General features: G+C 38.8%; 3 protein-coding genes across 4 annotated transcripts; all 3 read left to right on the top strand.

Moving 5' to 3' along the window:
• Positions 1-21,825: 21,825 nt before the first annotated feature.
• On the top strand, positions 21,826-31,005 carry LOC143614988 (uncharacterized). Of its 2 annotated transcripts, none has more exons than XM_077088258.1 (6): positions 21,826-22,153; positions 28,084-28,364; positions 28,499-28,588; positions 28,677-28,748; positions 28,871-28,987; positions 30,040-31,005. In XM_077088258.1, exons 1-6 carry the CDS (start codon positions 21,826-21,828, stop codon positions 30,895-30,897), a joined length of 1,746 nt encoding a protein of 581 aa, XP_076944373.1. In that variant the 3' UTR covers positions 30,898-31,005. The 2 variants fall into 2 exon arrangements, with proteins under 2 accessions (XP_076944373.1, XP_076944374.1); XM_077088259.1 differs by having other exon boundaries at positions 21,826-22,126; positions 30,040-31,000.
• Positions 31,006-45,058: 14,053 nt separating this feature from the next.
• LOC143614987 (uncharacterized) lies at positions 45,059-45,748 on the top strand. The gene has a single exon (XM_077088257.1). It carries the CDS (start codon positions 45,059-45,061, stop codon positions 45,746-45,748), a length of 690 nt encoding a protein of 229 aa, XP_076944372.1.
• A 4-nt stretch (positions 45,749-45,752) lies between these two features.
• On the top strand, positions 45,753-46,187 carry LOC143614986 (uncharacterized). Its single transcript, XM_077088256.1, has one exon. It carries the CDS (start codon positions 45,753-45,755, stop codon positions 46,185-46,187), a length of 435 nt encoding a protein of 144 aa, XP_076944371.1.
• The last annotated feature ends 25,902 nt before the right edge of the window (positions 46,188-72,089 follow it).

The following is a 72,089-nucleotide window of genomic DNA, read 5'->3' as shown; positions in this document are numbered from 1 at the left end:
TCCGACTTTCTAATCAATTTTTCAGGTTCTTGTACTTCTTATGCAAGCTAGATACAAGTCCTATATCACAAAACAAGTAGGTTTCATCAATAAAACAGCCCTTTAACTTAGGGTTTCGGCTAGTGCACAAAAACGAACTTTTGAACCGTAAAGACGTCGTTTTAATCCTTTAATCCGTGTTTATGGCAAAAAAAAATATCAAAACAGGTTCCTTACCATGTGTATGATCAAAACATGTTTATGGACCATTTTTGGGATTTTTACATAGTTAGGAATGATTTTTAGTAATCAAGACATGTTTTTATGGTATTAATCAAGGTTAAACAAGTACAAAAGTTACTTATTTAAGCTCCTTACCTTAGGGTTTGAAGGATTCTGAAAAATAAGGTTTAGAGCTGCTTGGACCTCAACTTCTTATCAACTAAAATGAATAATCAATCTTGTGGAATAAGTTTTATAAAAAATGGGGGTGGGGTGTGGCTGGTCCGATCGGAAGCCCTTATGGACTGTTTTGGCCCAATGATCTGGTTTCTCAAGCCCAAATACGAAAAGCCCAGTCCAAATTTAGTTCGGGTTCAGTTTTTGCACGAAAAATTTATCGGGTACGTTAAAGAGTGCGAAAACGAGTGTTTTTCGGCTAGTTTTGAGTAAAATTATAAAAACATACTATATGTTTGTAAAAATCAAAAATATTTTCACGAATCGCTTAAAACATTTCAAATATGTGTTTGGAAATCCTTTTTCGGCTTATCGGATGATACAATGCTTGGTTTGTAACTATCTTTCGCGTTTACATCTATAGCGGGTAGTTAAAAGAGCATATTTTCGTTTAACTTCTTTGCTATCAAACTAAGACCATATTTCTAATATTTTAGCTTGTATAGAACTCGGTTGGATTCGTTTGAGAAATCGATTCGATTTGTTTGAGAACATGATTCGATTCTTAGAGAACTCGATTCGATTCGTTTGAGAACTTGATTCGACACGTAGAAAATTCGATTCGATTCGTTTGAGAACTCCATTCAATTCGTTGAAAACACGATTCGATGAGGTGCCAAACCTTCCCGTCGATGTGAGCTCTTGGGGAAGATCAGCCTGTTATCCCTAGAGTAACTTTTATCCGTTGAGCGACGGCCCTTCCACTCGGCACCGTCGGATCACTAAGGCCGACTTTCGTCCCTGCTCGACGGGTGGGTCTTGCAGTCAAGCTCCCTTCTGCCTTTGCACTCGAGGGACAATCTCCGTCCGGCCCGAGGAAACCTTTGCACGCCTCCGTTACCTTTTGGGAGGCCTACGCCCCATAGAAACTGTCTACCTGAGACTGTCCCTTGGCCCGTACGTCCTGACACAAGGTTAGAATTCTAGCTCTTCCAGAGTGGTATCTCACTGATGGCTCGGACCCCCCCGCAAGGAGGCCTTCTTCGCCTTCCACTTAAGCTGCGCAGGAAAGGCTCAAAGCCAATCCCAGGGAACAGTGAAGCTTCATAGGGTCTTTCTGTCCAGGTGCAGGTAGTCTTTTTTTTATTTGATTTGTTTTTGTCTATCATTTTTATTATATTTGTTTTATTTATTATTTATAGGAATTCTCTTGTTAAGACCCTATGAATCGATTCAAACCTCAGATTCATACTAGAACCACGATGATTCAATAAATATACTAAGTTAAGCCCAAAGATTCCCTGAGTAAGAACCATCGGATCATCGCTTATTCCACGAATAGATAATAACCAAGTTGAGAAATCGATTCGATTAGTAGACTACTCTATTCTGTTGAGAACTCGATTTGGTTCGTTGAGAACTCGGTTTGATTAGTTGAGAACTCGGTTTGATTCGTTTGAGAACATGATTTGATGCATAGAGAACTCGATTCGATTCGTTTGAGAATTTGATTCGACTCGTAGAGAACTCAATTCGTTTTGTTTGAGAGCTCGACTCAAATCGTTGAGAACACGATTCGATTCGTTTGAGAACTTGATTCGATTAGTACACCACTTGATTATGTTGAGAACTCGATTTGATTCGATTTGTTTCATAACTCGATTTGATTCCTTGAGAACTCGATTCGATTCGTTTGAGAACTCAATTAAATTCGTTGAGAACACAGTTGGATTCGTTTGAGAACTCGATTCGATTCGTTTGAGAACATGATTCGATTCTTAGAGATCTCGATTAGATTCGTTTGAGAACTTGACTCGATTAGTACACAACTTAATTCTGTTGAGAACTCGATTTGATTCGATATGTTTCAGAACTCAAATTGATTCCTTGAGAACTCGATTCGATTCGTTTGAGAACTCGATTAGATTCGTTGAGAACACGGTTGGATTCGTTTGAGAACTCGATTCGAATCGTTTGAGAACATGATTCGATTCTTAGAGAACTCGATTCGATTCGTTTGAGAACTTGATTCGACTCGTAGAGAACTCGATTCGATTCGTTTGAGAACTCCATTCAAATCGTTGAAAACACGATTCGATTCGGTTGAGAAATCGATTCGATTAGTACACTACTCTATTCTGTTGAGAACTCGATTTGGTTCGTTGAGAACTTGGTTTGGTTTGTTGAGAACTCGGTTTGATTCGTTTTAGAACTCGATACGATTCGTTTTAGAACGTGATTCGACTCTTAGAGATCTCGATTAGATTCATATTTGATCTCGATTAGATTCGTTTGAGAACTCGATTAGATTCGTTTGAGAACTCGATTCGATTTTTTTAGAACTCGATTTGATTCTTTGAGAACTCGATTTGATTTGTTTGAGAACTCGATTAGATTCTTTGAGAACACTGTTGGATTCGTTTGAGAACTCGATTCGATTCGTTTGAGAACATGATTCGATTCTTAGAGATCTCGATTAGATTCGTTTGAGAACGTGATTCGATTAGTACACCACTTGATTCGTTGAGAACTCAGTTTGATTCGTAGAAAACTCAGTTTGATTCGTTTGAGAACTCGATTCGATTCGTTTGAGAACATGATTCGATTCGTAGAAAACTCGATTAGATTTGTTTGAGAACTTGATTCGACTCGTAGAGAACTTGGTTCGATTCGTTTGAGAACTCGACTCAATTCGTAGAGAACATGGTTCGATTCGATTGAGAACTATATTCGATTAGTACACTATTTGATTCTGTTGAGAACTCGATTTGATTCGATTTGTTTCAGAACTCGATTTGTTTTGTTGAGAACTCGATTCGATTCGTTTGAGAACTCGATTAGATTCGTTGAGAACACGGTTGGATTCATTTGAGTACTCGATTCGATTCGTTTGTGAACATGATTCGATTCTTAGAGAACTCGATTAGATTCGTTTGACAACTTGATTCTACTCGTAGAGAAGTCGATTCGATTCGTTTGAGAACTCCATTCAATTCGTTGAAAACACGATTCGATTCAGTTGAGAAATCGATTCGATTAGTACACTATTCTATTCTGTTGAGAATTCGATTTGGTTCGTTGAGAACTCGGTTTGATTTGTTGAGAACTAAGTTTGATTCGTTTGGGAACTCGATTCGATTCATTTAAGAACATGATTCGATTCTTAGAGATCTTGATTAGATTCATATTAGATCTCGATTAGATTTGTTTGAGAACTCGATTAGATTCGTTTGAGAACTCGATTAGATTCGTTTGAGAACTCGATTCGATTTGTTTCAGAACTCGATTTGATTCCTTGAGAACTCGATTCGATTCGTTTGAGAACTCGATTAGATTCGTTGAGAACACGGTTGGATTCGTTTGAGAACTCGATTCGATTCGTTTGAGAACATGATTCGATTCTTAGAGAACTCGATTCGATTCGTTTGAGAACTTGATTCGACTCGTAGAGAACTCGATTCGATTCGTTTGAGAACTTGATTCGATTCGTTTGAGAACTAGATTCGATTAGTACACCACTTAATTCTGTTGAGAACTCGATTTGATTCGATTTGTTTCAGAACTCAATTTGATTCCTTGAGAACTCGATTTGATTCGTTTGAGAACTCGATTAGATTCGTTGAGAACACGGTTGGATTCGTTTGAGAACTCGATTCGATTCGTTTGAGAACATGATTCGATTCTTAGATATCTCGATTAGATTCGTTTGAGAACTAGATTCGATTAGTACACCACTTAATTCTGTTGAGAACTCGATTTGATTCGATTTGTTTCAGAACTCAATTTGATTCCTTGAGAACTCGATTTGATTCGTTTGAGAACTCGATTAGATTCGTTGAGAACACGGTTGGATTCGTTTGAGAACTCGATTCGAATCGTTTGAGAACATGATTCGATTCCTAGAGAACTCGATTTGATTTGTTTGAGAACTTGATTCGACTTGTAGAGAACTCGATTCGGTTCGTTTGAGAACTCCATTCAATTCGTTGAATACACGATTCGATTCGGTTGAGAAATCAATTCGATTAGTACACTACTCTATTCTGTTGAGAACTCGATTTGGTTCGTTGAGAACTTGGTTTGGTTTGTTGAGAACTCGGTTTGATTCGTTTTAGAACTCGATACGATTCGATTTAGAACGTGATTCGACTCTTAGAGATCTCGATTAGATTCATATTTGATCTCGATTAGATTCGTTTGAGAACTCGATTAGATTCGTTTGAGAACTCGATTCGATTTTTTTAGAACTCGATTTGATTCTTTGAGAACTCGATTCGATTTGTTTGAGAACTCGATTAGATTCTTTGAGAACACGGTTGGATTCGTTTGAGAACTCGATTCGATTCGTTTGAGAACATGATTCGATTCTTAGAGATCTCGATTAGATTCGTTTGAGAACTTGATTCGATTAGTACACCACTTGATTCTGTTGAGAACTCGATTCGATTCGTTTGAGAACTCGATTCAATTCATTGAAAACACGATTCAATTCGGTTGATAAATCGATTCGATTAGTACACTACTCTATTCTGTTGAGAACTCGATTTGATTCGTTGAGAACTCGGTTTGATTAGTTTGAGAACATGATTTGATGCGTAGAGAACTCGATTCGATTCGTTTGAGAATTTGATTCGACTCGTAAAGAACTCAGTTCGTTTTGTTTGAGAACTCGACTCAATTCGTTGAGAACACGATTCGATCCGGTTGAGAACTTGATTCGATTAGTACACCCCTTGATTCTGTTGAGAACTCGATTTGATTTGATTTGTTGCAGAACTCAATTTGATTCCTTGAGAACTCGATTCGATTCGTTTGTGAACTCGATTAGATTCTTTGAGAACACGGTTGGATTCGTTTGAGAACTCGATTCGAATCGTTTGAGAACATGATTCGATTCTTTGAGAACTCGATTCGATTCGTTTGAGAACTTGATTCGACTCGTAGAGAACTCGATTCGATTCGTTTGAGAACTCCATTCAATTCGTTGAAAACACGATTCGATTCGGTTGAGAAATCGATTCGATTAGTACACAACTCTATTCTGTTGAGAACTCGATTTGGTTCGTTGAGAACTCGGTTTGATTTGTTGAGAACTCAGTTTGATTCGTTTGAGAACTCGATTCGATTCGTTTGAGAACGTGATTCGATTCTTAGATATCTCGATTAGATTCATATTAGATCTCGATTAGATTCGTTTGAAAACTCGATTAGATTCGTTTGAGAACTCGATTCGATTTGTTTCAGAACTCGATTTGATTCCTTGAGAACTCGATTAGATTCGTTGCGAACACGGTTGGATTCGTTTGAGAACTCGATTCGATTCGTTTGAGAACATGATTCGATTCTTAGAGATCTCGATTAGATTCGTTTGAGAACTTGACTCGATTAGTACACCACTTAATTCTGTTGAGAACTCGATTTGATTCGATATGTTTCAGAACTCAAATTGATTCCTTGAGAACTCGATTCGATTCGTTTGAGAACTCGATTAGATTCGTTGAGAACACGGTTGGATTCGTTTGAGAACTCGATTCGAATCGTTTGAGAACATGATTCGATTCTTAGAGAACTCGATTCGATTCGTTTGAGAACTTGATTCGACTCGTAGAGAACTCGATTCGATTCGTTTGAGAACTCCATTCAAATCGTTGAAAACACGATTCGATTCGGTTGAGAAATCGATTCGATTAGTACACTACTCTATTCTGTTGAGAACTCGATTTGGTTCGTTGAGAACTCGGTTTGATTCGTTTAGAACTCAGTTTGATTCGTTTGAGAACTTGATTCGATTCGTTTAAGAACATGATTCGATTCTTAGAGATCTCGATTAGATTCATATTAGATCTCGATTAGATTCGTTTGAGCACTCGATTAGATTCGTTTAAGAACTCAGTTTCGTTTGAGAACTCGATTTGATTCATTTTGGAACTTGATTCGACTCGTATAGAACTCGATTCGAGTTGTTGAGAACACGATTCGATTTGGTTGAGAACTCGATTCGATTAGTACACTACTAGATTCTGTAGCGAACTTAAATTGATTCGATTAGTTTCAGAACTCAATTTGATTCGTTAAGAACTCGATTCGATTCGTTTGAGAACTAGATTTGATTCGTTTGAGAACTCGAGTGGATTCGTTTGAGAACATGATTCGATTCGTAGAGAACTTGATTCGATTAGTTTGAGAACTTGATTCGACTTGTAGAGAACTCGATTCGATTCGTTTGAGAACTCGATTCGATTCGTTTGAGAACTCGGTTTCATTCGTATGAGAACTCAATTCGATTCTTTTGAGTACATGATTCGATTCGTAGAGAACTGAATTCGATGCGTTTGAGAACATGATTCGACTCGTAGAGAACTCGGTTTGATTCGTTTGAGAACTCGAATCAATTCGTTGTGAGCACGATTCGATTCGATTGAGAGCTAGATTCGATTAGTACACTACTTGATTCTGTTGAGAACTCGATTCGATTAGTACATTACTCGATTCTGTTGAGAACTCGATTCGTTTGAGAACTCGATTCAATTCGTTGAGAACACAATTCGATTCGGTTGAGGACTCGATTCAATTAGTACACTACTCGATTATGTTGAGAACTCAATTTGATTCGATTAGTTTCAGAACTCAATTTGATTCGTCGAGAACTCGATTCGATTCGTATGAGAACTCGACTTTATTCGTCGAGAACTCGGTTCAATTCGTTTGAGAACTCGATTCGATTCATTTGAGAACATGATTCGATTCTACGTGTCTCGATTCGATTCGTTTGATAACTTGATTCGACTCGTAGAGAACTCGATTCGATTCGTTTGAGAACTCGATTAAATTCATTGAGAACACAATTCGATTCGGTTGTGAACTCGATTCTATCCCTATGTGAACATGATTCGATTCGTAGAGAACTCGATTCGATTCGTTTGAGAACTTGATTCGACTCCTAGAGAACTCGATTCGATTCGTTTGAGAACTCGGTTTTATTCGTTTGAGAACTCGATTCGACTCTTTTGAGTACATGATTCGACTCGTAGAGAACTCGATTCGATTCGTTTAAGAACTTGATTCGACTCGTAGAGAACTCGGTTCGATTCGTTTGAGAACTCAACTCAATTCGTTGAGAACACGATTCGATTCGGTTGAGAACTAGATTTAATTAGTACACTACTTGATTCTGTTAAGAACTCGATTTGATTCCATTTGTTTCAGAACTCAATTTGATTCGTTTGAGAACTCGATTCGATTCGTTTGAGAACTCGATTAGATTCGTTGAGAACACGATTCGAATCGTTTGAGAACTCGATTTGATTCGTTTGAGAACATGATTCGATTTGTAGAGAACTCGATTCGATTCGTTTGGGACTTGATTTGACTAGTATAGAACTCGATTCGAGTTGTTGAGAACACGATTCGATTTGGTTGAGAACTCGATTCGATTAGTACACTACTAGATTTTGTTGCGAACCCAAATTGATTCGATTAGTTTCAGAACTCAATTTGATTCGTTGAGAACTCAATTCGATTCGTTTGAGAACTAGATTTGATTCGTTTGAGAACTCGAGTCGATTCGTTTGAGAACAAGATTCGATTTGTAGAGAACTCGATTCGATTAGTTTGAGAACTTGATTCGACTCGTAGAGAACTCGATTCGATTCGTTTGAGAACTCGATTCGATTCGTTTGAGAACTCGGTTTCATTCGTTTGAGAACTCGATTCGATTCTTTTGAGTACATGATTCGATTCGTAGAGAACTAAATTCGATTCGTTTAAGAGCATGATTCGAGTCGTAGAGAACTCGATTCTATTTGTTTGAGAACTTGATTCGACTCGTAGAGAACTCGATTCGATTCGTTTGAGAACTTGATTCGATTCGTTTGAGAACTCGGTTTCATTCGTATGAGAACTCGATTCGATTCTTTTAAGTACATGATTCGATTCGTAGAGAACTAAATTCGATTCGTTTGAGAACATGATTCGACTCGTAAAGAACTCAGTTCGATTCGTTTGAGAACTCGAATCAATTCGTTGTGAGCACGATTCGATTCGATTGAGAGCTAGATTCGATTAGTACACTACTTGATTCTGTTGAGAACTCGATTCGATTAGTACATTACTCGAGTCTGTTGAGAACTCGATTCAATTCTTTGAGAACACTATTCGATTCGGTTGAGAACTCGATTCGATTAGTATACTACTCGATTCTGTTGAGAACTCGATTTGATTCGATTAGTTTCAAAACTCAATTTGATTCGTTGAGAACTCGATTTTATTCGTTGAGAACTCGGTTCGATTCGTTTGAGAAATCGATTCGATTCGTTTGAGAAATCGATTCGATTCGTTTGAGAACATGATTCGATTCTACGAGAACTCGATTCGATTCGTTTGATAACTTGATTCGACTCGTAGAGAACTCGATTCGATTCGTTGGAGAACTCGATTCAATTCATTGAGAACACGATTCGATTCGGTTGAGAACTCGATTCTATTCCTTTGTGAACATGATTCGATTCGTAGAGAACTCGATTCGATTCGTTTGAGAACTTGATTCGACTCGTAGAGAACTTGGTTCGATTCTTTAAGAACTCGACTCAATTCGTTGAGAACACGATTATATTCGGTTGAGAACTAGATTCAATTAGTATACTACTTGATTCTGTTAAGAACTCGATTTGATTCCATTTGTTTCAGAACTCAATTTGATTCGTTTGAGAACTTGATTCGATTCGTTTGAGAACACGATTAGATTCATTGAGAACACGATTCGATTCGGTTGAGAACTCGATTCGATTCGTTTGAGAACATGATTCGATTTGTAGAGAACTTGATTCGATTCGTTTGGGAACTTGATTCGACTCTTATAGAACTCCATTCGAGTCGTTGAGAACACGATTCGATTTGGTTGAGAACTCGATTCGATTAGTACACTACTAGATTCTGTTGCAAACTCAAATTGATTCGATTAGTTTCAGAACTCAATTCGATTCGTTGAGAACTCGATTCGATTCGTTTGAGAACTAGATTTGATTCGTTTGAGAACTCGAGTCGATTCGTTTGAGAACATGATTCGATTCGTAGAGAACTCGATTCGATTAGTTTGAGAACTTGATTCGACTCGTAGATTTGACATGCATGTGTTTGATATTATGAATTTCGTATTTGGATCCCGGCTTGGGTTTTGCATGTGTAAAATTGGTTTTATACATATCAAATTAACAAGATTTAAAACTATTTTCGCTGCGTTTTTTATAAAATTGGGATTTTATGACTTTGATAAGATTGTTAAAACCCAACATTTATGATTGATCTGATTTACAATTCTCACAAAGCACGACAAGCATTTATACGTTATCTATAGAATAAGATTTAGTTAACTCTTGAATTGATTCAATCTAACGGTATATGACAGGTCAACCCCAAACATATGCGTTAGTGGAAACCGGGACCATGTGCATGGTTATGTTCATGGTTATCTAATAGAAACCGTAATAACACTTTTGGTTGCCTATGACTAGTTCCCTTTCAAGTCGGGGCTATGTATTTAGCTAAACGCATAGCCATCTAATAGGAGCCTCATGTACTTGTTTTATTTCAATGATTTGATATTATATTTGCGTTTTACCAATATCTCAATACGGACGTCTCAAACATAAACCCCTCCCCGTGGCGGTTAAACTTCCCCGAGATTAATAATGCTAACATCTTTGCGTCATTGTTTTACTTCTCCTAAATTCTTTGATAGTTTCTTGTGGTTATTATATGTTTTTACGAATTTTATTCTTTCATGACCCCAATGTTTCATGTATTTAACTTATGATGAATATTTTTCATTTACCATAGTATCCTTAATATCAAGGGTTTTCTTTTAACTTTAATACTCTGTTAATTTATTTCATTTTTCAACCTTCTGTTTGGATATTCTTTAATTCTAGAATTTCGTTATTTAAATTTATTCAACTATTTTGTTGGTTATTGTTAACCCTGACGTTACATTATTTATTTTGATATTTGACCTCAAGGGTTCACTTATATATTTTTGTTAGTTTTGATCCTTATAGTTCACTGTTCTTAATGTCCAAACTTTCATATGAAATTTTATTTGTTAAAACCCACACAATGGGACGGGTTATGTGGAATATCCGACGATAAAGGTAATTATGGGTCAACACGTAATTATCCAAGTCCTAGCATGGAAGACATAAAATGTACATTGTGTGCAATAAGTCAAAACCTGGAATGATCTTGGAAAGACGGGACAAATGTAGTATGATAAGGGCATGGTGGATACGCCGCTGGTACATCCTATATATAAGTATCCTTGCCATATTCCTATTTGTGGCGTCTTTCGGGTCATTAAACAAACGACGTTATTGTTTTTATTTAATTATGTATATAATATCATTAAAAACTTTAACAACTCCATTTATCAGTTTTTTTCTTTTAAAATTTAATTTTTATTTTAATTTCGAGACGAAATTTATAAAACTTGTGGATCCTGTAACATTCGTTATTTTTCAAACCCGAAAATCCGACCTGTTTTAAATGTTTAGTTTTTGTTTATGTATTTATTCGTCAATACTTTTGTTCGATAACCCGACCCGTTGGGTCGTTTCGATGCATTATTATTTAATAAATAATCTCGAAGTTTGAAGTTCATTGTTCGTTTTATACTACTTTCGATCAACTATTAAAACTCCGGGATTTAAATATTTAAGCGGTTTACAAACTTTCGAATTAATATGAAAAATATCCAAAGTTATAACTTAGTATTACATTTATATGCATTCCAAAGTTCAAGGTGCAAATGGTAATACTAATTTAATTATGTTTTAATAGAACTTGATAGCTGAGGGACTAATTCTGCCAAAAGCACTAAAATAATTTCAACCCAGCCCAGACCCCCCTCCCTTGCACATCTTTCCGATTGGAGTAAAATCCGGCGACGGTGGCGTCGCCGGCAAGCCCAAGTTTGCGCCGTAAAACCTGTCTTTGACCCCTTTGATTCCTGTAACGACTCTATACCATGTTATTCATCAATAACCTACACTCTAATTATGTTATAACGGCTTCCAATCATCCAATTTAAACCCGGGAATTTAAGTCAAATCACAATAATGATGATTAAACGCAATATGCTTCAATTGGCACTATAAATAGGACCTAAAGTCGTAACTAAACTTGTACCAATCATCAAAATAACATATAATAAACTGTGTAACCTCAAATTGATCCAGCAAGGTCCGTTTTCCGGCGAGTCTCATTCACTATCAATTCCTAACATCCACAGGTAACTCTTTTATGAATTTGATTAGTTTTAGCCGTAATCTAAAACCCCCAACTTAGATTAAACGAACATAGGACGGATTAGGTGTAACGCCCGTAAATTTTGTTAATCGACTCGATCGTTTATAAATGTTTGTTTAAAATTCGGGATTTCATCTTTCTAATTTAGAGCCTTGTAATACGTTTCAAAAGTCCGTTTCTCCATCCTTTTGATCGAAACATCACCTCTTATAATTTAAAGCGTTAGATTAGTATGTAGCACCCGACATTTTCGTTTAACAGCATACACGTGGTAGGGTTTGTATAAATTTTCGGGATTTCTTCGGGGACCTCCTTGTCATTTCCATAAGTAAAAATATCTAACTTTTCATCCAAGTTTTCATAATTTACAAGTTTGTGAGCCTAACTGTAACTTTTATATTAATAAACCCTAACTCTCTCTCTCTTCACTCCCTTCTACCGATCGCAAGTATCCAGCTACCTCCCCTTCACGTTTTTTTCACCTCTCCAACCATTCTCAAGTGATATTCATCCAATTCAAGGTTAGTATTGTTCGATTAAATGTCTTTTTCACCATTAAACCCTTTATTGAATGTTAGGGTTTGAGTTTTGATTTAAAACAGTTGCTGACAGATTCATACTCGTTTATTGTTCGGTCTGTAACTAGATGAAAATATATTGGTTTTGATCGATTCTTCTTTCTATGATGTTCTAATTTGAGTCTAGTTTCCAGAAAGGTATAATATGTAATTTTTGGATGAGATTTTAATGCTTTTTATGATTTTATAAGATCGAGTGTCAAAGCTGATGCGGGATGACGGATTCTGGTCTGTCTTCCCGACATCATAACTCTTTTTCGATAAGTCCAAATTGGTTGGTGCTACTTCTGGAAGTTAATATTTTGAGTTAGGAACTAAACCCAATTGGAATCGTTTAATTTGGTTGGGTAATGATTTTTATAAAAATAAAACCATTTTGTTGCGCACTGAAATAGCTGCACATACCTTTCTGTGTTGGAGGAATTTTTATGATTTTTGTGTCCACTAGAAAAATATAATAAAAATATATTTTTATAAACCTAAGACATTTATTAAAGTCTGGTAAAAATTTAATAATTTATTTCAAAGATTATCCTATGTAATTAAATGCATCTTCGCATGCTAAAATCTGCACGTTTTACTTGTTATTGATCGATAAGTTCGTTTTAGGCTTAACCAGTGGATGTTCAATTGTGTTCTTGTCGGGGCTATTTGAAGTGAGTTTTTGCACCAACATATTCCTAGGTATGTCTAGTATTACATACTTTAAAATTATGCACATTGGTGTTCGTTTGATTGGTCAACTAGTTGTAGTTTGAAAGATAGTTTTCGGTTGGCTAGAGTGGTAGATTGTTGCGTTTAACGTGAGGGTTGAGGTAATTAACGACCAATTCAGTTCGGGTGACCTCGGTTTGATGTACGGGCTATTGGAAAGTTTTTTTTATAAGTAATGGGGCTGAATTGGTTGTCGGTTACTCAAATGGGTCGGTACAACGCGTATTCGCATTTACTGAATAGTTAGTGCGTTGTACTTGCGAATTACCGACCCATCCAACTCGTGTAGCGTCGTGTGGACTTGTTGGCTGTGATTTTACTAAATTTGGTCCACACGAGGCTGATTTGGTTGCTAAGTGCATAAACAACCCGTTAACGCGCGTATTCGATAAAATTAACAACTTTCGGGTGTAGTTTGGAAATCCTTTGTCCCCAGAATTAACTAACGGTGGTTTTGGTAAATACATGGCCTCGGGGCTGATGTAAACAGTATTAGTATGGTTGGGGCTTTAGGTCCATCAAACCATATTAGAACGCGTTGTAGGATAAACAAGTCGATTCGGTACCGTTAGTAATTATTGTTCGTAATCCGACAGGCTTTTGAGTTGTGGGAGTACTTAAGGGTCCTCTAGCCTGTTGTGATTGTGTTCCTCATGTCAGGTGAGTTCATGATGCCCCTTTTTACTCTTTTGAACTTTTGGCTAGCATACACACCGTATTACAATCTTACCCGATTTTACTCGTTTAAACTCTTTGGATGGTATTACATAGCTTTATTCGTATTTGTGGACTTATGAAACTATGTGTGAATTATATTCTATGCCTTATGATATTTGAGACTCATTTATGGTCATATATTCCTTAAGGTTATATATATTACTTATGGCCTAGGCTCAAGGATATAGGCTTACTCGAATCATAGCATGTCTTGAGATGATATTTATGTATGTATACGCATGTGTTACTTTATGACCATAGGCTTACTTTTAGTATGGTATATTTTGGAATGATGTATATATATATATACGTATTTTTATACATGCGTTATTTTATGGCCAATTATTGGCGATGTTAATTAGTCGTTATCGACTAAGGATGTTTACGTATGCCTACTTTGTGTTTGCATACGTTGGATGGAATGTTACGTGTTTGCTCGACCCTGATGTTATTACTCAGATGTTACGTGTTTGGGTTGTACGTGTGCTCGACCCTGATGTTATTACTCGGATGTTACGTGTTTGGGTTGTACGTGTGCTCGACCCTGATGTTATTACTCGGATGTTATGTGTTTGGGTTGTACGTGTTCTCGACCTTGATGTTATTACTTGGATGATAAGCATAGGGATATAATTATATAGATATATAAGTATGACTACTTATGGTTTATTATGGCATAACTGTTTATATCCCGTATTATATTTTACAACACTTGGAATGATTTATATAGATGTCAATATTTAAAACTTGAACTCACTCAGCTCAAGCTAACTTTGTGTGTATGTTAGTATGAGTTTCAGGTTAAGAGGAGGATACTTACCGCTTGAACGTGCTCGAGACTACTCGTTCGGTTGAAGGCATAGCTAGTCGGGAAAATTTAATAATGAAGACTGTTTATTTTTAAGTTATTACTTAATGCATTTAAATTTGGTTTTGGGCATATTTCCCGGCTTTTAGGAACATGTTTTAGTGCTTGTGAATTTCCGCTAATTTTATACTCTGAACTAGTTTTTAAAATGAAATGAGTTGCCTTGAGTTTAAAAGAAAACTTTGTTAAGTTTTGGGAATCTTGGCACTTATTATTCCGCTGTTATTTACTCTGAATCGGTTTTAAATAAAACAAAATTTTTCTTGGTTTTTAATTTTTATAAGTTTCTTGTATGATTACCAACTGTAGGATCCTGAGATTCGGGGTCTTACATTAGGAGTATTGAATCTAGGGTTCACATGATGAAGATGATAAATATAGTTTTAATATAAATATTTCTGTCTCTGTTATCAAATCAAAATGCAAGTTGGTTCAACTTGTTATGCCTATTCAATGTAAACGGAAGGACCCGGGTTTGAACCCGGGTCAGGCCGTTTTGGTTATTATTTTTTTTAATAACCTTTTTCTTATATATAAATGTTTAAAAATCATTAAAAATTAAATAAAATTATTTTAAGATTAAATAAATTTATTATAAACTAATTTTATCGTTTTCACCTAAAAACCAATCTTTTAAACCCGTCTAAGTTTTGTTAAAACTCGTAAAATATTTATATATTTATTTATTGTTTTGTTAAACCTTATAATTCGTAACACTTTCTTTTTTTTTTCAAAATAAAATATATATAGTTAACACCGCATTTTCTTTTGTAAACGTTATAACATTCAAACTTAGTCTTTGAAATTAAGTAATATTTATAAATCGTTAACCCGCTAATATTTATTCGTTCGTTAACTTTAAAGTTCGTTAACTATATAAAATTATATTAAGCTATTCGTATAAATTTAGAAAGACTAATATTTAACCTTTTACAATTCAATATAAAATTCTTCATTAATTTTATTTTATATAGATTTAAATCAATAACAAAAGTTTGACTATATAAATCAATACAATGGCTAAAATTTTGAAAAAATACTCAATGGTGAAAATCAGAACAAATCTTTTATTTTTTTATATACATGTAATTCAATTTTAATACTTTAAGTTATAATTTGATTTAAATGAATATAAAATAAAAGTCATAAATAAAAATTATTATATGAAATAACTGAATTTACGTATTATATATAATAATTTTTATTTTTATTATAATTTCCACCCGTGTGAAACACGGGATCTAACCTAGTATAAGATATAATAATATCTAAACTGTTTACGTTTTTAGTTCAACTTTATAAAGTTAACAAAAATTTTATTTAACGCTTTAACCCTCCCGAACCCGTTATAAACCCATTCTATCGTGTCTAGTTCCTTCATTTCGATTAGATGTTTATTTCTTTTTATACTTTAAAATTAGGGTAAATCGTTGGGACTCATCGTGAAACTAACTAGCTTGTTTAAACCATCCACCCGTTGACGCTTTCCCTTATTACATGTGAGTTTTTCATAACCCCTTTTTATTTTTACGCGTTTTGGGGTTTAGCATGTTCCAAACTTTTATTTGTTATTTCATGTTTCATGTTGCAAACTAAAATTCACATGCGTGTCTTGCATGTATTTGTTTCGTATCATACTGCTTTTAATTATGTGATTATGTGCTAGTTGTTTATTGTTTTGTTGGTGGAGACTCATACACATACTCAAAGTGGGAGGGTCCGACAGGACGTACCTGTCCCGTCTATTTATATTAATGGCGGTATCATTATCATACTCTATACTCCAAGTAGCTCGGCGAACGGGGGTTCCTTAGTAGATTTGACTTAGGTCAAGCGAACGGGAATATCATGTACTTATTTTTCTTTTAATTTATGATTGAGACGATACATCTTGATTTGTGAATTTTACACTTTTCGTATTATTTATATGCAAACCTTTATAAATTCTCACCAACATTATTGTTGACAAAATATATTATTTTAAACGTGCTGCAGGTTGAAGTTTAAGGCTTGAAGACAAGATTAGTTGGACCATTAGGTTATTAGAAACATATCATAATGAAATTCAAAGTTTATTGTATTGTTATTTGATTGATGCCAAATTGTGTATTTGTGATGTAATGAAATGAAATAAATATAATTATTGTCGCTTTAATAGTGTTACGAGCTTTTGAGTGATCTGTACGTTACACTCGGGCGTATTCCGCATAAAGCCGAGGTGTTACACAAATAAACAAAGTTTGTAATCTTGGTTAAAGATATTCATGTGTAGTTAAAAGCATGCATATGGGTTTTGAAACACTAAAATTAACGTTAAAAACAGAGTTATAATAATTGAAAGATGGATTTTATAAATAAATATGGTTTAAACATAGTAGTTACTTTTGACAGCACTAAGTGTACAAGTATATTTGTTAAAAAGATAAAAGTCATGAACATCATATAAAAAAGAAAGAAAGATAATTATTTTTATATTAACAAATAAATATTATGAGAAAATATGGATCTAAATATATAGGTTTATGAGTAATGAACATGATTATTGCATTCATATAAACTTTAGAATCGTTTACGCAAACATATACGTTGTTAAAGGATATATTTAGTTTAAAAAATGTGTCTAACAAAAGATATTATACTTAGTTATTTAATTTGAATAAATATAAGTATGAAGGATCTTGAAAGAAATATGAAAATATGAAAGTTGAACAAAATTTTGTTACACAAATATAGTTTTAGGATTCTAAAGGGAAAGATGTATAAAAAAAAGGCTTTTTATAAATTATTATAGGCAAACTACATATGTTTTTGTTTAAACAACAAATAATAAATATTATTTGTAATAACAGAAAAATTTTCAAAGGGACGGAATTTAATGACGAAATACAAGTTGAATAGAGAAAATGACATTTGGTGGCAAAACGATAATTTTTACATAAATGTATATTTTGGCCAAATATATATGCGTTAGACGTTAAAGTAACAATTTTTACGAGTTAAATGAAACTATATATAAAGTCGGTTTTAAAAGTTACGGACGAAAATATAAACATATTATGTTTCACAAAAATATTAGTTGTAACTTAAAAGAAAATTGTCTAGACATAAATATATAATTTTGATATATATATTTATTACTCGTCCCAAACTAATATGTTATATCCAAATCACACCGACATTAGAAGAATTATATTCTTAATATTTATATAAGTATATATATATATATATTAAAAAAGAATATAAAAACTTATCACCAACTGGTCGCCCAAAGATAAACGAAAAGTTCGGTTGGTGAAAGCAACCGACACGAACATAACAAACGAAACGTTCAGTTGGTGAAAGCAACCGACATAAAATAATAAACAAAACGGCTAGTTGGGTGAAAGTGACTAGCATAAACCGACTTACGAGTCGATAACGAACTAACTAACCTTGCGCGTTTAGGACGTGTGAAGGCAATAGAACCTGGTTAATATGAAATTACTAGGGAACCGACCACTGAACTCACGAGGTGAGTTTAACGACCCCTTTTTACTATTTTATGGTTTTCAACTAGGGGGAGAAACATACCCAACTGCTTTTATATACGATAGTTAGAAACAAAACAACCGATCCTTATACGAACTTGAGTTGAACTATGTAGTGCTATAAGTCTCTTGCTTGCATAATATAACCATTAGCTAGCGGAGTTAGCCACAGGAATATACAAATAGTACTAGTGGCGTTGACATTCCCCCTATTTTAGGTTAGTCGCTTTAACCTCCGATATTGCATCCAAATAGGGTGCGTATATTCCATCTGTGAGATTTGAACAGGGCAAAAAGGATATAAGTCGTGGTTTGGTTATAGGGTCATGGGTCGTATATTAATTCGTAGAATTTGCGCACCCTATGGAGGATTACCGTATTTGTTTCAATAGATTATCGTATACTTGTTTGTGAACTGATTCAACGTTTTATAAACAACGTGATTTTATTTCGAGTCTTAAAACTTGTGGACTCACCAACCATTGTGTTGACCTTTTAAATTGTATGTTTCTTTTAGGGAATTAACAAGCTTGTAAGGAAATCATGGAACCGGGATCTCGATGCATAATTAGGATACCTATTTTGGAGGGATTTCAGATGTATAACCCGATTGATATCTGGGTCATATACGAGAAATCTCTTATTATGTAAATTATTCTTGTTAACATTTCGTGGTTTGTAAAACTCTTTTGAAAACTAATGGTATCCTAATACTACTATGTTTGTAATAATCATATGCTTATGGTATACATGACGTCACGCGCCCACGTTCCCGCTTTGGCCGGGTGTGACATAAGGTGACCTGTTAAATGAGACTCAAACAAATCCAAATTTACTTTTTAAATGTAGTCTGCAATTTCTTTTAAATTTTTTTCATTTTGACCCATTGGAAAAATATAACTCGAGTCAATCTGTTTATTAGTAAATGTGTCGAGATTACCAAAGAAACAAGCTGCTACACTGTCACAGTAACTTGTTTTGGGACTTATATTTTAGACCGACGCATCGAATTATTATTATTATGGGTGAAAAATAATTAATATTTTTGATCTCAACCAAGGGTGGATGGCTTGAAGACCAAGACATGCCAGACTAGTATAAATAGATGTATTTGTTAATTGTTCTAGCATGAGTGTATTGTGTATTGTGTGAGATCTAAGGTTTATCTCTTTGAGAGAGCCGCCGTCTCCAGGATAAGCTCTCCTGGAGGTGGCTGATCTTTATTGTATGTATGTGTGTATGTATGAGTGATTTGTAATGACAATCTTTTGATGAATGAAATCATACTGCCACTTCTTTATATTTGTGAATCAATTGCATATGTTTGTTCATCCAGTCTATTGTTCATTGTAATCGATTCAGGCTCTCTCCCGAACACCACTCATCCGTCCAAAACCCCTTTCAAGAGCGAATACGATTCGATCCTTGCTCAAATCCGAGCTCCACCGTTAATAACGAACATTATTCACGCTTCCGCACCGGGGCTCGGTTCTCACAACTTGGTTTCAAGACATGTACCTAAGTAGTGAGGCACACTAAGATGCAAGGGCCGTCGCTTTTGAGCACCTAGCTAAGGCACACCCTGTCCAAAAAAAAAACACCTGAGGTGCGCGAGGAGCACTGAAAAACAGCCCAAAGGCGGCTGCGCGCCTTTCATATACCAAGCGTTTTTGTGCATCGAAATACTGTACAACTGACTTTTGTGGTTGGATTCATATATTAAATCATATATAAAGCTAATTTTATAGCTAATTTTGGGTCGGAGTACCTAAAACCTACAAGAACTATAAAAAATCTTATAAAAACTTTGTGCCTCGCGTCCGAAAATCATTGTGATTCGCTCTTCGGTTTTAGACCATGAGTCAACACAACCCGAAGCGGACTTAAGGTGACCTGTTAAATGTGACTCAAACAAATCCAAATTTACTTTTTAAATGTAATATGCAATTTTTTAAAATTTTTTATCATTTTGACCTGTTGGAAAAATATATTTGGTTTTAAAAATAAAAGTTTATTCGGGTTTTTCGGATTGACCCGAAACACACAAATCAGACCCGAGAACTAAAAGGTATCACCAATGATAGCACTATAAAAGTCAAGAAAAATAATGTACCATATCAATACAACAAAGATCAAAAGCTAATTTTACATATGCTTCCAAAGTATCACCAAAGTTGTTTAATACATGCAAAGAAGATTAGCCAAATGTACCAAATGAAATTGTTTAATACATGTAAAGAATTAGTCAAATGTACCAAAGGAAATTCTATCTAAAAATGTTGATTCAATTGAATGAAACATATTGCGCAATGGAATTCATAAGCAAATGTACCAATGGAATTCATAAGATGTGGTGTTTACAGAAAAGCATACCAAGAGGAATCGAATCCGTCATGACAGGCCTATGATTTCAATTTTTGAATTGGATAGGATAATATGAAGGTGAAACAATGCCTCGAATACATATGGATAAAAATCATTCAATTCATCATTCAATTGATGAATTGTAACGTCTGAGATGAATTGATTGCATAACTATTCAATTCAACTCAGCTGATTGCAATTGAATGTCAAGGGGAGATGAATTGTAACGTCTGAGTCAGTGACCTAAAATTTAAGTTTAGCGGCGTCTCTCTTAACGATGTCTTAAGGGGTCAAAATTGTCATTTTATCCATCAAATATGCTTTATATGTAAATATAGATATACACTTCTTTTCACCCAATGTATGGAAGTATTTGTCTATTTCACATTCTTATTAGTTTAACAATTTGAGTGAGAAAGTGCAATGATAATAATGCTCTCAATTTTTTTGCACATGACTCTAATTTTTGTTAACATTTAATGGAAGTTAAAGTTAGTATCTAACATTATTACAAAATTAAAACCTTAGTGCCCATACATATGACTTTTAAACCTTAAGACCCAATCTTGTTACTTTAGGCGAATGTTAGGGACTAAATGCGTAATTGTGTCTAAATGGTTTGGAGTTCTTAAAGGAAATCAACCCTACACATACACACATACATATATGAGTTGGGTTAGGGTTAAAGAATCTCAACACGCCAACCAACAGTCCAACACTATTTTAACACCCCTGGTAAAAATTTTGGTTTGCCCTCAATTTAATCAAATGTTTTGACTTGACTTACAAAAATTAACAACTAAAAGTATGAAAAGTGAAAAATGAAAAAAGAAAAATAAGATGTAAAATATGATTAAAGTGATTTTAAAACATTAAGTATGAACCCTGCAAGTTGAGACAAGCGTAAACGACGTTTTTCTGTAATTTGTCATACAATAACTAGAGTTACAAACGAGTCAAGCCATTCACAAGCTATTTGAGCTCGGATTAATATAAAGCTTGAAACAAGGCGAGCTCTTTTTAGCTCGAGCCTTATATGGGAAGGTCGCTTAGGCTCATCGAACCTTGTGTATTTTTAAATCTAACCAAGCTTAAGCTCGTTTGAGGTTTTTTCTTAAAATATATAAAAATAATTAAAAATATATAGAAACTAATTAACAAATACTAAACGAGCCAAGTCTGAGTTTGAAAACCCTACGTGCAAGGCAATCATAGCTCAAGCTTTAAAAACTTTCTCGAACCAAACTTGAGTTCGACTCTGGTAAGTCAAAACAGGCCGAACTCGTTTACCCTTTACACCCCAAATATATATATCCTCTCCAGCCCCACAATTCCCATCTTTCAATCCTCACACCATTTCTAGGGTTTCCACAACAAACCAATGGCTGAGGACGCACAATACTCCTCCGGCGACCACTTCGCCACCGCCAAGCGCAAGTACGACGACACCACCGCCGCACCTCCACCATCCTCCGGCCGTCGTCCCACCGGATTCTCCGCCCCAATCCTCCCTTCACAGTCCCCTGACTCCACGTCAGCCTACAATACCGTACCGCCACCTGTAGATGAGATCGAGCTTGCTAAACAGAAGGCTCAGGAGATCGCTGCTCGTCTGTTTAATAATTCCGAGTCTAAACGATCTAAGTTTGATAACGGCGGAGGCGGATATGAGGGTGGTGAGAGTAAGGGGTTCGGTTCGGGACCGACAGGTTCGATTCGTTGCTTATATGTTTAGTTGTGTGGTTTAGGTTAGGGTTTGAGCCTTGTAGCTGATAATTAGGCTGATGACATATATTATAAATTTCAATTAATAAATAATAATAAACGAACCGAGCCCCGGCTTGAAAAACTACTGAAGAGCCTAGAGATTTAAAAATAGAGCTAGATAAACAAGTCGAGCTCCAGCCTAGTAAAGCTAGACTTGTTTACACCCCTAGGCTGGAGCTCGGCTCGTTTATCTAGATCTACTTATAAAGCTCTAGCTAGGCTCTTGAGTAGTTTTCAAGCTGGAGCTCAGTTTATTTTTTATTTATTACTTAGTGTGTAATATACAATTAATAAATACTAAACAAATCGTGCTTTGGCTTGAAAAACTACTCGAGCTTTAGAAACAGAGCTAGATAAACGAGTCGAGCTCCTGAATAGTCAGGCTAGACTTGTTTACACCCCTAGGCTAGACGCTAGAGCTCGACTTGTTTATCTAGCTCTATTTCTAAAGCTCTACTCTAAGCTCTTGAGTAGTTTTTCAAGCTAGAGCTCGGTTTGTTTATTATTTATCAGTTATATATATATATATATATACTAGTAGGTACCCGCGCGATGCGGCGGCGACAAGAACTTACAACGCGGTAGTCGTTGCCGTTTGCTTATTAATCCTCTCATGATGTACTATATAGTTGAACAAAAAAAACAAAAAAAGTAATAAAATTTACACTTGTAAAGCTTTAAAACCACTAAAGAGCCTAACTTGTAACCAATAAATCGAAGCTCAGATCATGAAACTCTTTGGTCCAGCTTAACAATTGCTTCTGTAGTGTCCTCTTTTGTATTTTTAAAGCGGATTTTATATTTGGTACTGCAAAGATAAAGATCAAGCAATAGCTATATTATCCATAAACAAAATCTATATGAACCTAAGTGTTGTGAAAAGCTGGTTTTATATTTGTTACAAGTAATCAAAGCAATATCTATAAGAAACAAAACCAAAATCCTAGTTTCACACGCAACTCTAGGCAAGGCCAGCGTTTCCTTTGACCAAAAAGTCAAATATTGCAGGTCAAACAAAACTGGCCCGTTTCGACCCATCTAACATTCTAATTTGGCCAATTTGCACGCGTTGTTTTTTTTTTTGCTACAAGTATTGAACTTGAAGAAACTATGAGCCTAATAATAACAATAATAACAATGTTAAAATAAGTTTTTTATAGCATTTACCTTGTCCATGTTTGGAACAAGAGCTTGTAGCTTCCTCATTCTTTCACTTATTTGGGTTCATCGTACCTGAAGATATCCAAAAAGAAGTATTCATTTATCCGAAAAGTCAGTTTTTTTACTTTTCAACTGAAACATAAATCATTTCTTGCAAGTCAGCTGGGCCATTCGACTCTACTAAAAGTTACTCGTTTTGACCCAAAAATACCATTTGACACAGATTACAATTGTATGGTTAAACTGGTGTCAAGTTAAGTATATATAAAATACATTATTTTGTTTAAATGGGTTGACGGGCTGACTTAAACAGGTGAAACATATCAAGCATACACGACATGTTTATTAAATAGGTTATAAATGACAAACACAAACTTGATTAATTTGTTGTCATGATCATGCGGTGTTAGAAATTGACAAATTGTCTTAAACTATGGCACAGACATAAACTCGTAAAGACATACCAATATAAGGAAAACTTTTCTGCATATACATCAAGCTTAAAATTTATGTAACTAATCAATCAACAATAGTAATAAAGTAATTAAATAATTACATCATATATCGGAGTTTATTAGAAATGAGTTCTACATATTCAAGAAACGAGTTTAATAGTCGGAGTCATTTTCTGATTTTTGGATAAAGTATCCATTATTTTGTCATCACGCTTCTTACTAGAAATATACAAAAATACTTTTCACAAGTGTCAACACCCATCTCTCCATAAGAAAGATCTTGCTAATGCCATGAAAAAAAAAGTTACACATTTTACTAATGAATTAGTTGATAAGAAAGTAGCAAGTCTGATTTAAATACCTTATCAGGACTAACAACGATACAACCCTTCCATATAGCTCGGGAAAAAGTGCATAATCTACAAACAAGAATGACACAGAAATCATAACTTTGTTGAAGGACACATCATAAATGATTATGTTGATATAAAGATTACAAAAAGTACCTCTTTGACAATTTTCCTTTTGGGGTCAAAATCACTTTACCTGAATACAAAAAATGCAAATTAAAAGTTGAAGACAACAAAGAACACCAGAGGAGAATGGATAATTACAAGGACAACATAAAAATCCAATAAATTATGACTAATCATAGTCATAGGTCTATGTTTTTCATTTCATGGTCAAAGAAGACAAATAATTTATATTCATGCATTCTTAAAGTCCTCTTTTCATAAATTCAGTTATTAAATGCATTCCCTATCATGTAAGTAATTTAAAATTTAATTTTTTAAAATCTCTAAATATTTGAAACGAATATCTTGTCACCTTGTTATTGACGTTCCAAAATCCTTCACGAGGAAGCTAGTCTCCATTTCCAAACTTTAACTACAATGAATGCATTGGCAATCATTAGCATTCTGTAACTCCTAAACTCAACAAACACATACCCCAAGATCATACACACAAGACATGAACTCATGCCACATCTTTGACCTTTCACACAACTTTAATATCTACTAAAAGCAATTATTTTTAATTTTTGAACTTTACAGCAATAAACGGGCATAAAAAAACAAAAACTTTAGTTTACTTTATTTGTTTTTATTTATTTTGAACCATGACAACTTGTTGTCACAAAACTTATAGGACCCACCAATCGTATATGATATATGCTTACTTGTAGAATTGGTAGCATCGGTGCAACATTTATCAGTACAATTTACTTGCTTCAAAGATTTTGGTCCGCAATCCATGGCTGCAGCCTGCAATGATATATTAACCAAACGATTTATACGTTAGAATATAAACTAAAAATAAATTAACTGCAGGAATAAAGCCATACTCGACAAATTCCTACTTCGGAAAGCTTTGCAGTCATTTATGGGAAATAAGTGATGTTTATGCTCCAACTATTGTTCAGATGTTGCCCTTAAAACTCTCTAATACATTGTTATTTCTTAACTCAACATACATACTACAGCATACATTATTTTCGTTTAATTAAAACGTAACTTAAAATGATTCCATAGAGAACAAAAGGGGTGTTTTGACAAACCAAAAAAAAAAATAATAATAATAATAATATTTTATGTGAAGGTCTGAACATAAAAAAAAGGATAATATTAACTTACAGTAGTTAAAGCACAAATATGGCCATGTAATTAGTTCCTCTTCGGAAGTCAATTTAAATTCTTAGTCAACAAGTGTAAGATAAATAAACAAAAAACAAAGAGTTAAGATCGACAACCTGCAACTCACACCCCACATACTAAAAGGGATAAAAGACCTAACAATTTGATTTTTGAATTCAAAACATCAACATAGTTTTTCTTCTTAATATAAATAAATATAACAATATTTTTGCTACCAGTGTGAAGTTTAATGATGTTTAAAGTTTGATAATTATATCAAATTCCATCCATCTAGGAAAAGTCATAATTTGTCACACTTTCTGGGTTGGCCAAAAATTAACCGGCCCATCAATCCTTAAAATACAAATTCATTCTTGATTACAATTTGCAAGAGGTTATTTGTTATCAACATTAGGGATAGGTAGAAAAGAATTGACAAACAAACTAACAAAAATCAGAACCAAAAAACAATCCTAGGATTCAATTACACAATCAGATGCTAAAACATGAAAGACGAATTGCGATTATGGTTTACAGAATATTACCGTTCAAAAACCAATCCAAGCGAGAATAATGATCGATATTAGTCCTTCTCTACCTGCTTCGGAGAAAAGAAACTATTGAAGGTGAGAGTCCTCTGAGAATCTCCTTCTAAACTCAATAAAGTATATAAACACAAATCAGAGAAAGAAATCAAATTTCCTTCAATCGATCATAAATAAGCATTGTTATGCAAAAGAGATACCTGAAATTGGTTAACCTAAAGATGGCAATCCTTTAATTTATCTTCTTCCTGATGGAACAGAAAGAGGAAAGGAGTTGCAAGAGGAAACCCTAAAAATCGCCCAGAAAAAAAAACGGAGGATGAGTAGGTTTGGAATTTGAATCTAGATCTATGCATGACACCCACGTGAGCCATTTCAGGGTTTTTGGATGTGATGAAAACGAGGTGTTCAGATTTTTGAATTTTCAAATTTGACCTGGCTTTGAAAGCTGGCTGTTTGAATTGGGAGGTTTCAAACCAAAGCTTTGCATCTTGTACCTTATGGAACAAGAGTTGTACAGCTCTTAAAATTAAGAGTTTTTGGTGAAATTACCATATCGTCCTTCCTATATGTATTATAATATAGTATAGCTATATATATATATAGGATCAAGGATCATGTGAGAAATTTTTGGGAATTGAGAACTATGAGAACCATTTTAGACCACAAAAAAACCCAAAAATAAAAAAAAAATCATAAAACAAAAATAAACACAAAAATAAAAAAAAGTAAAAAAACCAAAGTTCTTATTTATCATCTCGGTTTCTAAAAAAACGTAAAAAAAAAATTATCGGTTTAGCTAAATTATACATATATGTATAATATGTACATATATGTACACATTTTTTTCCTATACACGTCTAATTTAAGGTAAATGATAATGTACGTATGTGTACATTACGTAACTAGAGATTAAATGAAAGTATACATATGTGTATAGGTATAAAACGAATTAAAAAGAAAAAAAAATCGGTTTTTTTTATTATACATATATGTATAATATGTACACACATGTTTTTTCCTATACACATATGTATAATTTAAGGTAAATGATAATGTACATATGCGTACATTACGTAACTAGAGATTAAATGAAAGTATACATATATGTATAGGTATAATACGAATAAAAAAGAAAAAAAAATTTCGGTTTTTTTTAAATGAAACCAGAATGAAATATAAGAATTTTGGTTTTTTACTTTTTTAAAATTTTCGTTTTTATTGTTTTATAATTTTTAAATATTTTTTAGAGGTTTTTTTTAGTGGTCCAAAAAGGTTCTCAAAGTTCTCAATTTGCCAATGGTTCTCTTAGGATTCTTACCCTATATATATATATATGCTAATTATAATTTTATACATAAGCATAGTTATCAAAGGTGCAAGGCTCAAAAAAGTTGAGGCCTTACGAAAAAGAAAAGAGCAGTTAACTAAAAAAATTAAAGTGTATTACGTATTAGTAGAATAATACTATTCTTTTTATATTATAAACAAAAGCTATTTAATATCATCTAATTAGTACCAAAAGCTCTAAAAGAGTCGAGATTCAAATGCAGATCCAAAACATGAATACCAAATGGTCAAAGTAAAGTACCAAAATGTTTAAAACATGAAAACCAAAAGTTCAAAAAGTAATAAATGGTAAAAGGTTTAAATGATCATTGTTCTTAATCTGTCAACAATACCAATAGAGGTGTTGGTAACTTCGAGCGAGGGCCTAGGAACTAGAAGCACATAAATTGGGCCTCGCCTGTAAAATGGGTCTAGGAGCAAGTAGCAAGGGCTTTTAATAACTATATACATAAGAAAAAAATTATTTTTTAGTTCTTTTTTATCGTAGTTTTATGTATAACAATAATGAGTAAATAAATATACATTAATTATTTTAAATTAAAGTTATATAAAAATTTGGCTCGTGATCCAGCTCGAACTCGATAATTGAAGCTTGGGCTTGTTTGTTAAATAAGCTTAAATTTTCAACTCAAGCTCGTCTAAGCTTTTACAAGTCGCTAACTAGCGGTTTGGCATGTTTACACCCCTAGTTGTGAATGTTATTAATTTAATCATTTATGAAATGCAGATTATGAGCAGAGGCTTTATTCGGCGGCTTCTTCCGTACCTTCTGCTTATAGTTATGGAGGCTCAAGTAAAAAGATTGAAATACCAAATGGCAGGGTTGGTGTGATTATTGGTAAAGGTGGCGAAAGTATAAAGTATCTTCAGTTACAATCGGGAGCAAAGATTCAGATTACCAGAGATATGGAAGCAGATCCCCATTCACTGACCAGATCAGTTGAAATAACAGGTCAAGCAGATGCTATAGCCAAGGCTGAACAATTGATCAAAGATGTGCTTGCTGAGGTATACATTAACTTTAGTTTCTAATATGATTTTGTTTATTCATTTTTTATGTTGGATTTATGTATTATGCTGTGGAAGTTACCATCCAGTATGTGTGAATTTGGATGTTTAAACTTATTGGTTTTGTGGTTCAGGCTGAGTCTGGAGGTTCTGGCATAGTTTCTAGACGGTTACCTGGTCAGCAAGGCGGTGAACAATTTGTGATGAAAGTGGCGAACAACAAGGTACTTTCTGCTAGAAGCGGGTTCAAGATTACTGCACATATGTTGCATGTGCTCTATAATTTGTTAAATTTTTTGTGATTGCTTCTAGGTTGGTCTTATTATTGGTAAAGGAGGCGAGACCATAAAGAGTATGCAAGCTAGCTCTGGAGCTCGTATTCAGGTTGTTTTGAATTCCGTATTAATTCACTTTTATAGAGCTCTTTTAATACAACGATACTTGGTGGTATCTTCTATATCATGATTTTTACATGATTTTTCATGAAAATGTTTACTTTATATCAGGTGATTCCTCTACACTTGCCTCCTGGTGATACATCAACAGAAAGGAACGTGCAAATTAATGGAACTCCTGATCAAATTGAGGCTGCAAAACAGCTGGTTAATGAAGTAATCAGCGAGGTATGCGCGTATATGCAATTAGACCTAGCATATGCTTGGTTCAGAATCTGCATGCTAAATTTACTTGTCTTTTATTTATGCTGGGCATCTATAATCTTACATGGATATATGATTGTCTACCTTGACTGATGTGATATGACTATTACGTGAATCTGATCGTTGCATTGTAGTTAGTTCAAATCTGATATACTTTACAATCAATTTTAGACCTTGCATATTTGAAAGGGTCAAATATCTGCCATTGATTTTTCTTTTAGTTATATTGTCTTTAACTTTAAAATTATTGAGATCATCTTATAGCAGAATGCCACAATTTTTATTATTCACTGGATCATTCATAGATTATTATTCACTGGACTATTCATAAATTAGCACAACCTGCTTCTCTTCCATATATTCCACTTGTAAACTCTGAGGTTGCAGATTTTGCTGTTGCTGCTGTTGTCATGCCAGCTCAGCTGACTGATTCATCCTGCTAGAATCCAAATTACTTATATTGCGGTAATATACCCTCGATTGAACGATAAATGTGTGGATGCATATCTTCCTGTATCAGTATTGCAGGGCTGCTGGAACATTGGCAAGCACACTAACAGTTATTTGATAATTCATTAGGCTCAATACTACTAACTATGCTACCTTTTCTTTTATCCAACGCTAAAATATATTTGATAATTGATTAGGGCTAATATCTAGTTTTGGTTATTTTAGCAATTATTTAGGGTTAGTCATATTATATATGCTTTTGCATTTTGTTTTGTACCCGTTCACTTCGAATAGGGAGAGCATGGGCTTCTGCTGGAGTATCTCTTTCGGTAATTCCACCCGACCCATACGGTATGTAGGCACCTTAACCTGTCATTATACAATAATTACATAATTGGTATCTTTGTGCTTTATTTATGATATATATATTTGTGCTACTTGTTTTCAGATATCATATATTTATGTTCCTATATGCAAGTATAGTTATTGATTCACTATTAAATCATCATATGTGTTTGTTTGTCTTGTGTTTTCTTGGTTTATTTGAGATAATGATAATTGTGTAGAATCGTTTGAGAAATCCGATGGGCAGTGGTGGGTATTCACAGCAAGGTTACCAAGCTCAACCCCAGACAAACTGGGCCCAATCTGGTCCACAAATGCAGCAACAGGGCTATGGTTACATGCAATCTGGAGGGTATGGTCAACCGGGTCAATACACCCAACCACCATATGGTGGATATCCTCAGCAAGCTCCAGGCGGTTATGCCACTGGCTGGGACCAATCAAAAATTGGAGGTGCTGGTGGTTATGACTATTACAATCAGCAACAAGGTTCACAAACCCAACCACCTGGTAGTGGTTCATCGGGCCCTACGGATGGCTCAACCTATGGTTATGGTCAACAAGGTCAAACTTATGGTCAAGATGGGTATGGGGGATATGGTGCTGGTTATGGTCAACAAGGTCAAGGTTATGGTAATCCAACATCTGGATATAGTGCTACTAATGAAAGTACCGAAGGGGCGGCACCGCCAACATCTCAGGCAGGATATGGGGCGGCACCACCAACATCGCAGGCAGGATATGGGGCTCAGCTGCCTTCTGGATATGGAGGTTATGGACCACCTCCAACACAGAAGCCGCCTGTTACACCGACTTATGGGCAGCAGCCTCAGCAGTCTCCACAGGGTGGCTATGCACAACCAGCTCCTTATGCTGGTGGTCCGCCTGCTTATGGTGGTGGTGGTGGGTATTCTCAAGCACCGTATGGGCAGCAGCCACCGGCGTATGGAAGTGCGTATGGCGGTGGTTATTCTCAGCAACCACCAACTGCTGCATATTCTGGTGATGCGGCGGTTCCACCGGCTCAGGCTACTCCACCAAGTGGTGGTGCAGTTACCAAAGCTTCACCTCAGAGTTAATGTTTTTAAAGAGGCAAGAGTAGAAAAACACGTCTAAGATAATCTTGTTTCTTGTTTGGTATGTTTTCATATTACAATGTATTGTGGTGCATTTCTTAATACTTGTCTTTTTGTCAGTAGTGATATTGATGTTTCGGTTTGAAAAATGGGTTCTTGCGGTGATAAATAATCGTTTATTCGCTGTTCTGTATGGATTATCGGAATGACATAATAGTCTTTTATTTCATTTTTACCATTTGAAACATCTTTAAAGAGTCTAATTCAGATGATTTATTCATTATCGTTTACTAATAACTTTGAAACAATTATTCCAGTGGCACATGCATAGAATTAGGGAGATTTATAATCTATTGGTTTAATTACTATAGAGGAAGGGTAGCAAAGCTACCTACGGATCCCTTACCCGACCTGTGGATCGTAAAAAGACATCCGCCACCCACGGATCCCTTATTCAACCCGTGGATTGTCAAAAGACATCCGGGGGAAGAACACGCGGACTAGCAAGACGTCCACAGTCCAAAATGTGCTTCGCGGATCTCCAGTTGTAACCTGCGGACCACCAACGAGCATCTGCGAAAGGAATCTGCAAGCAACACAAGGGATTCATCACGTACATTATTCCCACGTAATATGGAAGAGCAGTTGCAACAAACTATTTCTAGAAGATTCCCTCAATATCTCTTGAGAGCGACATCGACCAATAAAAAGAAGACACTTGGGCACGTAATGGCCATCCCACAACATGCACAGATAATGGCTACACCATAAACGGGTCCAGGCTATGATCGACACGTGTCCATTCAGACAGAGAGGGAATAACTCGATAGTGACAACTCCGCCAATCACCTTCGCCCCCCACCTTCGGCTATAAATACGAAGATCATCTCTTCAAGGTATTCATTCACGCTCTCAAGCCTTACGCAATATACCGGTACTCGTATTATTTCCAATTAAGATACATTACTGATTCTCACGCCGGATGGTGGTTACGGGAAGACCCCCCACTCTGTCATTCCCGTAGCGAGGCTCAACGGTGTTCTCTTTTGCAGGCACTAGCTTGGATCTATTCTCATAACGCTTCAGAACACCCACAGTTGGGGATTCATCAGATCGGACTATCCAGTTCGATTTAGTGTTTCTTCATTGACGCCATCTGGTTTTAAGCTAGATTCACGGTTTTTTCGATTCACGGTGACCTGAAGATAAGTCAGAACCAACAGCCTTCTGCTGCTCCGGCAAGACCCCGTCGTACAGAAATTCTGGACGATCCAGTCCATGAAGGACAGGTGTCGGATGAACTTCGCCGGAGCACCATAACTCCGGTCTTCAAAAATAGGACCGGAGAAGTTCCAAGATTTGAAGACTTTGCACCTCGCAGGAATACCCAAACTCCGGTCATGGAAGACAGGGCCGTAGAGTTCTCGAGGCACAACGTCACTGATATCCAAAGAACCACTCGTACTCCAGCTCTGGAAGACGGAGCCGGAGAATTTCCCAGATTTGATGGGGACGAAACGAGGGTTTACCAGGCTAGGTCTGGAAAAAAAACCCTCACCCCTGAAGAGTGGTACCAACAAGAAAAACAACGATTGAAAGAGGAGTACCAGCGAAGGATAAGAAGAGATCAGGTTCAAGCCAGAACACTGACGTATGATTCGCCATCTCCATCACCATCTCCAGCATTCCGACGCACTCAAGATCTAGAGTTGGAAGACAACTCTAGATCAGCCGGTTGGTCGCTTGCAAAAAGCCGCGAAAAAAGTTACCACACTCAGCGTACTCTATCTCACAGAACCCCACGAGATACCCGTCAGAAGGAAATCTTTCAAGAAGAGGATTACGCGAGTGATGGCAGCTGGGACTATGGTAAGGAAACTTCTAGCCGCCCCAAGCCGTTGGCAAAACGCGCCGAATACTTCAGCGAAGCAGAAGAGGACTTCACCAAGCCATATCGTCCCGCGGCGTTCGCGGAAAAGTCGAAATTCATTCCGCAAATAGCCACTGCTCCTTTCCCAACGAACATCAAAATTCCTAGCAATTTGGGAAAATACAATGGGATGACTAATCCAAGCGATCATTTGTTGAACTTTACAGCAGTTGGCGGAGTAAGTGGATGGACGCTACCATGTTCGCATTGACACTAACAGGGGCAGCCAGAGAGTGGTTTGAGAAGCTACCTGACGGCCAAATCAAAAACTGGGATGACTAGGTAGCAAAATTTTCACAACTGTAAGACCCCGAATCCCGGGAATCCTACAGTTGATATTCATACAAAATGCTTATAAAAATACTTAAACTCGAAAACAAATCATTTCATTAAAATAACCAATTCAGAGTATAATTCAGCGGAAATCATAATTAATAAAACAAGTACCCAAAACCCGGGAATTACGCCCGAAACCAAGTTGAAATGTATTTGATAAAACTTTTAAAAAGAAATGTTTAATATTTAAATCTTCCATCCAAGTATGCCCTTCACTGTCCAAGTAGCTTCATGCACGTCCAAGCGGTAAGGCATCCTCCTCCTAACCTGAAACTCACACCAACATGCACACAAAGTCAGCTTGAGCTGAGTGAGTTCAAGTTTTAATAAATAATATCAATAATTAATAATCATAATAGTCATTCAAAGGATTTTAAAAATAAATGGGATACATCAGCTAGGCCATAATCATCAATAAATAATCATCCTCATATATATATATATATATATATAAACGTCTTTATATTCACATCCCTATATATATATATATATATATATAAACATCTTTATAATCACATCCCTATATATATATATATCAACATCTTTATAATCACATCCCTATATATATATATATATATATATATATATATAAACATCCAAGTAATAACATCAGGGTCGAGCACACGTACAACCCAACAACGTAACATCTCATCCAACGTATGCAACACAAGGTAGTCATATGCAAACATCCTTAGTTGATAACGACTAACTAACATCAGGGTCGAGCACACGTACAACCCAAACACGTAACATCTCATCCAACGTATGCAAACACAAAGTAGGCATACGTAACATCCGTAGTCGATAACGACTACTAACATCGCCAAATATTGGCCATACAATAATACATACGTACATACGATAATATCATTTAAAGGCCTACCCTATACAAGTAAGCCCATCCAAAATAATTTTAAACAATTCATCAAGTAAAATCGCTTAGGTGTGCATGCTAGCCCAAAATCTTAAAAGAGTAGAAAGGGGGCATCATGAACTCACCTGACACAAGACACGTATTCACCACGAGCTAGATAATCCCTAAGTAATCCCAAAACTCAAACACCTGTCGGTTTATATACAAACATTACAATCGACATCGAAAGGACTCGTTTATCATACGAGACGTTCTAACATTGTTTGAGTAACCTAAAGCCTTGACCTCATCAAACTCAATCATAACAGCCCCCGGGGCCTTACATTCACCAACACGACCCTTAGACACTCCCGGGAATAAAGAATTCCCAATTTACCCCTGGAAGCACTAGGTGACACTAACACGCGCGGTTAAGAGTCGTTTAGGCTGTAAACATCCAAATCAGCCCCGTGTGGACCCAATATGATAAAATCACATCCAACAAGTTACACGACGCTACACGAGTCAAATGGGTCGGTAACTCGCAAGTACAACACACCAACTATTCAATAAACCAATTGCGCGTTGTACCGACCCGTTTGAGTAACTGACAACCAATTCAGCCCCATAACTTATAAAAATGATTTTTCAACATACCGTACATCAAACCAAGTTCCCCCGAGTTGAATTGGTCGTTAATCACTTCAACCCTTGCGTTAAACGCATCAAACTACAATTCTAGTCAACCGAACACTAACAATCAAACTACAACTAGTTGACCAATCTAACGAACACCAATGAACATGATTTTTAAGTATGATATACTAAACATACCTAGGAGGATTTTGGTGCAAAAGCCTCAACCAAAACAGTCCCGAAAAGGTTAGAATTGACAGCCACCCGGTAAGCCTACAACACGCAAGTTAACGATTAATACGCGTGATATAACGATCAATTAAGGTGTAAAAGACTTGGGGAATCGTAGAACTAACCTTTAATTGATGTTTTATGCTCAAACCTTGGCTGGAAAGGAGAAAATCGTGGGGGGGGGGGGGGTCCTTCTTGCTGCCGATCGGAATAGGGGAGGGGGAATTAGGGTTTGTTTATGTTATAAACATTTTTCACATCTAGCCCCTCAAATTGTAAAGAATTAACATTTTGGTTGAAAAGTTAAATGTTTTAACGTACCGGGATGACGAGAAGGTTTCCGAGAAATGTTGGTTAAATCCCAAGAAATATACATACTTTTCAAGCTTCGAATCCTTGAACCGAAAATTAACGGGCGTTACAAGTCCACCCCCTTACAATGGGATTCGTCCCCGAATCCCGACGCGACAGGAAAAACTGCGGATAGAGTTTCCTCATCTCGTCTTCGGACTCCTAAGTAGCCTCGGAACCCCTGCGGTGCATCCACTGCACCTTCACCTGACTAACCACTTTATTTCTCAAACGTCTTTCCTGACGATCAAGAATAGCGATAGGCTCTTCAACGTAGTTCAGCTTACTATCAAGCTCAATATCATTAAGAGGCACATGGGCCTCCTCATCAGCTAAACATTTCCTCAAATGGAACATGTGGAAAGTAGGATGAATCCCCGCGAGCTCATCGGGTAATTCCAGTCTATACGCTACCTCACCAACATGGGACAATATACGGAACAGACCAATGAACCTCGGACTAAGCTTCCCCCTCTTACGAAAACGAATAATACCCTTCCAAGGAGAAACTTTCAACATAACCCGATCCCAGCCTCATACACAATAGGACTTCGCCTTTTATCCGCATAGGACTTTTGACGATCCTGAGCGGCCTTCATAAAAGCCTTAATCTTATCGAGCTTCTCTGTCGTAGCCTCAACCACCTCCAAACTACCAAACTGTTTCTGACCAATGGAACCCCAACAAACTGGAGTCCTACACCTCCTACCATACAACATCTCAAACGGTGGCATTCCAATCGTGGCGTGATAAATGTTATTATACAGAACTCGACTAACGGTAAGTGACGTTCCTAACTACCACCAAAATCGATAACACAAGCCCGCAACAGATCCTCAAGAGTCTGTATGGTCCTCTCGGACTGACCATCTGTCTGCGGGTGATAAGCGGTACTGATGAGAAGTTTGGTACCCATCTCCTCATGAAACTTCTTCCAAAACCTGGAGGTAAAACGCGTATCCCTATCCGAAACAATAGATACCGGCACCCCGTGCTTAGAAACAAATTCATGAATAAAAACATCGGCCAACTGCTCGGAATTAAAGTTTTCTCGGATCGGCCAGAAATGAGCGCTCTTGGTCAATCTATCAATGATTACCCAAATGGTGTCATAACTACCCCTAGGAGTACGAGGCAGTTTAGTCACAAAATCCATCGTAAGATGCTCCCACTCCCACTCAGGTATTTCCAAGGGTTGAAGTTTCTCGAAAGGCTTCTGGTGCTCGGCCTTAACTTGTAGACACGTCAAACACTTGCTCACGTACTTAGCCACCTCATACTTCATCGCAGGCCACCAATAATTTTTTTTTTCAGGTCTTGGTACATCTTGGTCACGCCCGGATGAATGAAATAGCGCGACTTGTGTGCCTCATCCAATATTTTACCCTGAATCCCCCATACCTGGGTACCTATAAACGCCCATCCTTATACTTCACCCCATCACCGACGTCTTCCAACAATTTTTCTTGACCCCAAATACGCTCCGACATAATCCATTCCACCTGTAAAGCTTCGTTCTTAACGTTGGCTATCTGCTTCAGAATATCGGGTTTAAGAATAAGCTGATAAGATTTCACATGAATAGGTTTTGGTCTCTCCTTCCGGCTCAACGCGTTGGCTACCACGTTAGCCTTACCGGGGTGGTACATAATCCCCAGATCATAATCCTTAATCAACTATAACCATTGACGCTGCCGCATATTCAGTTCCTTTTGTTCGAAGAAATACTTTAGGCTCTTATGGTCGGTATAGATGACACAAGGGACACCGTACAAATAATGCCTCCACAACTTAAGCGCAAACACAACCGCCGCCAGCTCCAAATCGTGAGTAGGATAGTTCGCCTCCTGAGGCTTTAACTGCCGTGAGGCATACGCGATGACTCTGCCTCGCTGCATCAGAACACACCCAAGCCCATGGTAAGAGGCGTCAGAATAAACAACTAGGTCGTCAGTGCCATCGGGTAACGCTAAAATCGGAGCATGCGTCAACCTGTTCTTTAATTCGAGAAAAGCCTCCTCCTGCTCGGTACCCCAAACGAACTTAACACTCTTCTTGGTCAACTTGGTCAATGATGAAGCAATTTTCGAAAAGTCGGGAACGAAGCGGCGGTAATACCCCGCCAAGCCTAGAAAACTACGAATTTCGGATGGAGACTATGGAGATTCCCATTCGTTTACGGCTTCCACCTTTGCAGGGTCAACCAAAATACCACTCGGTTTAATAACATGACCTATGAATTGAACCTCGCGTAACCAAAAAGAACACTTAGAAAATTTCGCATACAACTTGTTCTTTCGCAGAGATTCCAAAACTTCCGTGAGATGACCGGCGTGATAGGATTCGCTTTTGGAGTACACAAGAATGTCGTCGATGAACACAATAACCGAACGATCGAGCATCGGCCTACACACCCGGTTCATAAGATCCATGAACGCAGCTGGTGCGTTGGTCAAACCGAAAGACATCACGAGGAATTCATAATGCCCATAACGAGTGCAGAAGGCAGTCTTAGGGATATCTTCCTCACGAATTTTTAACTGATGATACCCGGACCTAAGGTCGATCTTCGAGAACCAACTAGCTCCTTGGAGCTGATCAAATAAGTCGTTGATCCTTGGGAGAGGGTACCGATTTTTAACAGTGAGTTTATTCAATTCACGGTAGTCAATGCACATCCGCATGCTACCGTCCTTCTTCTTAACGAGCAGGACCGGGGCACCCCAAGGTGAGATGCTCGGTCGAATGAAGCCCTTGTCGAGCAAGTCTTCCAATTGAGCCATAAGTTCTTTCATTTCATTCGGTGCTAGACGGTAAGGGGCTCGAGCAACGGGTTTGGCGCCCGGTACAAGGTCTATCTGGAACTCGACCTCGCGATCCGGCGGCACATCTGACAAATCATCTGGAAATACATCCGGGAAATCCCGAACAATAGGAACATCACAGACGGTAGTCGCCTCGATATTCACGTTTATAGCATACGCCGGATACGCCCCGCACCCCGGCTGCATCAACTTTCCCGCCATAAGCATGGATATGATATGTGGCGTCGCACCATTCCGATCACCGAAGACCGTAATTTGGGTCCCATCCGGGGCCCTTAGACGTACAATTTTCTGACCACAAACGATCTGAGCATCAACACTTGCGAGCCAATCCATCCCAAGCACCACATCGAAACAGCCAAGCGGCATCAAGTACAACCGCACCGGAAATCTATACCCAGATGATGTGCTAAAAGCAGTCTATAAAAACTTAACCTAACCTAGACACTCTAGTTTTAAATTTATAAATCCAGACTATCCTAATGCTAGACCACTAGACAGGCAAGTGTACCTATCAACTGTAGTAAAGCCTAATGAAGTCCGGATATCGAATCCAAAGGACACTAGCGGCACCTAAACTAGACTTTGACTAAAAACTTATATAATAGATTTAATTGATTTTTGTGTTTTTTATTTATTAACTATTAACTAAAGAATACTTAAACTAAAACTAACATCAACACTAATTATTTTTGGATTTTTATTTATTTTATTTTAAAACTACTAATTAATTAAACTAAATTAAACTAAATTAAACTTAAAAACTCTTAAGACTTAGACGAAAACAATAATGAGGCGTTACGTAGGCTTGAAATCCTATTTGTGAATCTTGGATGTTTATAGGCTATGGAAACTGTGATGGAACCGGGATCAAAAGATACGACGCCCTAGATATCCTAGTGGATCCCTGATCATTCTCTGGGTGTCACCTAAAAGGATTACCTAAGGGACGTATGACGCAAACCGGTTGGTTGGATTACCTCTCAGTCTTTCCAACAATATTAAAGTACTCTAATGACTAGATCACCTCTCAGTCTCACTAATCACAATACATCCGGGAGTGTAAGAGACGTAAGGAGTAACCTAAAGATGCTCAAAAAGACTTAGGATAGCAAAAATCAAAAGACAATAAGGGGAAATCCACTGTCGTGTAATCTATATACCCAAACCGCCTAATGAATAAGACAATCCCAACTATCTATTACCTCTCAGTCTCAAGATAGGTAGAACACTTAAAATCTCTAAACCCTCAAACAATAGTTCCTATGGATTATGACGACTATAAACCATAAACTAGTTTCGAACACACAGTAGGTAACCTAATATGCGTCTACACATGAAAGACTTTCACAAGATACATAAAAGTAAATTAATATTAAGCATGCATGTTCATCTTAAAAACATCAAAAAGTCGATTACAATAATATTAGTCCAACACCAATAACCCAATACCGACAAGCAAACCAAAAGTCAACAAATATTCATTCAAAACCTAGGTAACTAAAAAGGTTTTAACCAATAACCATGTTCAAGGGCATAAAATATATAAGTTCAATAAAAAAGTTTATAATAAAAAAAAATATTAACAAACCAAACAAAAAAAGCGTGAGACTGTCCCCGTTTTCTCGTTCACCAATCACCAATCACTTAGCGAAAATGATATTCAGGCTTGCGGCTCCTCTTTTCTCTCTCCAATCAAGCCAAACTCTCCATGGCTCCTCTGTTCACGAAAAATAATAATAATAATAATAATAATAATATATATCAGTGGCGGCTGGAATCTCTATCAATATATATGCTCTTAGACTTTTTTTTTCTTCCAACCGACAAATACCATAAAACTCTTGTGGGCCCTGCCTAACATGTGACAAAAAAAAATAACTTTATTATTATTATTATTGTTATTATATACGTAAACTAGTGTATTTTTTTCTTTTTTTATTTCTTTTGTTTAATATTATATAATATAATAGTTAATTATAATAAAAAGTAGTAATATATACATTATGGTCGACCCTTCATTCGTCAGTCTCAAGTTTAGTAAAAGTGTTCCATTTTAGATCATTGTCTCTTGAAACCATTAAACTCACACATGAAGCAAATAATAATAATAATCAATAAAAATTTGGCTCAAAAGCACTTAAAAGTATAGGGAATATTTATATAATAATATGCATAAATGAGACCACATCACCAGACAACTCGATGGAACAACCCTGAATAGCCCTAGACACGGAAACAAACTTTCCTACGGCAACCTCAACCTCAAACACATCGACTACGCACTCGGGTAATTTATTCAGGGAGGACCAGAAAGTGGTAGACACAAAACTTCTACTGGCACCCGAATCAAATAAAACCAATGCCTGTAATTCATCAAGTAAAAAGGTACCTGGGATAAAATTACGCTCCTACTTAGCTAAACAGTTACACATACATTCTTGAAGGAGCGAGGAATTTAAGCGGTCAAGTACCATGGAACCCAGAGTGACAGCATGCTACGCCTCAGCTAAACAATTACGCGCAAAGCGTTCGAGAGGATGGGAAATGAACATGAGCATTTAAGGAATGAGATGAACTTTAATGCTAACGACTCGAGAGTTAGCCATATCCTATCCCTACAAAGACGGAACCCTAACATAGTCAAACACAAGTAGTATTTAGAACATGGAAGGTAAAGGTAAACTGCTAATAACGTTAATCAAGTGTTATTAGTTGTTAACTTCACCGGCCCGTCCTAAGCACCCCCTGCCCCTAACCACATTAGCATTCTATCTAACACTTAAACAATTAATCATATACTGGAACTTTAAAATTCAAAGGAATGACTAAACAATTTAAAGTTACCTCTTGGCGTGCAGCTACTCGCGGTGGGCATACTAGTCTCTTCCCTTACTGTTCGAGTCCAAGCATTCGGGGATGCTCGGATCCCTCGAACCATGGCTCTAATACCAACTTGTAAGACCCCGAATCCCGGGAATCCTACAGTTGGTATTCATACAAAATGCTTAGAAAAATACTTAAACTCGAAAACAACTCATTCCATTATAATAACCAATTCAGAGTATAATTCAGTGGAAAAACATAATTAATAAACAAGTACCCAAAACCCGGGAATTATGCCCGAAACCAAGTTGAAATGTATTTGATAAAACTTTTAAAAAGAAATGTTTAATATTTAAATCTTCCATCCAAGTATGCCCTTCACCGTCCAAGTAGCTTCATGCACGTCCAAGCGGTAAGGCTTCCTCCTCCTAACCTGAAACTCACACTAACATGCACACAAAGTCAGCTTGAGCTGAGTGAGTTCAAGTTTTAATAAATAATATCAATAATTAATAATCATAATGGTCATTCAAAGGATTTTAAAAATAAATGGGATACATCAGCTAGGCCATAATCATCAATAAATAATCATCCTCATATATATATATATATATATATATATATATATATATAAACGTCTTTATATTCATATCCCTATATATATATAAACATCTTTATAATCACATCCCTATATATATATATATAAACATCCAAGTAATAAAGAATTCCCAATTTACCCCCGGAAGCACTAGGTGACACTAACACGCGCGTTTAAGAGTCGTTTAGGCCGTAAACATCCAAATCAGCCCTGTGTGGACCCAATTTGATAAAATCACAGCCAACAAGTCCACACGACGCTACACGAGTCAAATGGGTCGGTAACTCGCAAGTACAACGCACCAACTATTCAATAAACGCAATTGCGCGTTGTGCCGACCCGTTTGAGTAACTGACAACCAATTCAGCCCCATAAGTTATAAAAATGATTTTTCAACATCCCGTACATCAAACCAAGTTCCCCCGATCTGAATTGGTTGTTAATCACTTCAACCCTCGTGTTAAACACATCAAACTACAATTCTAGTCAACCGAACACTAACAATCAAACTACAACTAGTTGACCAATCTAACGAACACCAATGAACATGATTTTTAAGTATGATATACTAGACATACCTAGGAGGATTTTGGTGCAAAAGCGTCAACCAAAACAGTCCCAAGAAGGTTAGAATTGACAACCACCCGGTAAGCCTACAATACGCAATTTAACGATCAATACGCGTGATATAACGATCAATTAAGGTGTAAAAGACTTGGGAATCGTAGAACTAACCTTTAATTGATGTTTTATGCTCAAACCTTGGCTGGAAAGGAGAAAATCGCAGGGGGGGGGTCCTTATTGCTGCCGATCGGAATAGGGGAGGGGGGAATTAGGGTTTGTTTATGTTATAAACATTTTTAACATCTAGCCCCTCAAATTATAAAGAATTAACATTTTGGTTGAAAAGTTAAATGTTTTAACGTACTGGGATGACGAGAAGGTTTCCGAGAAATGTCGGTTAAATCCCGAGAAATATACATACTTTACAAGCTTCAAATCCTTGAACCGAAAATTAACGGGCGTTACAACAACATTTCAGTCAGAAGCGTAAGCACACTCGGGACCCTTCGGAGATCCTGATTGTTGTATGCCGAGACAATGAATCACAGGAAAGCTTTATCACCAGATTCAACAATGAAAGCTTGAATATTGATGGAATCAGTGAAGACATGTTAAGAGGAGCGTTCCGAGTAAACGCAAAGAGCCCAGAGAGGGTCAGATATTTGACAGGCCGGGATGGCATGCCCCAGACTTGGGACGGGATTATGTCCGCGGCCAAGGTCTTCGCAGCCACAGAAAAATTGTTTGGGTGGGAGGCACCCAAACAACACTCAAAATCTGAACCGCGGAACGCTCAGCCAAAGAGGGAAGAGAGGGGTTCAATCTGGTCAAGGATTCAACCCCCGGAGAGCTCTTCCAAACAGTTCGATGCCAGATCACTGATCGGGCAGAAACAAAAAGACAGAACAGCAGGCAAGTCCTATCGACAACACTGGACAGCCTTGAAGAAAACTCCGCCCGAAATCTTAACAACAGAGAATATCGAATTTAGGAAGCCTCAACCGCTGAACAAGCGGGTAAACCTGAATCCGAACAAACACTGCATGTTTCACGAAGATATCGGACATGACACAAACGAGTGTATAAACTTGAAGAATGAAATCGAGTCCGTCATAAAGTCTGGAAAACTTGATCTGCTCAAAAACGTGCGACAGGGTCCACGGAAGAATGCAACTCCCGCAGACAAAGGTCCCCCATGAAAGCCGATCAAATATTTGAACGTGCACATGATCCAAGGGGGACCCACTCGGAAGTGTAAGCGGATGGAGGCGGATGAAGATGATTGGAAAAGCGAGCCTGTAATTTTTTCAAGAATGAAGGGAGGCCCATGCATGAAGCAGCCTCTAATCGTCACAGCCCTGTTCGGCCATTATCGGTCGCAGTATGTCTTCTTCGACATAGGAAGCACATCCGACATAATGTACGAACAATGTTTCGAGTAGTAGGACGATGAAGATAAAGCAAAACTGAAGCCTGTGCATGCCCCAGTCTCCGGGTTTGGGTATGAAGTTATGCACCCCAAGGGGGTCATAACGTTTCCAGTAACGCTAAGTGACGGAATTCATACGAGGACAGAGGATGTCGAGTTCCTCGTCTTACCCGCGAGATCCAAACACGACATAATCTTAGGGCGGGAAGCAATCGATGACTTCAACGCCAACCCGTCCACGGCACAGGGCGCGGTGGGAGTGCCCACGCGAATAGGAATAGCCATTATCCAGGTCAACAAACATTGTTATGCAATAGAAGATTCGAAGCTCGCAAAGGTCCCTAAGAAGACATTGCGAACAGATCCCGAAAAATGTGTCATCAACCCGGAATCCCCAGAGCAAACTGTCATCATCGGGGCAACCATTTCGGAAACTGTAAGGGTTTTCCTGAAGCAGTTACTGGTTAAAAGTGTTGACATCTTCGCGTGGAAGCCATCAGACACGACAGGCTTTCCGCGAGAAGTGTCCGAACACCGCTCAAGGGTCAACCCAGCCTACACACCGATTGTTCAAAAGAAGAGGAAGATGGGTCCCGAACAAACAAAGGCCATGAATGAACAGGTACAGGATTTGCTACACGCAGGAATCATCCGCGAAATTCAGTACAAACCTGGGTTGCGAACCCCGTGATGGTTCCTAAGAGTAAAGGTTCATGGCGAATGTGTATCGACTTCAAGGACTTGAACAAAGCGTGTCCAAAAGATTGTTACCCACTTCCAGAAATCGACCTCCAAGTCGACGCGGTCGCGCCTTTCAAATTCAAATGTTTTCTAGACGCTTACAAAGGGTACCACCAGATATGGATGGCAGCCCGCGATAAAGATAAAACTGCTTTCCGTACTGACCCAAGGCACATTTTGTTACCAAATGATGCCATTCGGTCTGAAAAACGCGGGCGCCACGTATCAGCGTTTAATGGACAACACCTTTCGAGACCAGATAGGAAAGAATTTGGAAGTATATATGGATGACATGGTCATCAAAAGTATAGAAGAAGACCAGATGCTCCAAGATATCGAAGACGTTTTCTCCACCTTGAGAAAAATAAACATGAAGCTTAATCCTTCGAAATGCTCCTTTAGCATGGAAGAGGGTAAATTTCTTGGAGTAATCGTAGCCGAAGAAGGATTCAAAGCAAATCCAGAAAAGGTACAAGCTATTGCTTGGATGCCCTCCCCATCCTCGTTAAAAGAAGTCCAGACATTGAACGGAAGGTTGGTTGCCATGAATAGGTTCCTTGCAAACCACGCAGCCAAATCCTATCCCTTCGTGTCCACACTGGAATTGCCTGAAGAAGGCACATTTCAAATGGACACCAGAAGCAGAACAAGCCTTCCTTGAAGTAAAAAAGTATCTCATCGAACTCCCAACACTAACTGCACCTCAGAAAGGAGAGGCTCTCACGTTGTCTCTATCCGCATCCGACATCGCGATAGGGGTAGTTCTCCTAACAGATAGGAGGGCAGTACAGACGCCGATATACTATGCAGCAGAACCTTGGCGGACGCCGAAACCAGATATTCGATGTTGGAAAAACTGGTCCTCGCATTGGTATATGCGGCAAGAAGGTTGAAGAGGTACTTCCAAGGTCACCCGATACATGTGTTAACTGATTATAAGTTGAAGAATGTGCTGGCCAAACCTGAGCTATCCGGGAGATTGGCCAAATGGCCGATCGAATTGGGTGAACACTCAATTGAATATAAACCCAGGCCCGCGATTAAAGGCCAGGTTTTGGCAGATTTTGTTACAGAAGTACCAACGGAAAAAGTCAAGGAATGTTTGTTCGAACAACAGCCCCCTACCCTTCTTGATGAAAGTCAACAATGGACTTTGTTCACTGACGGAGCTTCAAGCGGAGAAGGATTGGGCGCGAGCATAAAACTGATCAACCCAGACGGTCAAGAGTTCACTTATGCCATCAAACTTAACTTCAAAAGTACAAACAACGAAGCTGAATACAAGGCATTCTTGGCCGGGTTGCGGATTGCGAAAAAGCTTGGCGTCAAATTTTTGGAAGCTCGGGTCGATTCCATGCTCATTGCAGGACAGGTCTCAAGGACTTACGAGGCTAAAAACGACGTTATGGCCTCCTATCTGTCCCAAGCTAAAGACCTCATGCAACAGTTCACTACATGCAAAGTGGTCCACATCAAGAGAAGCGAGAATCGACCCGGCGGATGCTTTAAGCAAGTTAGCATCCACCAGTTTTGAGCATATGGGCAGAGATGTGAGGATCAAGATCTTGGATAGCCCATCTGTACCTCAACATCAAGTAATGGTCATCCAGACTAACACAGTCTCGTGGATGACGCCCCTGATCGAGTACTTGTCCTCTGGCACCCTACCAGATGACAAAGTAGAAGCGAGAAAGGTCGGCCACAAGGCGTCATGCTATCAACTTCACGACGACATTCTCTTACGCAAGTTCTTCCTTGGTCCGCTGCTCAGGTGTGTAGATGCTGACGATGCCAACTACATAATCGGAGATATCCACGAAGGCATCTGCGGGCTGCACGCAGGACCAAGGATGGTGGTAGCAAAAATAATGAACGCAGGATATTATTGGCCAGGCATGCACATGGACGCCCTCAAAGAAATCCAGAAATGTGACGCTTGCCAAAGACATGCACCCCGGACGCTGCGACCATAGAATAACCTAGTCCCAGTCACTACGGGATGGCCTTTCCAAAAGTGGGACATAGACATCATGGGACCATTCCTCGAGGCACCCGGGTGAGTGAAGTTCTTGTTATTCGCCATAGACTACTTCACAAAGTGGGTGGAGGCCAAACCATTGGCCCATATAACGGCAGCAAACGTGAAGAAATTCCTTTGGGAATATATTATCTATTGTTTCGGCCTCCCTCAGACACTAGTCAGCGATAACGGTACTCAGTTCGCAGACAGCAGCCTCCAGGAATGGTTATCTGAGTTACAAATAAAACAAGTGTTCACATCGGTTGCCCATCCGCAAGCCAATGGACAAGTTGAACGAGCCAATCGAAGTATTAAAGAAGGCATTAAGGCCAGGTTGGGAACCAAACGGATAGGGTGGGTCGACGATTTGCCCCATGTGTTATGGGCACATCGCACCAGTTGAAAGACCAGCAACTCGGAGACGCCATTCAGCTTAACTTATGGCACGGAAGCAATGATCCCGGCCGAGATTGGACTCCCATCTGCAAGAATCCTGATGATGGAAGACAATGAAAAAGAATTCTGAATGAACCTGGACCTTCTAGAGGAAAGACGTGAGTTGGCAGCCATAAGAGAAAGCAAATACAAGAGCCAACTCCAGAAATATTATGATGCGCGGGTGAAAATCTGCGAATTCCACAAAGGGGATTATGTCTTCCGGAACAATGAGGTGTCAAATGCTGAAGCGCCAGGAAAGCTAGCTCCCACATGGGAAGGCCCTTACGAAGTGAATGAAATTCTGGGAAAGGGTGCTTACAAGTTTAAAAAGTTAGATGGCACCCTCGTTCCCAGAACCTGGAATGTCGCACAATTACGAAGATGTTATATTTAATTTATGTAATTTTCTTTTTCTTCCGGGCCTGCGTGCCTCTTTATTGGCTTGCGCGCCCTCAATTTTGGTCTGCATACCAAGTTTCTGTTTAATATCATGAAAGTAACAATATGCGAGCATGATTAACGCATAGCGATCAAATCTTAAAATTGTTAGCATATTAGTCCCTGGACGGATAGGCCTGCGCGCCAATATCTATCCTAATCCTATATTGTGGATACATAACGGATTTAGCTCACACACATTTATTTTGTAACCATACAAGACAAAATGTAAAATCCACGTTATATATACAACCAAAAAACGGATTACAGGAACAAAACTATACAAGGAAATTATTCTTCTTCCTGAAGAAAGTTGCGGAGTTGATGAACACCATCCGCAGCTCCGCGAAACTTTGGATAGCATCCTGGATGGGAAAATGCAAGTTGTTGAAAGAATTCATCCATGCATCATATTTCCCATCCACATCTACTCCATGAAGGTCATAGTCCTCCACAGCAAGACCCTCCCGAACAAAGGCTACCCCCTCCTGGAAACCTGCCTTACGCCCTGAGTCTCTAGATGCACAAAGAAGATCAGCAGTGTAGTCTCCTAGGGCATCCCCTTTATGGATATGGGAGATAACCTACGAAAGTCATTCAAATATCAGCAAACATGTTCACAAGCTCTAAAAGAAACAGGGAAGCCCATACCTTGGGAAGACCTTCCTTCAGCAGCCAGGCTCGGTCAGAGGAAGCTTCATTAGCACTTACCTTCAAGGCGCCCTGTTCACCAATAAACTTGGTATTTTCCCGGATCAGATCTTCAATCAGTTAATCCTTTTCAGCAGCGGTGGCACGAAGAGTGCTGAGAGTTTCCTCCTGAGCAGCAAGGCGAGCTTCAAGAGCTTGCCTTGTTTCCCCCGCCTGAGCAAGTTCAGCCTCGCGGGAACGAGCGAGAGAGCGCGCGACTTCAATTGAAGCGTTTTGTCGCCGACACGCCTCTTCCCAATCTGTGGCAGCAGTGGCTTGATGCTGCCTTTCCTACTCAAGAGCCTGTTCAGAATCTCTCAGCTTCCACCGTTGGGTGTTAGCCTTGATGCGATATTTTTCTTTCTCAACGTGGAGCTCGTCGAGGAGGTTATCCTGCAACCCCCAGTTCTCACCCATAAACATCCAGTCCCGATACATCTCTTGGGTTGTGGAAACCAAGTTGGCCAGGTGATATATGTACGAATTCCCAAGAGATATTCGAGGCCGGTTGCGCTGATACTCGCGTTCCGGAGGAGGCACGCGTGGAAGGAGTTAGATTCCATTCATGGACATGCCGGGCAACTCCGCCTTGCAAAGTACGACCCATCTCCCCCCCTCTGATTGGTGAGGGGGCGGAGGAGGCACTGAGACCTGCTTGGAGGGTCCTTCAGTTTCATGAACTAGAGGAAAAGATGGTGATTCCGGCACTGAAAACTTCCCGGCACCAGAGGAAGTCGACCCTTCCTTAGATTTCCCCTTATCAACAGTAGATAACCTGCTGGGATCACTCTGGGAAGTAGGAGAATCCTAGAGGATAATATTAGCTGCATGAAAGCAAATCACCGAGTCAGTAGCTAAACAGTCAATACACACAATCACCGGAAATGTACCTGGAATATTTTGTGTGAGAACCGCAACACGATCACAAAGGCGAGTTCTCTTCACAGCCGGAGAAGATGGAGGGGGAGAAGGATCCATACCCTGCCTTCCACCAGCAACCACTAGAGGGACGTTGCAGGAAGAAGTCTCCTTCCTCTTTCGACCAAAGGCTGCAGAAAGATCACATATTAGCAGTCTGATCATAAAGGCGAATGTGTAGAACGCATTACTGTCGCGAACAAGCCCTCAGAAACCATGGGTTCCCTGCTGATGTGTTGAGGAAACAAAAAACTATCCTTGGTCTTGTCAAGTGGGGAGGTCTTTCTTGTCGCGGGCAGCAAGGTGCATAACCCTAGGCACACCCACAACAAGAATGGACAACAAAAGACCTTCAGCTCGCAACAAATAAAAGATAGAAACAGCGATTAACCTGAAAAATTGTAGGTTCCCAGTCGGATCAACACAAGATTATCTCGTAACACGAGGGTGCGGAATCCCCTACGTATATGATACGAGTGTTTAGACAAGAGACACGTAAAGGAACACGTAACATGTAAGACAAAGGTTACTTTTCTATTAGAGGTGAAAACCCCGGGACACCAAAACCTGCTACCACTTACAAAACGAACAACCCCAAAACCCTTTTTCTATTTTAACTGACGGCGAAAGTTAGGTTATTATACTACGACAACTTCGCCTAACACCTTAGGCGAAGTTGTCCCTAACTTCGCCAGAAGCTAAATTCGCCAAAACCAAAAACAAAACTAACTAGTTTATCGCGACAAACCAAACATCGTAATGATTACAGACACGATAAACTTGAGACAAATGAACTATTGCCACAATGCATCAACAGACTCCCCCTTGGCAGTAGCTTCATTTCTCTTACATCTTCGTCTCGTCATGTAATCCAAAAAGCCGTACCTTCCATCTTCAAGCATGTACACCTTGTCTCACACAAACTGAGACGACCCTTTGATATTTCTTCGCTTCATCTTTCCAAGCAGGAATATAAAAAATCTTCTTTTCGTTGAGTACCTGCAAATCAGCTTGAGACAAATTAACCAAGTGCATAGGATCATACACCCGTAAGATCTCCTGTTTATCTTGATCTTCCATCACGGCTTCAGCAGTTTGGCAATCAACATACCACCATTTAAGATCTTTTAACACATCTTGAGGCATAGTCTTCATTGGAACTTCTTTCATACAACGAATCGGTTTGTACTTCATCACCATCCAGGGCTTGCCATCAGCCCGCATTCCTCGATCTGTATCTTCCACCAACTTCCCCTTTTGAGGCTACAACAACTCAAACTTTTTCTCCTTAACAACTTCACTCCACACTATTTTACCAACCCAACTAGCAAAGTTGTCCCCACTCCTACTAATCAACCTTAAACGAGCCAAGTCCTTCACCTCACACTCAGGTAACGTATTGAATGATCTCAACTTCTTAGCAAAATACTGAATCCCATCATATCTTTTCACTACAAATACTTTTAGTTGATCATCATAAAACCAACATATAATACCTTTTTTCGATTCAGCATACCCTTTAATATTATAACTCTTTTTGAACATCGTTGGTACCACTGGCTTCTTTGTTTTGTTAAACAATGAGCATATTCTTCTTTCCACCATGGCTGTTCCTCCCACTCAAAATCACCCGACACATTATCATTTTGACCCACACATTCTTGACTTGGGATGTCATGTTCAATACTATCATCAGGTATCTCACCTTCCTCTAGGCCACTGTCAATCTCAATCTGTTCACCAAGCTTTTCAATCTCATTAAGAGGCAACACATCTTCATCTATATCTTCCTCATCATCCACCACAACAGTTTCACCACTTGTACTGCCAGATGGATCAGTAGCTTCATCATCCACCACAACCGTCTCACCACTTGCACTGCCAGATGGACCAGTAGACTCCCCCTGAGATGTGGAAGCTCCAAGAGTTTGTTCAGTTCTTGGCAGCTCACCACCTGCTTCTTTCGAAGCATTGGGATCATCATCTCTGTCCTCTCTCCTCTTGGTTCCCAACTCATTATGTGGAAGCTCCAAGAGTTTGTTCAGTTCTTGGCAGCTCACCACCTGCTTCTTTCGAAGCATTGGGATCATCATCTCTGTCCTCTCTCCTCTTGGTTCTCAACTCATCCCCTTTGCAACTGGTCTCCCCCCTGAGATGCTAAGAACTGTTTAAGTGTATCAAAAAGTTTACCATGTTCAATAAGAAGAGAAGACTGAATTTTGTTCTCAGCCACTAGCCGTTGAAGAGTTTATGTTATTCACAGAAGACACACGTATAAAATAATATAAAATAAACATAAGTAAAATAGCATTGACAGGATCAAATTTCAGTCTGTAGAGAACCCAGCATGTTTAAGAAAAGATCCGAACATGGAATCATACTGATTAAGAGGCTGTCACAAGGATCCATGTTCAGCATTATTATGACATAGAGAAACAGGTTGAAGGCAGGTATAAACTTAACATGATTCTCATTGCTTCAGTGATACAGATTAGGTTCAATTAGGCTCAAAATTTAGATGGACATCACTTAAGGAATTGTGATGTCTCTTATCTATTCTCAAGGCGTAATTGGCTTTCCCCAGATCACCCTGAGTTGACTTCGACCTGTAGTGTCTTGATTAAACAATGTACAATTGAGTCGGCTTCACTATCCTTACATCTTGCACAAGACTCAGTTGGTGCCTCATCCATGTTGTTTTAGACTATGTGAATTTCAAAGGCAATAATACATAATAATCTCCGGCCTTTTTCTTTTTTTTTGGGAACTATAACAAACACATGCAAGTCCCGAATCTGGATCACTGCAGAAGGATAACACAATATACGCGGGGATCAAGACACTAACCGGCTCGTGTATGACTGGGTAATCACTTTTCTGCCTATCATTCGGAGAGATATATGTGGAGACATGCACATTTTAAAATGACCCTCCACAGTAAATCGAGCAGATTTAATTTGTATCACATTAACTTTTACGCACCATGGAAAGCTACCGTACCAACCAATGACTGTTCTAAAGTCTTTTAAGCCTAATAACTTCACCCGTTAGGCACACAAAATCAGTTCATCTATCATTTTCCATAGGTTGGATCAATTTTCAATTTAACATCAATTTTGAAGCTTCAAGAGAAGCTATAGACTGAAAAAGTATATCATTTCCCTAAAAGAAATTTTATATTCAGACGCCCCGATCACTTCTAAGTCTTTGGGTTAATGGCTATCCCGAAAATCCAGTAGATTAGCAGGACCAAACAAATACAAATATGTGTCCCGCCAACTGAGTTTAACCGGCATAATTTTCAGCGAGGGAATAAAAACTCATCACAACCTCCCCAGTGGCTTTCAGTTATTAGGTTAGTGGCTATCCTTTGAATCTACACGTAGATACAAGGACCAAACATATTTAAGAATATGTCCTTCAACCCTGAGCAACTGACATAATTCTCAGTGATAGTGGTTTTTTTTTAAGACAAAAGGAAAACATGGTTACTCAGGATTGATCACCCATTAAGCTCAATAAGGTTTTGAAAACGGGACCGGTCAAAAGCTTTTGTAAAAAGATCGGCAAAATTATCCAGTGAATCAACCTTTTCAAGCACGATTAATTTCTTCTCAGCACAATCCCGTATGAAATGATGACGAATGTCAATATGTTTTGTTTTACTATGTTTTACGGGATTGTTAGTTACTGAGATAACAGCAGTGTTATCAATGCAAATAGGAGTTGTGCTTTAATCTTCCACAAAATCTGAGAGACGCTCAGAAGATTGTGCTTTAACTCATCCACAAAATTAACCTTGTCCAACTTGATTTTCCCATTAGTAACAGTACCGACTCCAGAAATTCTTCCTCCACTTTCTCCGGCAAAACTAACTCTTCCACCTTGTACAACTTTCAAATCACGTAACAATTTCTTGTTAACAGTCATGTGCCGGGAACAGCCGCTATCGACAACCCACATGTTGTTCACAACCCTGTTCGACTGTTCCTGCACAATTAAAGAAACGAATTCAAAACGGGGGACCCAAGCCCTTCTGGTCTTGGGTTGGTCAAACCTGTCAAACGGCATCCAACTCCTTAGTTGCCCAAAGTTCCCTTGAGGGAGGTTTTCATTTGATCTGAATGGAAGATTTCTAGAAAACTGATTATGACGCCATCCATACGTCCTTGATTTTCTAGCGTTAATGGATTCGAAGTTACCCATTCTATGATTAACTGGGAAAAACGAGGTTGGTTTCTTTGAAATCTTAAATTTTTCCAACGATTAAAGTTGGATGCATTAGAATTTTTACCCGTACCAGTTTTAGTGTTCGTTCCATTTTCAGCTTTGGTTGGCCTCAAATTTTTAGATTTCTTCCTCTTCAACGGACAGTTGCTGACAAAGTGACCTACCTTGTTACATCGAAAACAGCTTTTGTTCGGACAATTAATTTTCTTTGGACAATCTGTGTCTATCCGAACATTCTTTTCAGAAGTTGTAGCAGAGGATGAAGTTACTTCACTAACAGTTTGTTTCACATAAGAGGGAACGAATGGGTTTAGAGAAGATTTCATTTTGCTAAAAGTATCACTCTCCCCCCTTCTGAGTAACACAAATTCATCATCCACTTTGCGAATGTTCACAGACTCCTTATGCATGGAGTCTTGATCCACAACTGACGATTCTGTCTGAACCGATTCATTAACATCTTTATTGAGGTTCTCATGAATGCTCAATTTAACGTTGGTGTTGCTTGATTGAACTCTAATGGGTGAGTCGATGGAGCTGACATTTCCCGTTACTGTCTGATTAGGTTTAACAAAGACAGGTGGCTGATTACAAGGATTATAAGTGTAGTTATTGTTAAAAGGTGGTGGAACTTCATTGTATCCAATTCCTCCTTTATCGTTAGGAGAACGTTGAACACTTAGGACATGATTAAGCATCAATGAAGAGTTCCTAAACTGTTCAAGTTTTCTGTTTAGTTCCACCACTTTCACTTGATAATCAGCTATCTGTTTGTCCTTTTCAGCAATAAGTTTGGTTTTCCTTCCACAACTTCATAACTTAGATCGATTACTTGGATTTTCTCAGCTAATGTTGCCTTAAGGCATCTTATGTCTTTTTCACCAGCATTAATTTTGACTGAGTAACTGTTTTCCCTTTGTTTAGAGTAATGATGTTCTTCTTTTATAATTTTTAATTCTTTTTCCAAACTTACATACTGATCAGTTAAAGCATTTAATTGATCAGACAGTTTTTCACATTGTTCACAATGAGGTTCAGAACATACCTCTGAGAGCTGATCATTCACTTCTGCCATGTATGCTTGATCCTCCACTGGTTCCTTGTCACTTCTTTCCCTCACGATATTCACCATATGGGCTTGCTCAATCACCTCCTCAACTTTGATGTTCCAATTATATCCACAATTCTGTTGAGAAACCATGGCTTTTATTTCACTTCCATTCTCATTCTGCTGAGTAGGCCTGTTCTGACCCCGTTCAACTCTCTCATTTGGGCACTCTCTCGAAAAGTGTCCATTCTGTTGATAGTTGTAGCAACGAACCTTTGACTTGTCAAATCCTGGTCTTTCTCCCATGAATTTTCGTCCAGTCTTCTTCATAAACCGTTTTACCCTTCTTACTATCATCGCCATTTGCCACTGCAGATCCATTTCTTCCATGTCATCAGCATCTATCTGATCATAGTCCTCATCCAAGGTTGCAGGGTCAACTATCTTTCCCTTGATGTAATTTTCATAAGACGCAATAAAAGAGGCATAAAGGGCAAATTGTTGTTCAGCAGATTTTACACTCATAGGCATCTTTGAGTAATTTACATTTGAAGCACTAGTGGAAGAATTACTAACTGAAGATTGAGATTTTGAAGAACCACTTCCACTTGCTACAAAGCATATATCTCCATCCATATTCATCATCACATGACCATCTTGCGTAGAATTTGGTTTCCCGCCTGAGTAATAGGCGGTCGAATCTGTTTTAGAGCTTGACTTTGCAGAGCCTTTTGCACCATACATTCCCGGATCCTAAACCTGATCAGTAGGCGTCTCTTTTTGTAACATGTTAAGCTCATAATTACGTAACTTGTTAACCACCTTCTCTAAATCAAAACTATCAAATTCTTTATCTTCTTTCATCAGAACTGTGTACATCTCCCATCTTGATGGAAGAGCATCAAGAAGTTTTTCCACAATCTCACTCTCAGAATACCTTATGGAGTAGTTGTCCAATTCGGTCATCAAGTGATAGTATCTTGTAATGATGTCATCAAGCGATTCATTCTTAAAATACTTGAATACCGAGAACTGAGTTTTTAGTAACTTTATCTTGGAGTTTCGAATTCCAACGTTACCTTCATAGCGGCTCTCCAATGCTTCCCACAATTCTCTAGCCGTCTTGTACTTTCGGAAAGTATGAAGAATTTCCTGAGGTAGTGCCATGGTGATTGTAGCTAGTGCCTTACTTTCTGCCTCGTATATCTTCTTCTCATCGTCCTCCATCTTATTATATTTTTTCAGTTGCTCACGTCCTTCAAACTCAGTTGTTGGAGGGATATAACCATCCTGAATGCATACCCACATCTTTGCATCTTGATATTTCACATACTGCTCAAATCTGTCTTTCCACGCAACAAAATCAGTGCCTTTAAGTAACTTTGGAGCTTTAGTCGCTGACCCAGCTTCAACTTCCATTTTCACCAGTTCAGTGATGTTTATTGACGTCATTTTTAAACCGAAACAGGAGCTGGAACCAAATGAAACGGTATTTCGTGAAGATGAAGAAAGTATAACTTCACCAAGGAATAACTTCACCAAATAATAACTTCACCAAATAACTTCGCCAGTTATAACTTCACCAAAGAATAACTTCGCCAAAGAACAACTTCGCCAAAGACTAACTTCGCCAAAGAATAACTTCACCAAATAATAACTTCACTAATAACTTCGTCAGTTATAACTTCGCTGAAACCCTAGCTACAGGTGACGGCAACTTCGCAGGTCGCGAGATCTGATTTTGAACAATGTTTTTCTTGTTTCGAATGATTAAAAGGTAGTATGGAGTGCGACAGGGACAATGTAATGTAGGAATGGACTGAACGAACGGTATTTTACGTGAAACGATTTCGCGAAAAGTCTAGCGGAGTTCGTTTAACACAAGTGTGATAATCCGGAACCACACAATCACGAGCAAACGCTCTGATACCAATTGTAGGTTCACAGCCGGATCAACACAGGATTATCTCGTAACATGAGGGTGCGGAATCCCCTACGTAGACAATACGAGCGTTTAGATGAGAGACACGTAAAGGAACACGTAACACGTAAGACAAAGGTTACTTTTCTATTAGAGGTGAAAACCCCAGGACACCAAAACCTGCTACCGCTTACAAAACGAACAACCCCAAAACCCTTTTTCTATTTTAACTGACGGCGCAAGTTAGCTTATTATACTACGACAACTTCACCTAACACCCTAGGCGAAGTTGTCCCTAACTTCGCCAGAAGCTAAGTTCGCCAAAACCAAAAACAAAACTAACTAGTTTATCACGACAAACCGAACATCGTAATGATTACAGACACAATAAACTCGAGACAAATGAACTATTGCCACAATGCACCAACAAAAATGCTTTCTTATATACTTACATCCATCTGGCTTCTGGAAGAAGGGCACATCGTCCGGATAGGGCCACAAACGGCTCATCCCAGCCCTCACGAGGGCAGATTCAGGGATAGGGCGCATTGGGGTGGCAATATGAGTTAATTGCTGATACCACCCATGCCTCTCTAGACGTTCAACATACGAGAGGGCGAGCAAGGGCTGGTCCACGGACCGCCAATACATGGACAGCGGGATCACATCCTCTCGGATCCAAAAGAACTTCCTGGCTCAGTGAGGGTCTAAGGGGGTCCCATCCAAAGCAATGGCCTTCCTATCAGTAGGCAAGCAAGTATACCATCCGCCTTTACCATGCAAATGGTAGAACACAGCGAATTTATCAATCGTGGGCACAATGCCATGCGCCAGGCAGCAAAACTCAAAAAGGCGTATACGCATCATCGCCGATGCATAAAGCTAGGAGATATGAATCATACTCCCAGTTATCAATTTACCTAGAAATCGAGTAACCGAAAACCGGAGATTTCCAGAACTGAAGAATTCGGCATAGACCGTCATCTTCCCCGCCGGAGGACGGTTCGCCGTCGCACCTGGAGCTGGAAATTCCGGCTCCCATTCTGGAGCTATACCGTACGCGTTGACGAATGCCTGAAACCCCTTCATGTCCCAATCGATGGCAACACAGTCAATAGTTTGATAGTTAGGCCTAGTAGACATCATATAATGGCAACACGTGACACGTCAGGTGGGAAAACCAAAAGCCGAAAATTTAAAGCCCCAAGTTACGGCTAAAGCCAACTGTCACACCTACTTTTACGCAGAGTAGACCTGTTACGTAAATCAATCTCCAAAAATAATCGGCGACCCTTCAGTTCTACAGTAAAGACGAACTGAATGTTTTGGCTAACAAGTCAGACATTATCGGAACTCAAATTACAAAAAAAAAACAAGAAAGAGACAAGTCATAAAGACAGGCGCAACTGTCACAAACAATTAGACCATCTGCGATCAGGATAGCCTTCCTGATTAATACAAAAAAGCACAAGTGCAACAAGTTCAACACAATACGTGAAAAAGATAATTTCATTTCATTTATACAATATTTACAAAGAAAGGAAATACATGTGATAACAGTACATATCAATCCTTATTCTCCTTGGGAGCTTCCCTGTCTTCAGCTTCCGCGAGCAACCGGTTCACGTGAAGGCGTAGTTCCCCAACAGCGGTGGGTTCATGACGGTTCTCCTGAATATATTTCAGGATGTCAAAAGAAAAGTTATCAAAATATTCCATCTATGCATCGTATTCCTTTTGACAATCCTGACCATGAAGCTCAAACTCGGAGGACGGATGTCCCTCGCGAGCCATGGAGTAACCTTCCGCAAAACCAGCCTGGCGACCCACCAACAGGTCAGCAAGGCAATCCCCAAGCTCAGGACCTTCCTTGATAAGACTGATAATCTGACACAAGATAAAAGTTAGTATGATATTTTATGAACACAGAAGTTGAAAATATTTACCTTGGGGATGCCAAACTTGAGGAGCCATTTCCTCTCGTCCGAGGCGTTGGTGAAGGCCTTCTCCAGACCTTCATTCTCTTCGGAAATAGAAGCAAGGTGGTCATCCTTCTCCTTCACCTCGGCCACAAGCCTCCGAACATCCTCGTCCCGGGCAGCTATGAAGTCGACCTGAGTGGCTATCTGGTCCTTCAAAAGTTTATTTTCTTCTTGAAGAGCCATGAGGGCAGCCTCTCTCTTCGTAGCCTCCGCTTGGGCGGCATCCCTAGCTGTTTCAGCCTCAACCATGCGGCTAACAGCGCGCTCAAGGTCGGTCTGACCCACAACCCAACCCTTAAAAACCTCACGGCTTGTTGACAACACATTAGCCAGATGATAGCTAAGTGCTTGCGCCAAACTAGCCTAAGTTTGGGAGTGCATTCTGTTACACTCGGAGGGTGGGAGGCAATGTTCAAAGAACTCTTGGTACACACGCGGATCGGTAAAGAGCGCGTCCGGGACAAGATTCCATGAAAGACGAAAAAAGGAATCCCCCTGATCCTGAGAAAAAGGATTTGAGGATTCCCCCTTTTCACCCATGGAAACTGGGGGGGGGGGGGGTCTAAGTGGTATCTTTAGGAGGCACCTCCTCAGTTTCCACCACTACCTCCGTAGGTTGCGTCCCAGCACCTTGGGGAGGCACATCCTCGCCTCTACCCGCCTGTAGAACCTCTGGTGGCGGAGAAGGCGGAGGAACAATAGTAGTGGCTGTTGATCCAGAAACAAAAGTTAGAAGAAATCCACACGAATTCTTGAATACACACATTCAGTTACCTGCGGGTTGCCGGACAGTAGTCCTATCCTTGATCCGATCCTGAAGCCGGGTCAATCAGATCTTCTTAAGGGGGGGACCCTCCCCCAGCTTTGGTAACATCCCCACTGGCAAGGTCACCGGCACCTTTGGCTGCCTCACCACCAGCGGGTCCCCCGGCACCGCCGGTTGCCCCTCCATCAGTGGGCTCAGAAGTCTTGGTCACCTCCCCACCAGCAGGATCCTCGGTATCCACAGTAGCCTCACCACCAGCGGGTTCATCGGTATCAGAATCCCTATTCAGGCCAAATACACCAGCGGTATCCGAATTCCTCTTGCGGCGGCGAATCATATCTGCAATGGCACGCAAAACGCCAGCATGAAAACCTTCCAGATTGCCGGGCGGGGAACCCTTGCTAGTCAAATCCTCACCAGAGGACTCGTCACTAGAAGAAAGAGCTTTTGTCCCGTCCGGATGCATAACGGCAAGAGGTTTAGGGTTCAGAAGGTACATACCTTGAGCTACCGCGAGCTCATTGACCACCGGCTCTGTGCGACCGTGGGAAGGGGAAAGGAAGTTACCCTTGAAGTGATCGAGAACAGGCTCTTGATACATCTCCAGGGACATCCTGAACATATTCCCCATGACGGTGGGAATGAGAATTTCAAACAACGAACCATCCACTGTAAAGAAAACAACGAAAAAAAGTGTAAAACGAGCACAAAGAATAGCATAAAGAGATACAATAAGGGAAGAACTTACATCCGTCATCCCAGGAAAAGTACGGTCGCTCTGTGGGATACGGCCGAAGGCGGCTCATCCCCACCTGAACCAATGCGGATTCAGGGACCAGACCCATCGGAGTAGGAGTCCGCGTCAGTTTCTGGAACCACTCCTGGCCTTCCGAATTGGCAGCTGGAAGGGAAAACTTGGTGGTCAATGAACGGTGGGTCATGACCAACGGAATAACATCCGCATTGACCCATAGAAACTTGTTCTTCCATTCATGAGCGCTCCTCGGGGGCTCAGTTCCGATCGCCTTACCCTGGACGACGAAGCTAAACCAGCTACCGCGGGTTTGAATTTTGTAGATCGCAAGAAAGCGATCCACCGTAGGCTCCATCTCAAGGGCCTTGCAACAAAACTCTAAATGTCGAAGCCTCATAATCCCAAACGGATGAAACTGGGAAATATGAATCTTAGATGCAACCAAGAAATAACCAAAAAACTTGGTGACCGGCAACCGAAAATTGCCTGTGGTGAAAGACTCACCATATAAGGAAATTTTTCCGGCCGGCGACTGATCAGCCATAGAACTAGGAGAAGAAAGCTCCAGTCCCCACTCCGGAGCCAACCCATAGAGGTTGACGATGTCCTGGAAATCAGAAAGTTTCCAGTTGATACAGATATTCTCCACCAACCCCTTCGACGAGTCTTTCTTACTCTCTTTAACCCGACCTCCTTTCTTACTACCAGCCATGGTTGATCAGAATAGTAACAGTCAAAAGGAAGAAGATGAAGAGAGAGGAAGAATATAAGAGGAAAATTTTTGCAAGTAATTTTGGAAAGTGGAACGCCCTCCCCTATATATACACATCGCAATTAATGCGAAGAGTGAGGGGTCCAGCTCACACGCTAAAACCGTCCAACCAAAGACAACACGTTAGGCTGGAACTGACAAAACAAAATAATTTTGAATCAGCCGCCTAAAACTTCATGCACCAATCTCGAGCACCGCTCTTGAGACAACTCAGACAAGAGACGTCACATCTCAGATGACAAAACAGTACCTCAGTCCAAAAGCAACAGGAATAAGAAGGGTCAATAGTCGTACCCGCGACAAAAGGCCTCAACAAAGTCCATAATTCCACCCGCAACATCGATTCACAGAAGCAACAATGGACTGGGGAGACTTATAGAGGAAGCGTAGCAAAGCTACCCAAGGATCCCTTACCCGACCCAAGGATCGTAAAAAGACATCCGCCACCCACGGATCCCTTATTCAACCCGCGGATCGTCAAAAGACATCCGGGTGAAGAACACGCGGACTAGCAAGACGTCCACAATCCAAAATATGCTTCGCGGATCTCCAGTTGTAACCTGCGGACCACCAACGAACATCCGCGAAAGGAATCCACAAGCAACACAAGGGATTCATCACGCACATGATTACCACGTAATATGGAAGAGCAGTTGCAACAAACTATTTCAAGAAGATTCCCTCAATATCTCCTGAGAGCGACATCGACCAATAGAAAGAAGACACCGGGGTACGTAATGGCCATCCCACAACGTGCACAGATAATGGCCACACCATAAACGGGTCCAGGCTGTCACATCCAATAAAGGATCGACACGTGACCATTTAGGCAGAGAGGGAATAACTCGATAGTGACAACTCCACCAATCACCTTCCCCCCCACCTTCGGCTATAAATATGAAGATCATCTATTTAAGGTATTCATTCACACTCTCAAGCCTTACGCAATATACCGGTACTCGTATTATTTCCGATTAAGATACAGTACTGATTCTCATGCCGGAGGGTGGTTATGGGAAGACCCCCCACTTTGTCCTTTCCGTAGCGAGACTCAACGATGTTCTGTTTTGCAGATACTAGCATGGATCTGTTCTCATAACGCTTCAGAATACCCACAGTTGGGGATTCATTAGATCGTACTATCCAGTTCGATTTAGTGTTTCTTCAATTAAAATAAGTAAGACGGTTATGTAATTAAAGTGAAGAATTATAAGAATTGCATATAATTACATAATTGTCTTTCTTCCAGTACAACGATTTAAAAGGTTTATTCACCTGAAATCTTTTTAGTTTACGCTTAAGAGATAAGAATTAAAAGTTATCACATTTGATTTGTCTCCATGAACCGACGTCCCGAGCTAATATGTTGTGTTCTGTGAGTGTGAAGGCGCGTGAAGTAACTATTTAAAACTAGGAATGACCTTAAAACCCAAGATATGGAGATAGTTGTTGGGTTCGACTGCTTTGCTTGGTAGCGTGTCGTGGAGATTGTAGGATGATGACTTACTATTATTCGTTACTCTCGTTAACTTTTAGGCCATGGGGTACACTGTATATATTCACGCTACTTAACTCCACGTAGGCATCACATCACTTACTTTAACCTATTTCACCCACCTCACCCTAAAGAAGTAGTTTAACCTCTCATTACCTCTATTTAATATAAAATTGATTCTTAAATTATTGTGTGTGAATGTGTAGAGAAGTTTAAAGTCTGTTAACATTTTAATCCACCTTGCATTTGGTGCCCCTTAACTCGTGGAGAGAATGATACGCCACTCGTTAACACTTGTCAACTCGGCTTTAACGCACTAAGCATAGCGTTAGTATCAAATTTAGCTTCTTGATAATGCGCAGCTAGATAATCAGTTTGTCTAGTTATTTCTCTTCTCTTGCCAATTGTGCAAGAGTTGGAAGGGAATGATGATTTGTTATTTGTTAAATATACAAAATTTAATTTTAGAAACAAAATAAAATTATGAAAAGGAATTTAAAATTTTAAAATAATTAACAGACAACGTGCATCCAAGTGTGTTTATCTCGTCCCATCAGTTAATTTGTGGAACATTCTCTCGAAAGAGCGTTCCTCTTGAAATGATGTGTAGGCCCTTTTTAAGTAGTGCACGTTGTTTCCCTGTGGAAGTTTGAACCGAATCCACATCTTGACGAAGTTGGGTGTGAGACTCCTACATCGTCTTCAACGCTTCATCCAAAACTTTCAATCGAGTCCCCGTTAGCCATAGTTGTACAAGGGGAATGAATCACCCATGAAAGTGGATTATCAATTGAACTTAACATGGAACAATGATAGAAAGAAATTGATTTCTTATTGAAGAAGACGATGGTAAGAACGTAGAAGATGCAATGAGAGAGAACAACAATGACATCTAACAAATAGTCCAATCAGTTTTCTCTTTCACCATTCTATCTTATAGCATACACTCTTGGTATTTTGTTCTACTCCACTAACGTGACACCAAGCACAAAATCACAATAGGTACATTATAATTTATAACAATTTTGCTTCTTTGGTAGTAATTGAAGTATGTCAGCCGATCTTTGATCCTCACAACACAACAAAATATGAGATAAACACCAAATTATCATTACTATGTGTCTATTCATATTTGCAACTTTATGTTGGATCATGGGTTGTACATTATAAAACAAAAGTTAAATTACAACTTTATGTTATATCATGGGTTATACACTATGAAACAAAAGTTGTACCCTATATCCACTTACCCACATGAAAAATGGTATGTCCTTTTTTTTGTAAGCAAAAGTGAAATTTGTTGGTACTTGTCTCGATGAGGTTTCAGAAGTGGTTTCACTACCACCACCACCGATCATGGAGGCGGTGGTTGTTTTGTAGAGAAGAGAACGAAGCAACGATGTTTACATGGTGGTGGCGGTTAGCGGTGGTGTCGTATTGGTTTGGTGGTGATGGTGACCTGGTGAACACGTCTACTATGATTAACAACCCCACTGTAACATGTTGGGGTCTTAAAACTAGTTAATTTCTAACTTTCGTTTTTTTTAAATACATATAAATAATTAGCTATTAAAAAAAAGAACTTGATTTATGAAAAAAAAGAATAAGAAAATTACATTTAAAAAGATATAAAAAATATTTGGTGATGATTCAGGAAACATCAGACCACCTCTTGGTTGAATGTAGGGTGATGAAGTGGATTTGGGCGGTTATTCGTAATTGGGTCAAACTATTGGTGTCAATATAAATAAGCAAAGTGGTAAATAGATTTTATGGGTAAGGAGCTAATAGATTTTTCGAGTTAACATAAAAGCAATAAGTTAGAGTGTGAGATGATACAAGAAATTTCATATGTTACTTGTTTGTTGATTTGGAGAATGAGAAATGAAAAGATTTTCAAGAATGTGTCGATATTGATAAGCAAAATGGTAAATGACATCCAAGAGATATCATTTCTTTGGGTGAAGCATAGGAGTTGAAGATTGAGTTTAGATTGGGATCATTGGTGCATGCTTTTTTGTTTGTAAATCATATGTTGTTTATTAGTAATTATTTTTTTTTCTAAACCGAAACAGAAGGTAAGCGGGAAACAAGCTGCATGTTTAACTTTGAAAAATTTGCCATAAAGTTTGTTTCGGTTTTTTGTTTGTAAACTTGTACTTTTTTTTGGGGTTCTTGCAAGTTGCTATCTTTTTTCTTAAGGAAAAACAACATCATTTAGGATATTAGGCTTGAAAATCCATGATCTCTCTCATATTAGGGTTTTGAACCACAACCTCACGCTTTCCTTCTTGCTTATATATGTATAAGCGTATTTAATCTATAGCCGACGAATAAGGTTTTGAGCGAACACTCTGTTTATGTGTTAGTGCATACGTTTATTGCTTTCGTTTTGTCAAATGAAGGTTACAATACCTAGCAATATTAGAGGGGAGATTGTTTGTGCATAACGTCTATCATAGGGTCTTATATGTATTAGAAGTAGTCGTAAATGTCATATTTTGTATGTATCAGCGCATAAGTCACATATGCAACGCATATGTTGTTTTGTGAAGTCTACAAATAATTTAGACTTATGCGTTTGCTAAAAGTTTTGGAGAGTGTTTTGAGAGTGCTAGAGCTGAGCAGATTGTATTTGTGCTCAGACATTGTCATATCAAGTCTGTACTTTGATTTTTATTGATATATATATGAAGATTTGAAAGCAATTCTTGTGTTTTTCCGTCTTTAATGGATTCTGCACATTAAAGTAAAGTTACATAGTATCAAACGTCGATCCTACGTCGCTACACGACATCAGCTTATGTCATCTTTCAAGTGGTATCAGAGCATTGGGCTCATTATCTACTTAGAAACCGCAAGATTCGTCGTTTTTACAAGACTTTCCATCATATCTGAAGATTTAGCAGTCACATTTCTCACAAAATTTCACACAATGTTGTAAGACCCCGAATCCCGGGAATCGTACAGTTGGTGATCATACACGAAACTTACAAAATTCTTAAACCCAAAACAATTCATTTCATTTCGAAAACCATTTCAGAGTATAATTCAGCGAAAAATCATAATTATTAAAACAAGTTCCCAAAACCTGGGAATTATGCCCAAAACCAAACTTCAATGTATTTAATAAAACTTTAAAAGAAAAGTGTTCATCATTAAAACATCCGACTAAGTATGCCATCCACCGTCCAAGTAGTCACGTGCACGTCCAAGCGGAAACGCATCCTCCTCCTAACCTGAAACTCACACTAACATGCACACAAAGTCAGCTTGAGCTGAGTGAGTTCAAGTTTTAATAATTGACATTTAAAATAATAATAGTCATAATCATTTCAAGAGTTTTATAAATAAAACGGGTTACAACAGTTAGGCCATCATCAATAATAAGTAATCATCCTTGTATATGTATATAAACATCCTTATAATCATATATAAAATCCTTATAATTATATATAAACATCCTTGTAAGTATATGTGAACATACTTATAATTATATATAAACATCCTTATAATTATATATAAACATCCTTGTAAGTATATATGAACATACTTATAATTATATATAAACATCCTTATAATTATATATAAACATTCTTGTAAGTATATATGAACATACTTATAATTATATATAAACATCCTTATAATTATATACTTACATATACTTCATCCAAGTAATAACATCAGGTTCGAGCACACGTACAACCCAAACACGTAACATCTCATCCAACGTATGCAAACACAAAGTAGGCATACGTAACATCCGTAGTCGATAACGACTACTAACATCGCCAAATATTGGCCATACAATAATACATACATACATATGATAATATCATCTCAAGGCCTACCCTATACAAGTAAGCCCATCCAAAATAATTTTAAACAATTCATCAAGCAAAATTGCTTAGGTGTGCATGCTAGCCCAAAATCTTAAAAGAGTAAAAAGGGGGCATCATGAACTCACCTGACACAAGACACGTATTCACCACGAGCTAGATAATCCCTAAGTAATCCCAAAACACAAAACAACTGACGGTTTACATACAAACATTACAAACGACATCGAACGGACTCGTTTATCCTACGAGATGTTCTAACATGGTTCGAGTTACCTAAAACCTCGACCTCATCAAACTCAATCATAACAGCCCCCGGGGCCTTACATTCACCAACACGACCCTTAGACACTTCCTGGAATAAAGAATTCCTAATTTACCCTCGGAAGCACTAGGTGACACTAACACGCGCGTCTAAGAGTTGTTTAGGCCATTAATATCCAACTCAGCCCCGTGTGGACCCAACATGATAAAATCACAGCCAACTAGTCCACACGACGCTACACGATTGGGTCGGTAACTCGCAAGTACAACGCACCAACTATTCAATAAACGCAATTGCGCGTTGTACCGACCCGCTTGAGCAACCGACAACCAATTTTGTCCCATAACTTATATAAATGATTTTCGAACAGCCCGTACATCAAAACAAGTTTCCCCGAGCTGAATTGGTCGTTAATCACTTCGACCCTCGCATTAAACGCATAAAACGCATAAAACTACAATTCTAGTCAACCGAACAATCAAACTACAACTAGTTGACCAATCTAACGAACACCAATGAACATGATTTTAAAGTATGATATATGAGACATACTTGGGAAGATTGTTGTGCAAAAATTCACTTCAAAAACAGCTCCGACAAGAACACAATAGAACATCCACCGGTTAAGCATAAACGAACTTATCGATCAATAACAAGTAAAACGTGCAGATTTTAGCTTGCGAAGATGCAATTAATTACATAGGATAACCTTTGAAATAAGTTATTAAATTTTTACCAGACTTTGATAAATGTCTTAGGTTTATAAAAATATTTTTATTATATTTTTCTAGTGGATACAAAAATCATAAATATTCCTCCAACACAGAAAGGTATGTGTAGCTATTTCAGTGCGCAACAAAATGGTTTTATTTTTATAAAAATCATTACCCAGCCAAATTAAATTATTCAAATTGGGTTTGGTTCCTAACTTAAAATACTAACTTCCAGAAGTGAAACCAACCAATTTGGACTTGTCGAAAAAAGGTTATGACGTCGGGAAGACAGACCAGAATCCATCATTCGGCATCAGCTTTGACACTCGATCTTATAAAATCATAAAAAACATTCAAATCTCGTCCAAAAACTACATATTATACATTTCTGGAAACTAGAATCAAAGTAGAACATCATAGAAACAAGAATTGATCAAAAACAATTTATTTTCATTGAGTTACAGACCGAACAATAATCGAGTATGAATATGTCAGAAATCGTTATAACCAAAACTCAACCCTAACGACCAATAAGCGCGTTAATATGATCAATTAAGGTGTAAAAGACTTGTAGGGACATAGTACGAACCTTCAATTGAAGTTTTATGATCAAACCTTGGCTGCAAAAAAAGAAAAATCTCAGCTCCTTGGCTGCTCTCTTGTCCGATCGGGAATAGGGAAGGGAGGCGGCTAGGGTTTTTAGTTTTATGATATAAAACAACAAGTTACACTCTAGCCCTTCTAATTTGAGAGATATGGCAACATGAATGGAAAGTTTAAATAACTTAACGTACCGGTATGACGAAAAGGTTTCCGAGAAATGTCGGTTAAATCTCGAGGAATATACATACTCTACAAGCTTAAACCCTTTGAACCGAAATATTAACGGGTATTAGAAGTCCACCCCCTTACAATGGGATTCGTCCCCGAATCCCGATACGACAGGAACAACTACGGATAAAGTTTCATCATCTCGCATTCAGACTCCCAAGTAGCCTCGGAACCCCTACGGTGCCTCCACTGCACCTTCACTTGCCTAACCACCTTATTCCTCAAACGCCTTTCCTGACGTTCAAGTTTAGCAACCGGTTCTTTAACGTAGTTCAATTTACTATCAATTTCAATGTCATCAAGAGGCACATGGGCCTCCTTATCTGCTAAACATTTCCTCAAATGGGACACGTGAAAAGTAGGATGAATCCCCACGAGCTCCTCGGGCAATTCCAACCTATACGCTACCTCACCAACACGGGACAATATAAGGAACGGACCAATAAAACTAGGACTAAGCTTCCCCCTCTTACGAAAACGAATAATACCCTTCCAAGGAGAAACTTTCAACATAACCCGATCCCCAGCCTCAAACACAATAGGTTCCCCAATTACACTCTAACATAATCCATTCCACCTGTAAGGATTCTTTCTGAACGTTGGCTATCTGTTTCAAAATATCGGGTTTAAGAATAAGCTAGTAAGATTTCACACGAATAGGTTTCGGTCTCTCCTTCCGGCTCAACGCGTCGGCTACCACGTTAGCCTTACCGGGATGGTGCATAATCTCCAAATCGTAATCCTTAATCAACTCCAACCACCAATGCTGACGCATATTCAATTCCTTTTGCTCGAAGGAATACTTTAAGCTCTTATGATCTGTATAGATAACACAAGGGACATAGTACAAATAGTGTCGCCACAACTTAAGTGCAAACACAACCACCGCTAGCTCCAAATCGTGAGTATGATAATTCGCCTCGTGAGGCTTTAACTGCCGCCAGGCATAAGCCATGACTCGGCCCCGCTGCATCAGAACACACCCAAGCCCCTGGTAAGAGGCATCAGAATAAACAACCTGATCATCAGTGCCATCGGGTAAAGCTAAAATTGGGGTATGCGTCAACCTGTTCTTTAATTCGAGAAAAGCCTGAGGTCTCATAGCATTCTGAGTTATCCTGAGGTCGAGAGTTCGAGCCTCTCTCCTGCTCGGTACCCCAAACAAACTTAACACACTTCTTGGTCAACTTGGTCAATGACGAAGCAATTTTCGAAAAGTCGGGAATGAAGCGATGGTAATACCCCGCCAAGCCCGGAAGCTACGAATTTCGGACGGAGACTTGGGAGATTCCCATTCGTTTACGGCTTCCACCTTTGCAGGGTCAACCAAAATACCACTCAGGTTAATAACATGACCGAAGAACTGAACCTCGCATAACCAAAAAGAACACTTAGAAAATTTCGCATACAAATTGTTCTTTCGCAGAGCTTCCAAAACTTCCGTGAGATGACTGGCGTGATCAGATTCACTTTTAGAATACACAAGAATGTCGTCGATGAACACAATAACTGAACGATCGAGCATCGGCCTACACACCCGGTTCATAAGATCCATGAACGCAGCCGGTGTGTTGGTCAAACCGAAAGACATCACGAGGAATTCATAATGCCCATAACGAGTGCGGAAGGCAGTCTTAGGGATATCTTCTTCCTGAATTTTCAACTTATGATACCCGGACCTAAGGTCGATCTTCGAGAACCAACTAGCTCCTTGGAGCTGATCAAATAAGTCGTCGATCCTTGGTAGAGGGTACCGATTTTTGACAGTGAGTTTATTCAATTCACGGTAGTCAATGCACATCCGCATGTTACCATCCTTCTTCCTAACGAACAGGACGGGGGCACCCCAAGGTGGGATGCTCGGTCGAATGAAGCCCTTGTAGAGCAAGTCTTCCAATTGAGCCATAGGTTCTTTCATTTCATTCGGTGCTAGACGGTAAGGGGCTAGAGCAACGGGTTTCGCGCCCGGTACAAGGTCTATCTGGAACTCGACCTCACGATCCGGTGGCACATCTGACAAATCATCTGGAAATACATCTGGGAAATCCCGAACAATGGGAAAATCACCGACGGTAGCCACCGCGGTTTTCACGTTATAGCATACGCCAGATACGCCCCGCACCCCCGCTGCATCAGTTTTCCCGTCTTAAGCATAAATATGATATGTGGCGTCGCACCATTCTGATCACAGGAGACCATAATTTGGGTCCCATCCGGGGCCCTTAGACGTACAAGTTTCTGACCACAAACGATCTGAGCATCAACACTTGCGAGCCAATCCATCCCAAGCACCACATCGAAACCGCCAAGCGGCATCAAGTACAACCGCACCGGAAATCTATGCCCAGACAACTCGATGGAACAACCCTGAATAGCCCTAGACACGAAAACGGACTTTCCTACGGCGACCTCAACCTCAAACACATAGACTACATGCTCGGGTGATTTATTCAACGAGGAACAGAAAGCGGTAGACACAAAACTTCTACTGGCACCCGAATAAAATACGACCGAAGCTTGTAATCCATCAATTAAAAAGGTATCTGGGATAACATTACGCTCCTACTTAGCTAAACAGTTGCACATACATTCTTGAAGGAGCGAGGAATTTAAGCGGTCAAGTACGAAGGAACCCAGAGTGACAGCATGCTACGTCTCAGCAAAACAATTACGCGCAAAGCGTTTGAGAGGATGGGAAACGAACAGGAGAATTTAGGGAATAAGATGAACTTTAACGCTAACGACTCGAGAGTTAGCCAAATCCTATCCCTACAAAGACGGAACCCTAACATAGTCAGACACAAGTGGTATTTAGAACATGGAAGGTAAGGGTAAACTGTTAATAACGTTGATCAAGTGTTATTAGTCGTTTACTTCACTGGCCCGTCCTAAGAACCCCCTGTCCTTAACCACATTAGCATTCTATCTAACACTTAAACAATTAATCACATAGTGGAACTTTAAAATTCAAAGGAATGACTAAACAATTTAAAGTAACCTCTTGGCATGCAGCTACTCGCGGTGGGCATACTAGTCTTTTCCCTTACAGTTCGAGTCCAAGCATTCGGGAATGCTCGGATCCCTCGAACCATGGCTCTGATACCAACTTGTAAGACCCCAAATCCCGGGAATCCTACAGTTGGTGATCATACACGAAACTTACAAAATTCTTAAACCCAAAACAATTCATTTCATTTCGAAAACAATTTCAGAGTATAATTTAGCGAAAAATCATAATTATTAAAACAAGTTCCCAAAACCCATGAATTATGCCCAAAACCAAACTTCAATGTATTTAATAAAACTTTAAAAGAAAAGTGTTCATCATTAAAACTTCCGACTAAGTATGCCCTCCACTGTCCAAGTAGCCTCGTGCACGTCCAAACGGAAACACATCCTCCTCTGTAAGGCCCCGAACCCCGGAACCCTACAGTTGGTATTCATACAAAATACTTGTAAAAATGTTTAAACTTGAAAATAATTCATTTCATTAAAATAACCAAGTTAGAGTATAATTCAGCGAAAAACATAATAATAAAATAAGTTCCCAAAAACCCGGGAATTATGCCCAAAACCAATTTAAATATAATTTATAAACTTTTAAAAATAAAATGTTCAATGATGAAATCTTCTATCCACGTATGCCATTCACCGTCCAAGTAGCTTCGCGCACGTCCAGGGGATAAGGCATCCTCACACTAACATCCACATAAAGTCTGCTTGAGCTGAGTGAGTTCAAGTTTTAATAAATAACATCAATAATAATACTCATAACAGTCATTCCAAGAGTTTAAAAGTAAAAGGAGTACATCAGTTAAGCCATCATCATTGGTAATAATCATTCTTATATATATATATATACATAAATATATATAAACATCCTTATAAGTGCATTCCTATATATACATAATTATATATATAACATCCAAGTAATAACATCAGGGTCGAGCAAACGTACAACCCAAACACGTAACATCTCATCAACGTATGCAAACACAAAGTAGGCATACGTAACATACGTAGTCGATACGACTACAACATCACCAAAAATTGGCCATACAATAATATATATATATATATATATGTATATATACATACTATAACATCCCATGGCCTACCATATACTAGCAAGCCTATATAAAATAGTTTAAACGTTTCATCAAGCAAATCGCTTATGTGTGCAAGCTAGCCCAAAAACTTAAAAAGAGTTAAAAGGGGGCATCATGAACTCACCTGACATGAGACACACCCCGAGCTAGAGAATCCCTAAGTAATCCCAAGACTCAAACACCTGCCGGTTTACATTCAATCAATACTAATGACATCAAGATGACTCGTTTATCCTACGAGACGTTCTAACGGGGCTCGGGTCACCTAAAGCCTCGACCTCATCAAACTAAATCACAACAGCCCCCGAGGCCTCAATTTACCAAAATGACCCTTAGATACTCCCGGGAATAAAGAGTTCCCAAATTACCCCCGGAAGCACTAGGTGATACCATTACGCGCGTTTAAGAGTCGTTTAGGCCATTAACATCCAACTCAGCCCCGTGTGGACCCAACATGATAAAATAACAGTCAACAAGTCCACAAAATGCTACACCAGTCAAATGGGTCGGTAACTCGCAAGTACAACGCACCAACTATTCAATAAACGCAATTGCGCGTTGTACCGACCCGTTGGAGTAACCGACAACCAATTCAACCCCATAACTTATAAAAATGATTTTTCAACAGCCCGTACATCAAGCCAAG

This window comes from Bidens hawaiensis, unplaced genomic scaffold (genome assembly GCF_021521415.1).
Source record: "Bidens hawaiensis isolate Kalapana, Puna unplaced genomic scaffold, B.hawaiensis_p1.1 tig00041638_1, whole genome shotgun sequence".
Lineage (NCBI taxonomy): Eukaryota > Viridiplantae > Streptophyta > Magnoliopsida > Asterales > Asteraceae > Bidens > Bidens hawaiensis.
This window is presented reverse-complemented; position numbering and strand designations above follow the sequence as displayed.

Bases quoted from the DNA above. Each gene is read 5' to 3' on its own strand.
- LOC143614987 (XM_077088257.1), top strand. From the start codon at position 45,059: ATGTTGGAAAAACTGGTCCTCGCATTGGTATATGCGGCAAGAAGGTTG.
- LOC143614988 (XM_077088258.1), top strand. From the start codon at position 21,826: ATGGCTGAGGACGCACAATACTCCTCCGGCGACCACTTCGCCACCGCC. The intron at 28,365-28,498 runs GTATACATTAAC...TTTGTGGTTCAG, and splicing joins TCAAAGATGTGCTTGCTGAG to GCTGAGTCTGGAGGTTCTGG. The intron at 28,988-30,039 runs GTATGCGCGTAT...ATAATTGTGTAG, and splicing joins TTAATGAAGTAATCAGCGAG to AATCGTTTGAGAAATCCGAT.
- LOC143614986 (XM_077088256.1), top strand. From the start codon at position 45,753: ATGGGCAGAGATGTGAGGATCAAGATCTTGGATAGCCCATCTGTACCT.